The 70,539-nt window shown below is 43.8% G+C and overlaps 2 protein-coding genes across 3 annotated transcripts in view; both read left to right on the top strand.

Annotated features, from left to right (window-relative positions):
* The window catches only part of TMEM272 (transmembrane protein 272), a 22,086-nt gene extending 7,833 nt beyond the window's left edge, over positions 1-14,253 (top strand). Inside the window, exons 3-5 of one of the 2 annotated variants that reach the window (XM_057425056.1) lie at positions 3,560-3,619; positions 9,743-9,825; positions 13,378-14,253. In XM_057425056.1, the coding sequence (XP_057281039.1) occupies positions 3,560-3,619; positions 9,743-9,825; positions 13,378-13,740 (506 nt within the window). In that variant the 3' untranslated portion in view covers positions 13,741-14,253. The remainder of the gene's footprint in view (positions 1-3,559; positions 3,620-9,742; positions 9,826-13,377) is intronic. The other variant, XM_057425057.1, reaches the window with a different exon arrangement.
* Positions 14,254-26,381: 12,128 nt separating this feature from the next.
* DHRS12 (dehydrogenase/reductase 12) lies at positions 26,382-60,364 on the top strand. The gene is given in 13 exon segments (XM_057425073.1): positions 26,382-26,437; positions 26,838-26,884; positions 26,887-26,907; positions 26,910-26,963; positions 30,947-31,029; positions 44,899-44,991; positions 45,592-45,637; positions 54,938-54,999; positions 55,721-55,836; positions 56,384-56,518; positions 57,404-57,428; positions 57,531-57,630; positions 60,258-60,364. Coding segments are annotated over 13 exon segments (945 nt in total).
* Positions 60,365-70,539: the final 10,175 nt, after the last annotated feature.

Genomic DNA, 70,539 nt, shown 5'->3' on the forward strand with positions numbered 1-70,539 from the left:
TATATTCAAAGTAAACAGGGACAGCCTGGGATGTTATGCAGCTTCCAAATGCTTTGAAAAATCATGGCAGCAAAAGAAAGTCTGAGGGCCCACAGGTGAATTAGTGCCACCTCCAGTACTGCCTCTGGATCTGTCCCACATGCTGGAGACAGCTAATCTGCTATGTGCCCTGAGGCCAGGCACAGAACTGGGGACAGAAAACAAGGGAGTAGCAGGAGGAGAGGGGGAGAGCTGCACTGCACAAGCATGGTTATGAAAGTTGTAATGAGTCAGGTGCCAGGCAGAAGAGGAACCATAAGATAACATAGAAAAGAGACTATAATGGTGATTTGAAATTGATTTACTTCTTTGGGAAGACCCTGACAGGAGTAACTCAGCTAAATAGCAGATTTGTAACAGCTAAACATCTCTGCTGGGAAGGAGACAAAATCTGCACCCACTGTGCCCACAGATGTCAAGGAAAGTGCAAGATACAGAGCCACTTGCTCTCCTCTTCCTCTGTTGTGATCCCAGACATGAGCTCTTCCCTTCACCCATTTCCTGGCACGTTAGGACTCACTGACTAATGCCTCCCTGAGGAGGACTTCACCAGTGCCCCACCATGCATTGCCTTGGTGGTACAGAGCAGGGGCCTTTCCTGTCTGGTGCCCTGACACCAGCTTTGTGGAGCAGAATGTTCTCCTAAGTCATTCTTAGAGACACTTCCTTCACCCTGTTCTGTTTTTAGAGACTAACAGTCCCTTTTTGCTACTTTTTCTAGGAATAGATTCAGGGGCATCTCTGTGAGACGATATCACCAAGTTAAAAATATCATGAGCCCCACATGTGAAGCTGCACAGACAGCAGGGTTCTATCTGCTGAGCTGTGATGCCCTAAGGCAAGCACCGTTTTCTTAAGCAATTTGTCTGTGGGCCACAACGGGGCAGCAAAACCCAGACAAATCCAGGCAGAGAGTGGCTGCTTCCTGGCTGAGCAGCAGCTTTGTGAGAACCCCAAACGCTTCGGGGATAACGCTCTTCAGTGCTGCTAGCGGCACCGAGAGTGGCTGTGGGGCCCTGCCAGTTGTGTAGTCAATTGTTGAGAGTCTCACTTTGTTAAACATGGATCTGGAAGCCTTCCCAGACTACACATCTGCCCCTCCAATTCGAGACCTAAGAGGCTGTAGCTGAATGGGGAGATAATGAGTAAATACATTCCCAGCAACTGCTTTGGGAGGGGAATTAATGAACCATTATCTCTTTCTCTTGAGCTCCAAATGGTCCCTATCTCCCATTTCTCCCCTCTGAAATAAAGCTATAGGGTAGATGCTAGACACAGGCAAACACTGACACCTGTGTGCCAGATGTGCAGCCTCACACATACATGGGCCTCACCAAGCCTTTTACTGAGCTTACCCAGTAAGCTACCCATCTCTCCCCGGGGTCAGACAGACCAAGCACTGCATGACTAAGAAACTACATGATGCCTCCTCCTGACAGGGTCCTGAGTACTTGCCTGTGCAGCAAGGGCAGGAGCAGAAGGTGGCTATTAAACCACAGACAGAGATGTGACACTGCTGAGAGCTGCACCGTGATGAGAGAGCTTCTGGCAACAGCAGGCAGTTGATGCAACTCCTGTAGACCTGAACTGCAGTCATCTGGGTACCAGACAAATGAGTTGCCCAGGCTGAGGGCATTATGTGCAGGTGATGTTCATGGGTGTGTTGGTAGCCCAAGTCAGCTACAACAGCATTGCTTCTGAATATGAAAATAATAGTCTAGATAATGTCAAAGCAAGAAGACTTAGCATGAGATGTGATGTGATGAAAAGGGAGGCTCTAGGCTGAGTTGTTTGAAAGAGCTTAGTCAAGTGTAGGACACTATTCAAGCAGAGGAAGAATTCCTGTACTGTACTGCCTGTAAGAGATAGGAGAGCCTGAGAAAAAACTGTGAGAGAGACAGAGGCAGGCCGATGGGGATAGGAGGAGGGTGGCACAAAGGAACAGAAATGCTTTTTTAACTCAAAATATCTTCAGTCTCTACCAATTCATAGCAATAACAAACACGTTAGTTCTGAGAAAGAAGGATGTCTCCCAAATGCTCAAGTGCAGGATCCTTGTTCTGTGCAGACAGAGAAAGCAGCATGTGGGGGATGGGGTATTCCCATGAAAAGTGTCTGCGAGTCAGAAAGCCTGGTGGATCTGCCCTGAATTTTGATGCTGCTCCTCTGTCCCCCATCTCAGTTTCTCCTTCTATAAAATGGAGGCAATGATGTTTCCCTTTTTCTCTAAGGCACTCTGAGGGTGATGCTTTGGCACTGCTGCAGTTTCCCAGAGTGGTACTGTACACAAGGTGCTGGCAGTGTCCCCGCTCCTGCGCAGCGAGGAGGATGCCATTTGCCTTGCAGAGGTTGCAGTTCTTTGGCACAAGGAAGTGTGTGACACAGTTTGCCTGGGGAAGAGCTTGTCCCAAACCAACCCCAAATGCTTGCTCAAAGATTTTTTTTCATAATCCTCTGAGGAGATATCACACTCCTTTTCTTATCCATGCCCTTCTTGGCCCCTCTGCAATCTATGCCCACCTCTGCTTACTGCCCTTTTGCCACCTTAGGCATCTACTTGCAGATTAAGCCATTTGCAGAAGCGCTCTGCAGGGATGCTTGGCTGCAGAATGTCCTCGTTATGTTTTACTCTCATTTTGCAGGGCAGCGTTTCACTTTAATATTGCCAAGTGTTCATGATTAGGCACAGAGGTGACAGCTCTTGTAAGACAGGCTGCTCACTCTTCTTGATGGTATTGTTTCTGTCTTTCTGCAAAGGTAAGCATTCATCCTCTGCAGCATCGGGCTGTGCTGGGAAAGTATCAGAGCTCAGATACATCAGCAGTCCTCTGGGGAGTAACTAAGCACCTCAGATCCACTCATCTGCTAGAACAGTCTATGTGCACCCCTAAGAGCATCCTTCCATGCAGCTTAAGCTGATCTATCACAATGACAAGTCCCACTCCTTGCAGTGGAGCTGCTGCCTCTGTTTTCATGAGCTGAGCTGGCTCAGGGAGTTAACGCAGCCAGAAACTGTTCACATCTGCAATAAAGACAGTTTATTTAGCTATCAGCGAAAACTAAGTGAAATGACATTAAAGCTGCTATTTGCTTAGCAAACAGATATGGCTCATTAGTTGCCATGGATTAGCTGATGCAAAGTTACTTGTTACTGCACAGTCACCTGGCAGTGCCTCTGAAGCTGAGGGTGGCTAAGGTAGTAGTGATGGCTGAGACTTTGCCCTTGCTAGGAGCAGCAGCAACGAAAGCAGTTTGTGCCCCTCATTGCTTTTCCACTGATACAAGGACTAATAATGTATGAGTTAAAAAATAGAAGCTTGAGGTCTGGGAGAGTGACAAGCCACTTGCTGGTCCCATCATATCAAACGCTGCACCACAAACGATATTCCCACCCCACCAAGTGCACTGCATTTCTTGCTACACAACCTCATGAACAGCATCTACAAAGCACTGGATGGAATTGCTGGTCTCTGAAATTCAACCAGTCCCAATAACACTGTCTTTCTTTTCTCATCCACAGCATGCTTTATATTTGGGCTCCTTGCTTTCCTTGCCTTACCACTGTCCATGACTTTTATAGGTAAGTTGCCTACTAAAGCAATTTAAAAACAGGAACTTCCGAGGACTGTGTGGCAGGTTAACTCATCCAGAGGGAGAAGGGAGTCGGGAAACTTAGTTGAACTTGTGTGTTGACACTTCAGATTCAGACAGAATCTCAGCCCACAATGAATGTGCTTGAATTCTGACCCTATTTGTCTTAAATACCACCCCCCCCCCCCCCCCCCCCCCAGAGTGTCTTACCTCAGTACAGGGATCTGTCTGTGGGAGGAAGCTCAGAATCTGCCACATCAGAATATTTCATTAATCAGAATCCCTCTGTATTAACTGCACTGCAAAACCTTAGAAGTGTAGGGCTGGAAGGGAAGAAGAGATGATCTAGGCTGCTATTTCTCCACCTTTTTGTAAGCGATACTGGTTTTCAGCTGCTGTCTCTGTCTAACCCCCCAAAGGCTGGATTTGTGAGTAGCATCTCGAGATCAAATATTTAAGGAAGGAAAAGAAAATCCTTTGAACGGCAGAATTTTATACATTTTTAAACTGCACAAGGCTCTTCTTAAGCATCACCTTTTCCTTGCCATTAGCATAGATTTTATTTATTTATTTACTCATTTATTTATTAACTGAGCAATTTCTTACACTTCATTGCTCCCTTTGGTCCTTTCACATCCTCCACAGGGTTGTAACCCTCTTGAGGAACATAGGTAGAGACACCAGCCCGCTTCTGCTTTCAGATACGGTCACATGCTCACAGCATCCCTGACAGATGTCTGACTTGCCCTTGCTGAAGGAAATTCCACAGCTTCCCCAAAAGCCTATTTCAGCATTTTATTGCTCTCACAGACAAAATATTTTTCCCCATATCCAACCTAAATCTTCCCTATGGCAAATTAAACAGATTACAGCCTGTCTTACCTATGTGGTCACAAAGACAGATTGGTCACCATCCTTGTGAAGAGAACCTTTGAACTGTTTGAAGGCTGCTATTATAACCCCACTCCATCTTCTCTTTTTTTTTCCAGAGATCTCAAAACCTGCTTTTTTCATCCTGACCTCACGGGTCACTGTTTCTGTAGCCTCTTTTTTTGCATTTTTGCCTCCCTCCTTTGGCCTCTGGCCAATGTAACTATCTTTTCCTCCCATCAAAAAAAAACAGATGGAACACAGGACTGCAGCTGAAGAGTGCAGAATATTCAACTCCTCTGTTTAACATGCAGGATTCCTGTAAACATACCTCAAAATGAAACATGCTCTCTCTGCACTAACTCATTGGCTCCAATTTAGTTTATGGTGCATTGTAAGCCCAGACAGGTTTTGTTAGTGCTGCTTTTTATCAGACACTTCTTGTTTTTTATTTACACTGAAGTGCTCTCTCCTATATTCAGTGTTCAGCTTTTTCAGCTGTCATCTCATGGATTTTTGATGTCTTTTTCCAATGTAAACAAAGCACTTTGATTTTTAAGTCTTGTCCTCAGGAGTGCTTACTGTCATTCCAGATGGGTGTCCTTGAGAAGCTGTTCACCTTCTGCCTTATTCATGAAAGATGGTACAAAGGAACTCTACATGCAGATGCTATGGGCAAGATGCATCCTACCTGGATTTGGACTGTAACCAAGCTCAGTGCCATGTGTTGCCCTTGCATTTGACTGTGAAAGTCCCATTCCCTCTTCTAGGTGTCTGCATTGAGATGACCTTTAGGGGAGTCAGGACACCTAGCCTGTTAGCAGGTATAGTTGGCCAAACTCACAAAAAAAGTGTTCAGCTAAAGTGTTCAGTGCTGCACCCTTTATCTGGGGCCTTCTGAGTATCAGTGAGAGAGACTGTGGAAGGATTCTGATTAGGATGTCCTAATTAGGAATTAGGGAGTTCTAATGAGGGATTAAAGAGCTATTAGAAAGTAAGGAAATGGACTGAACTGTTCCATCTCAACACTTAGGTTCTTATGGTTATTCATGACTTAAAATTGCTATTTATCCCTTAAGAGGACTTTAGCTTTAGCTTTTCCCTAGGCTGAATATGCCTGAGCAGTGGAAGAGAGGTGGGAAGGTATAACTCAAAGTGTGGTACAGCTTGCATGCATATTGACAGGCAACCCTCTGGAAATGAATCTAGGGTTGGAATCTGATCATTTATAATTTCCTTGGAATATTTCATAATACCTTTAAGATCAGTGAGAAGTAGAAAGCGTATGGTAAGATATTAGCCTGGAGCTCTGGGTATCTCCTGCATCAGATACAGAGCCCCTTTTTTCAAAGTTTACTGAAATTAAGAGATAATGTCACTGTAATATACTGTTGTCAGAGGATATTCGCTTCCTGCAGCTACAGATCTGCAGAGGCATTTCTAGGAAAATTAAATGTCAAGCAAAATGCAGATATTTATTATCCAAGCAAATGCCTCTGATTTTCTGATAACATTCTGTTACCATGATCTCAGAGAATAACTTATTGATGTGCCTCCAGTCATTTTGGCTCTTGCTTTCTGCAGAGAAAAACTGAGAAGTATTTTCGAAAGTTAACAAATAAATTATACTAATATTTGTTAAAACTCAGAGATGAATAAGTGGTACCCCAGTAATAATTAACATTAACACGCTAACCCTGTACACTTTTAAATCTAGTAGTACTGCAAATCACAGTAGAAATCAAGATACAAGAAAAGGACTTTTTCCAAGCTCCAAACCTGTGACATCATTCAAGCCACAGATTGTTTAGCAGCTTTCTAACTGTCACTGGTAGAGCTAATCCCCTTTTTTCACTAAACACTCTAAAAACAGAGATATGGAAGGACCTCATAGACATCTTCTGACAATCTGCTTTAGTTTCTGGGACAGTGAAGGATTGCTCCCAAAATCTCATTCTTGTACATTGTCTAGACTTCCTTCATACACAGTGTTCCCCAAGGGTAGTTAAATCACATATGAAAGCTAATGACATCATTTTCTCAATAGGCAATCAAAATTTTCCCCTGCTCAAATTTACCCCAGTACTATTCCTCACGGTTATATCTACACCAAATAATTCCTCAGCTCTCCAGTGCTCCCAATAGTTGTCTGATGTCTATTCTCAGACTCGCTACGTTTATGTGAGGGCCACTCTTGCCCTTTAGCAGCTGTTAACATAATCTTTCATTGCATTTCAGCCTTTCACTGTTTCTGTAAGTTTTCTCTGATTTGCTCATGTGCTTTCTGATAAAATGGTGCCCAAACACAATTATTTTGAGAAAAGTCCTCTGCAGCACCTAGCTCCTAGTGTGAAGCCCATAGTCCAGGGCTTGACCAAGGTCTGCTAAGTGATGGCAGCTGCAGTCATCCACTAGGAACAACTGAAAATGGCCTGGCATGTTTTGTCCTCTGCCTCCTATTAAAAGAGAAGGAGGGGAGTGGGCATCAGACATCACATTAGCCTTGCTATGCAGCAGCTCTCCTTTACTACGGGATAGTGATACCTTTACTCAGTCATTTTCAGCTTCCTGAGAAGAGCAAAGCAGCTAGAATGAGGCCAATGCTGTATTGCCTTTCATTCATCCTGACCCTTCACTTCATGGATAATCATGAGTCACAAGGACACTTGGTTAGTAGTGATCTGTTGTCACAACACTGCCCAAAATGGTGTCCTTAGAGACGCTCATACACTGATCACTCACAACTGCTCGTTCCACTAGGGTAGACTTTGTGTCCTGGATCTCACTGAAGTGTTGTTCTATGATAACAAAGGGGTAAAATGTGCAAGTACCTCTGTTCCCTCAAGCCTCCCATCTCTTTTTCTCCTTTGGACACATGCAAGCTCTTGGACATCCTTGATGTGTCTGAGCTTGCAAAGATTGCTGGTTTGTTCATTTGGATTTATATGCTGGTCTATGTCATGGCCAGGTTCAATTGCTCTTCACTCCAAACCACAGATTGCTCTGGCTTGCAGGGGGCATTGCACTAGAAACAGAGCTTTGATCTCTCACAGTCCATACATCCCATCCTTAACAGTCCAAGGAAAACATATTTGGTACTCATGGGAAGGAAAAGCTAGCACCAATGCCCTCCTACTAGTTCTGGTGTTCCCAAATAAATCAGGCACATGCTCTGTGTGAACTGATTGGCACATGATGTGCCTAGATTTCACGCTAACAAATATCAGTGCCCATCTGTCAACAGTAGGTCCTATTCACCCATAGTGCTGTATTTTTTAAGTTACTACTGTATTACCCTGTTTCCCCTCCCCTTTTGATACCATGTCTGCCTGCAATACTCCCCCCAAATCTACAGATTGCCACTGCTTATCATTTAAATCATTCCCAAGACCGATTGCTGTCATGTTACATCTACGAAAGAACTTCATAATAGATTTGTCTGAAAACAGAATCATAGCTGCATGAAAAAAAAGAAAAAAAAAACCACAAAACCAACCAAACCAAACTGGCACATTCATTTTCATGTTTTGTTTTGTGTTTTTTTTCCCCTCAAACCCAAATCTCAGTAACACGCTGGAAATAGCAATTGCCGAGGTTCCTAAACTTAAACGTATTCCCTGAGATCCCTGGCCAGCTGCTTTTGTGGCAGGCTATTACAAGGCCAAGGACTCTTGAAATCCTGGCAGCAGCTTTCTGAACATGATATAATTCATGATGATTTCCCTGCTGCCCACCCCTGTAAAGCTGGGAGCCTGAGCAGGTCTCACTGTTACATAGCAGCAAAAGGGATAAAAAATTACAGCCTTGCAACAGTGGACAAAAAGGGACAGAGTCCAAATCCATCTATGTCCAGCCCTTTTCAATTATGAGTCAGCTGGTAACAGACACTTAGGGTAGAAGAGTGCACTGGACTCCACAGCCCTTACACAAAGCAAATCATCCTGTACCCTATGACTAATGTAAGAACTACTCAAGTAACCACAGTCCACAACACCTGTTAATACATACAGCATAATTTCTATAAAAAAAAGTGCAGGAGAGGTTTAGGACATCAGCAATGTTCTGGACCAGCAATAACCCAGATTATTTAGAGAGAAGTGAAAATTTCTCTTTGAAAAGGACATATACAAGAAGAAAACAGAAAATCCTTTCTGTTCTCTGCAACTGATCAGTTGAAGCCCTGAAAGACAAGATCAATCACCATAAAATTATAATGTAATGAACAGTTTAAAATTGACTAAAAATGCCACTGGCTAAGAAATTTGGGCAGAGGATTTATCCCAGCTAACTTTAGATATCTACAGCTGGCTCTCTATATTCCCTGTATAGCAATGGAGAGAAAGAGGCACTTTCAGAGCCCAACTCATCTGACCTATTTCGAATGCCTATCTTAGGATGAGATGAATTGAATTTTACAAGTGCCTATTTCTCCCTATTGACTATAGAGTCTAGAAAACTAGTTCAGATATGCATGCCTGCATTGCAGACATCTATATTTGGACAGATGAGTCTCACTGCCACAGACCTGTATCACAAGCTTCAGCGTCTACTGCCAACAACATCCTTATACTGCCACACTCTTCCTTCCCTAAAACTTACCCAGCTTTCTAGCAGTAGGTTTGGGGGTTGCCAGGATCCCCAGCTCCATAACAACCAACGCTGTTAGCCTCCAGCAACCCAAACATCTTGGAAACTTGAGCTTCTGTGGTTTCCTACCAGCTGCCTGGGAAGCTAAAATGGTTCCAGGCGCTCCCACAGGCACTGGCTCTCAAGCTTTAAGGCATCCGAGTTGCGAACATGTCACACTCATGGGAGCTAATGAGGAGGAAAGGCCTGGGAAAAGCTTACCAGAATTCCTTCTTTTCACAAACAGTTTTGATTTTCAATTACTTTTCTACTGATGATGAAAATTTCCTGTCTGGCTCAGTCAGTCATTCGTTAAACAAAGATGCAGTGGCTTAAGATAATGACCTGTGTGCACAGATCTAATCAGTAATGCCAGAGCAACCTTTCTTGTTATTACCTTTGATCTCTCTCTTCCTTTTCCTGCCTTTTGCTTGTTCCTGCCCCTCGCTCCTGTAGTGGGAGATGCAAACCTCCTTTAATTCATTCCCCATTTCAACAGACACCAGATTAAGTCTTGGATTTAAGCACTTGACTTACAGCATTTTTAGTTTTCACTGTACAGCTTGTTGCACTATTTAAATACTTGAGATAACAAACATTAATTTTTGCTATTCAGGAATGAAGTTTTTGGAAGATTGCCCAGTTCAGCCACTAATTCCATTATATCTGTTGGTGGGTGGCGTGATTGGCAGCTTAAAGGTAATGTGCCTTCTATGTGTGAAAAATACTTTGTGTGACTAGACTTTGACTTGCTAGTTAAGAGATAATGATGGCTCCAGACAGCTATGTGCATGCAGTATTGAAGAGAGCTTTCAGGACTGAACTGTGCTTGTTCCAGCACCTAAAACACCCATCAGTGAAGTGAGATGCTAATGAGTTCAGCACTTCGCACTGTCCTACACACTGTGGTGTGACTTTCTCCTACACCACAGCATCCACCATTGCTGCAATCCCTACTGAGGGAAATGACTACATAACATGGATGCCTGTGGTAAATGTGGTCCTATTTTCACAAGAGGTCCTCCAAGCCTGCCAGACCTTTCTCCTTTATTCTCAGACACAGGATGGACAAGAAGTGAAGCTACTCTCCTAGCTTTAGGAATACTATAAAACTACAGGTGTTGGTGCACAGCCCTTCAAGAGCTCAACTTATTCTCAGTCTGACCTTGCCAGAAAGAATGACTGAGAAACAACAGAGGCAGCACCATTGCTTCTTTCCAGAGTAAACAAATATCTGCATCACAGCAGGGCTTATTAATCTAAGCACAGTATATTCTAACCACAGGATCTTCTAATCACAGCTACCTGTCTTCTAGTGGACTATACTCACATCTTTATTGAACCTGAGCCTGGCTGCTTGATGAGTAGGTATACCCCAATGTCTATGTTACACTTTGGTCATTATAAAGATGATTTTGCATTGACTCTAGGGTAAAGGATTACCCTGTTCTGACAGTTCCTTTGCAAATGGCGTTACCTGGCTGTCTGTGGGCATGAAGAGACTTGTCACAACAGATTATAGAGCTACTTTAAGGCTTCTAAGCAGGATTAAGCAAAACTATTTTTTGCTGTCCCGAAGATGTTCTTGCCAAAGGAAAAGGGGTGGGAGGGAAGGAAAAGCTTTGGAACTGCACCGCTGGGGCATGAAGGGCTAAGAACAGCAAGTGCTACTGCGGGAGGGAACATCAGCACTGGTGGTGTTGCCTGGCCTCCATAGCTAATGGGGGCAGCAGCAACCCAGCACTCACCTATGTTCCCAGGAGGCCAGCACCAACAGACCAGACAGGGTAGACCCGATGGGTTGGTCATGTCCTAATGTTTCAGTATAGGCAGCTTGGCCCTGTAAAGGGAACCTGCCAGTCTCCCACTTGACAGCACTGCATATTGCAGCCAGTAGACACTCCAAACAGGAGCTAGCTACAGTCCCCTGTGATAATATTTCTAGACCCTTTTCTTTGCCAGGATCAAAACAGGGGAAAGAATATTCCTCTGCAGGTCTCAGCCTCCCTTGCACTCTTTCACAGTGGTAACCAAGATGCAGTGCATCACTGGGATACAAATCATCCCTCCTGAGGACCTTTGGTCAGTAAATAAGTAAATGGATTAAAAAAAAGAAAGTGCTTAATCATGTTACAAGGAGTATGTTGTGCTATGATTTCTACTGGCAAATGCTTAGTTATTTGATCACACCAGTGGCCTTATCTGTATACTCAAAGGTTCATTTAATAATAGTTTAGAAAAGATTAGAGCAGAATTGAGAGAAAAATTTCATGCTAATGAATTGAAGCCTTCATCAAAAATGTTGACTGTTTCTCAGCTACTCCTGGTTTAAAGTCAGTTTTCCTTACCCTAAATAAAACGGTAAGTGGATCAGTTAATATTCATGCTGACATCAAGTAATGGCTTGAATTTGGCTTCAGTTGACAGCAGGACTGACCATTTTACAGTCTGACAATACATTTCGTAAGAATTTGATTGATCTACTCTTGTATCACCTTCTAGTGCTTTATCTGTAGCCAAATTCCATCTTTTCCAACTCTGCCTCTGTTAAATTCATCAGACTGCACCGACTCCACTGAGCAGTACATTTGATTGATGTCTGAGAGTTAAAAGGTCAGAGAATGGGTATAGGATGAAGTCTGAATGAATGCTGTCCTGTGATGGATATTGTTTAATGGCAAGTCACTCTGGCCCAGATCTGTAGGCTTCTCATCGAGTTTTTTACCACCTCCCGTCTTTTACAAGGCAATGGTGACCTACAGATATTCACCAAGGCGACTGATCCATTCCACAGCATCCAGAGATGCCTGCTGAATTCATGTCATGCTGCTCCATAAATGTATGTTCAACAGTTATTAACAATGTGAGCAACTTTTGCTTCAATCACAACTTGGTAAGGCAATAATCTGTAAGAATGAAATACACTCTCCATAAACTGGTTAGATGCAGTTGGGATCCATAAATCCACCTGGGAGGTTTCTCTGACTTCCCCAAAGGTGATGCTCATCTGCCATTTAACCCCATTCCCATCGCTGACCTTGGTGAAGCTTGACGACAGGCATCTGCCTATGTGCTGAGCTAACCAGCATTCTCACCATTGTTCACTGGCTAATGAAGAAGGTGTAAAATGGTGCTCTTCTTTCTTATTTCAAGCATAAAATTGAGCACAGAATATAACTCTGGGAAAGACAACATGGCTGAGAACCCCTATTTGGAGAATATGTCCCTCCCCTCAGCCATTTATAAATCCACATCTTTTATTTTCTCTCTGAATTTCATTCCTGGCTGGCCGAGGCAACTTCCTGCTCAGTTGCTTTCTTAAAGTCCCTTTCCCAAAGACACAGCTCGCTGCAGGGAGTCTTGTACAGGAACACAGGTACCTAAGAAGGGGAGCTGCAATTACAATAGCTAGTGCCTTGAGGACTGGGCCAAGTGTTTCGAATGTAGCAAGGTAACACAGGTTTCACAATGTTTGTCCCAAATCCTCATTTAGCCCTGTATATACCTCTCCTATAAATGTACCAAAATTAAGAAAATCATTTAGGGGACAAATCTCTACGCTGCAGTCAACCTACTGACATACTTCGTGTTCCGAGACTAAAACAGAAATCTTCTAAGCATTGCTGATGAGTCCTGCTGCATTTCCCTATAGACCAGACTTTCCTATCCCCACAGTATCATGATATTCCACCTGTTTCTCTGCTGGTTTTGACTGAAGACAGGAATGGAGCAATCTGGGAAAATGATGCTTAATTGAAGAAAACTTGACAGAATCATTCAAAGTATTGGAAGCAAATTATTTGGGGTTTAGGTCAAAGTCTAGACTGTTCATAATTTTATTTAAGCTGATTAACCTATATAGCCATGAAAAATAATGAGGAGAGACAAATCCACCCACTACAATGCAGGAAAGACTCAAGTCATTTAGCAGTTACTCTAATCTGTTCTTAAGAGTCTCCAGTGTGGGAGCTGCTGCCATCTCCCTACACAATCTGTTCTCATGCCTTTCCATCCTTACCACTGGCAGGTTTTTTTCCAATGTCTGGCCTAAATCTCACTGGTGAATAAACTGTAGAGGAAAAATACATTCTTTTCCAGCAGGATCTGCCTCATTTGTGGCTCCTCAGCTTTCTCCTACATGATTTTCCCACATCCAATTTTAATTTGGCCCAAAGGCTGGCAGTGACCAGAATGTGTTGAGACTTTCCACAGCCAATTGACTTACTCCCTTTTCTCTTCCAATGTCTCCAGGTGACCCTCCTGCTGTACGACTCAGCCAGGATGAGGCAGCTGCTTTCCAAGTCCGTTGTGATTGATGACGATGACGATGACGAATATCCCTGGAGGCAGAATGCTCACAAGTACTACACCCATCTAACCCTCAGCCTTTTCCTTTTTCTTTGGTTCATTCTTGGGAACTACTGGGTTTTTTCTGTGTACCTGCCAAACTTCATCCCACCTTTCCATCAGCCTCAGGATTACTGTGACAAAACCCTGTACATTTTTGCTGTTGGTGTTCTCATCATTAGCCATACTGTTCTCTTTCTCCTTATCTTTTGTAGCTGCTGCATATATTGTTTTTCCAGGCAAAGACACTTTTCTGAGGAAGACTAAATGCCGCACAAGTAAAGCCCCAGATGTTCAGGAAAGAGTGTATAACAAAGAATAGGCAATAATTCACCCTTGTGTACATCTTTGTTGTACTATATATATGTACAATAGCAGACAACTGCAAGAGGAAATTGTAGAATACCATGCCATCTGGGAAAAGCTATGCTGGAATTCAGCATAGTCAATGTAAAATTGCTGCTGTGAATGGAAGGGTGCACTCCTGCTGACTTCTACATCCCTTTTTTAACTCTTGGATAGTCTATCTGGAGCAAGCTCTTGCAGATGGTGAACTCTAAAACCAGGTCCCCTAATGTTGTTTCAGCATAGTACATCTTTGCCTATAAAAGCAACCACGTTGTCCTTTTCACATGGATCTGAACTTCTCTGTAGCCTTGCTGTGGTATGTTACTGTCCCTGTATTACAAATGAGGGAGCAGAAACAAAGACATAAAGGGCTGTATTCAGACCACCTTGCATGGTGCATGGACTTTGACAGCAACTTAGATGCTCACTACAGAGCTACTGTTAGACCAGCCAGGAAGTAGCTATGAGAGAAATATGAGCATGTATAAAAGGCAGCCTGCATATGGCCCCCAGGTATCTTCTGAACTTGGATTTGAAAGCATTTATATCTACCTTTGGTGCTAAAACAGATAGTCTGAATATACCTATATATAGCCAAAACATCTAAACTGAGCCGAGGCCACAATACAAATCTTTGGCAGAACAATATATGCTCAGCATTCTCCAATCTGGGGAGACTGTTCTTCTCCATTTCTTGTATAGCAGTAATTTGTCAGTACCACACCAGTGCAAAGGTGGTTGTCAAACCATTGTGACCACATCCACAGAAAAACTGATGATGTTATGTAGGTGTTTTAAATATAAAAGATAATAAAAAGTACACGGGCAGGGATGTAAGAATTTCAAGTGGATGTGTTCACTAAAGCAGTGCTCCAGTGATGTGGGTGTACATTTGATTTGTTCACCTTGGTGCTCTCCATATGGAAACTAATACTTAAGAGACAGATGTAATACAAACAGCTTTTAAGTCAACAGCAGTATCAGTTTTAAAAGCACCAGCATGCAGAGAGACAACTGTTCTGTGGCATGTAATGGAGCAAGCCTGTAACTGGTCCTGGAAGATTGCTTCTTCATGTATTGAGGAATGCTATGTAAAAGTGCTCTTTCTGCTTTTGCTTTTATGCGCTTTTGTTACTATGGTCAGAGCAGAGAGGGTCCCCTCTATACAAGCACAAGGGTGGCCCCAGCACAGCAAGAGGATGAGTGTTTTGGGTACCTTTTCTGTTAAAACCACACTGCTGAAACCTACGTTTTAGAGAAACCTTAGAAGAGTTATAGGATGTCTGTGGAAGGGTGAGAGCTGTAAAAGAACCTCAACAATATGCTACAGCTGAAGAGGCTCTGCCCAACCATCCTTCCTGGGACTGAGGCTGAACGCAGTGTAACACCTGTGGGAACCACCTGTCTTCAACCATGAACATTTAATCAGGAGCTATTGGATAGACAACTAAGGGTGCATTTCGTCCACATGGATTTTAATTCAGGCTCTGGCTTTAAGAATATTTTATTTCCAGAAAACTTATATTAGAATGGAGGTAAGACAAAAGGTGAAATGCTCCGACAAGAGAGCAGCATCAGTGTAGCATTTGTCTCTGCAGCAGCCACTCAGGAGAAGTCATAGTCAGGCTGTCCCTGATCAGAAATCCATGGGATGGGAATTACTAACACTGCTGGCTGACTTAGGCCACACACAGTTGCATGTAGGGAGACATGACCAATGGAAATATTTCCTTTTATTCATAAGCCTCAAATTGTGCTTGGGAGAAATCACAGGCTATGTTTTCCCAAGAGTCATAACTCCATCCACCACTCAAATGCAACAAAGCAGCTGCTTATCACTACACATGAATTTTACCCAAATGCTTGGAACTGACATAAGAAAGAAATTTATACTCAGTTGATACTGCAAAAGAAATTTAACAAGGAAGCAGCTACACACACTTCCACCCATAGGACTCCCTGCCTAATGCAACAACTCCCTGTTGTTGCAAAATGCCACTAAGAATCATTCTTGATCACAAAGAATAAATACATGGCAGACAAAACTAACACCAGAGGCAATGTAGGCCCACTGATGAACGGGATGGGTGCCCTGGTGACAGAAGATAAAGAGATGGCAGAGTTACTGAATGCCTTCTTTGTCTCTGTCTACTCTGCTGCGGGCAGTCCTGAAGAGCCCTGTACCCCTGAGACCTTAGATGAAGTCAGGTCGACGGAGCGGTTTGCCTTAGTCGATGAGGAATGGGTTAGAGACCAGTTGAGCAATCTGGACATCCATAAATCCATGGGTCCAGATGGGATGCACCCGCGGGTGCTGAGGGAACTGGCGGAAGTCATTGCTAGACCACTCTCCATCATCTTTACCAAGTCTTGGGAAACGGGAGAGGTGCCTGAGGACTGGAGGAAAGCAAATGTCACTCCAGTCTTCAAAAAGGGCAAGAAGGAGGACCCGGGTAACTACAGACCGGTCAGCCTCACCTCCATCCCTGGGAAAGTGATGGAACACCTTATCCTTGGTACCATCTTAAGGCATATCAAGGATAAGAAGGTTATGAGGGGCAGTCAACATGGCTTCACCAGGGGGAAATCATGTTTGACCAATCTCTTAGCCTTTTATGAGGAAATAACACGGTGGATGGATGATGGCAGAGCGGTGGATGTGGTCTACCTTGACTTCAGCAAAGCATTTGACACGGTCTCCCACAGCATCCTCACGGCTAAAATGAGGAAGTGTGGACTGGATGATCAGGTAGTGAGGTGGACTGCGAACTGGCTGAAGGAGAGAAGCCAGAGAGTTGTAGTCTATGGGGCTGAGTCTAGTTGGAGGCCTGTAACTAGTGGAGTGCCTCAAGGGTCAGTACTGGGACCGGTATTATTTAATATATTCATCAATGATTTAGATGAGGGAATTGAGTGTACTATCAGCAAGTTTGCTGATGACACTAAGCTGGGAGGAGTGGCTGATACGCCAGAAGGCTGTGCTGCCATCCAGCGAGACCTGGATAGGCTGGAGAGTTGGGCAGGGAGTAACTTGATGAAATATAACAAGGGAAAGTGTAGAGTCCTGCATCTGGGCAGGAACAACCCCAGGTTCCAGTATAGGTTGGGGAATGACCTGTTAGAGAGCAGTGTAGGGGAGAGGGACCTGGGGGTCCTGGTGGACGACAGGATGACCATGAGCCAACACTGTGCCCTTGTGGCTAAGAAGGCCAATGGCATCCTGGGGTGTATTAGAAGGGCGGTGGTTAGTAGGTCGAGAGAGGTCCTCCTTCCCCTCTACTCTGCCCTGGTGAGACCGCATCTGGAGTATTGTGTCCAGTTCTGGGCCCCTCAGTTCAAGAAGGACAGGGAGCTGCTGGAGAGAGTCCAGCGCAGGGCAACTAAGATGATTAAGGGAGTGGAGCATCTCCCTTATGAGGAAAGACTGAGGGAGCTGGGTCTCTATAGTTTGGAGAAGAGGAGACTGAGGGGTGACCTTATCAGTGTCTATAAATATATAAAGGGGGAGTGTCACGAGGACGGAGCCAGGCTCTACTCAGTGGCAAACAATGATAGGACAAGGGGTAATGGGTACAAACTGGAACACAAGAGGTTCCACTTAAACTTGAGAAGAAACTTCTTCTCAGTGAGGGTGACGGAACACTGGAACAGGCTGCCCAGGGAGGTTGTGGAGTCTCCTTCCCTGGAGACATTCAAAACCCGCCTGGACGCATTCCTGTGTAACATTATCTAGGTGTTCCTGCTCCGGCAGGGGGATTGGACTAGATGATCTTTCGAGGTCCCTTCCAATCTCTAACATACTGTGATACTGTGATACTCCTGATTAAGCCTGAATTGATTCCCATGTCACTGCTATCCAGTAACCTTGCAGCAAGTGATGATGTGTGCTCTCCTACCTGAGCAAGCACAAGGTCATTTTAGTTCAGCCCTGATGAGGTATAAGCTGAGTCACATTCCCTTGTGTTTTCTGTGTGCCTCTGTGAGCATAGTTACAGCAACTCAGCAGATGTGTAATGATTCATCAAATTTCAGCCACACAACAGTAAGTCCAAGGCCTGTGTCTCATTCATGGGAGACTAAAACTGACTGACTCTCTGCAGTCTGCCATGGAGATTTAATTCTTTAGGTGTGACAACCCACTGGGTTCATTGACATCTTATGAAAGTGCTGCCAAATCACAGGGCTAGTGATCAGTTCCTGTTTGGCACAAACACAGAATGATAGCGGAAGTATTAACAAAGCAAAAGGCATTTGTGAAATACTTTGAAGGTATCAAGGGTAAACAAAAAACTGTTAGAACTGGGAGAGGAAAATTCTGAATTGATAGTATTTATTTGTGTACATCAATAAGCTACGGCACATGCAAGCTTGAACATCAATACCTCCAAAAGTGCTGGAGCCATCATTTCTGTATCCAGCAAGGTCTGAGCATGCCTTCTGCACTTTGATTGCTACCACTTCCTTCAGCAGGCTAGAATCATGCAGGCGTAGAGCAAGGACAGCTGGTTTTGGACATAGGTTTAAACACAACTGAGTCACAGTGACTGGCTAAGTTACTGTGCTGCCATCAGCAGCATACTTTCTCTTGGGTTGCTCAAATGGCTAGATAATGCACTCAATTTAAACCCAAATGAAAGTAATTTAATTGCAGACACTCCCTCTCACTTTGGGCTAATCTAGGATATGTACATGAGCCACAGCACTTTAACTTGTGAGCAGCAGCCTTTTAAATTGCCACAACCTGATGGTGTCCCAGACAAATGCTCAGTCCCTGGAGAAGTGGGCGCATTTCCTCAGCAAACAGCTCTGGGGGAATTATGACATTACAGCCCAAAAATCAAATGGCTGAAAATACAATCTACACCTTGGTGTAAAAATGTTTCATATATTGCTAGTAGACTAAATTACAAATTGAAAATGTTCATTTTTTCCCCAAAGTAATATAAATGCCTTCTGAAAACTGGACAAAATACACCCTTCAGATAAATATTATGAACTCAGAAATGTGTTGACTACCATGCAGGAAAACAGCTGTAACTGCTCCAGTTAAGTCCTCTCCCCATCTTGAGAAGAAAAGGTATACTTCTAGCTTTTAAAGGAAAAAAAAAAAACAACATTATTTCAATGGACTAGATAGCCTGCTCACTGCTAGCTGTGGGCACTACAGGAATCTAGTAGTGTAAGGACACAAAGACATTTCTGCATGCAAATACAGACTCTAGACATACATGCATCATAATGCAATGGTAGCAGCCATGAAATAAATCACACTTATTACAGTTTATTGCCCACAGTATGTTTCTCCTCCCATTACTCCACCTTCTTTAGCAATGGGCAAAATATTCCAAAGCAATAGGGAGCAGCTTCCCAGAGCTATTTTAAAAGCTGCAGACAGACAGGCGAATGTTTTTTTCCTTCATTCCAAATGTTGAACACAGACAGCTCCTGCCTGCTGACTCAAAGTGAGAGAAGATGAGCATCAGACATCACAGACCTCATCTCCTCTGGAGTAGAAACAGGAGTGCACTGTTGCAGATCTCTCACACAGCACTCTCTCTGAGCTTGATGAGGTCCCAAGACATTAGACTTTAAAGCTACAAGTGACTGCACAAAGAAAAAAAAACAAGAAGTAGAGCTATTCTAGGTTACGTCAAGAGCTGTTCTGAATGTCTCTGACCCTGCAATGTGAGCGGTTGGTGTAAATGAGCCTAAATGCTTTGACTTTACAGGCGAAGGGCTATGAAGATTAAACTGTTGGTACATTGTACAACATTCTAAACCAGCTCAGTTTCTGTAAATTATCTCAAATCTTATCTCTGATTAGTCATCCTCCCCAGACTCTAGTTGATAGGGACTTTGCATCACGATGACAACCAATGTATGTTCTACATATAATATAGAAAGGACTGTCGCATCATGACTTCAGTTTGAAATTGCAGCTTCTTGGCTTATGTTTCTTCAGGTTCCTGTTCTCTACTGGAGTACAGGAAAGTCCCACAGGTCCTAGTCATAAGAAGAAAAAGAAAACATCTTTAGAAAGTTTAATGTTTCAGGGAAATAAAAAAAAGCTGAAAATGCCGTCTGATATTGCATAGTACAAGAAAACTGCTAAAAAGAACAGGTTTCTAAGAAAATTGTACAAAATTCTGAGAAATTACATAAACATGTTTGTAACAGTGAATTTTAACCAAATGTCTCATTTGAATAAAAATGCAGGGAGGAAAATACTGACCACTGTAAGTGCATGAGCCCATGTGACTGGACTTTAAAAATTACAGTACTTTACATTTGCCAGTCATGCTAATTATAATCAATCCTGCTGCAATTTCACTGAGATGAATAGTTACATCAGAGGCTAATTTCACCCATGGATCTGAATCTAAGCCATACTGACTCTCCTGTACAATCATTAATACTAAAGCAAATCTGGATACCTTTCCTTGCTGCCAAATAGCAGCTCAAATGTGAGAGATGCTCTGAGATGCAGACCGTGGGCCTACACAGTTTTTTAACAAGGTCCTCTTGATGCCCATGTGAGTCAGGTACCTGCACATCTCATGGATTTGATTCTCAGTCCTTTGGAAAAAAAGAATTTAGCTTTTCAGTATCAATAGGAAATGAGTACATAGGGTGCAAATGGTGAAGAACAAAAATCCACCATGCACACTTATCCCCAGGTTGTTATAGACAGCACCTTTTCTATTATCATTGCTTATTTTTTGCTCTTTGTATTTCTACTCTACTTCTGCCTGGATTTTACATTACTAGTTCATAAATTCTGCTTATTTTCAGAATATATCAGAAAGAGTTGCTTCACTACTTTTAATGGACTTTTTAAAAAATGTGTCCAACAACAGGTGAAACAAGACTTAATAAACCAGTCCGGTGGTTAGGGGAGGGTTTGCCTCCATAGCCTTACTTTAATAAGTTTTACATATCTCTGTGGGTTCTGTTACTACAGCATTTTGGTTGTTCACAGACACAAAACGTCAGTCCACTCCTTTGGCATTTGAATACAATGTACAGCAACCATATAAGCTGAGGTGTGTCTCTTGCCCTCCTTGTAGTTATCTCTTGGCGGATACATAAAGATTGTATCTGCAATATGGTGACAATTGTGCTAGAATAATCAATGCTAATAACCTGTAAGATTTGCAGAAAAATAGGCAAAATAAGATAAAAAAATGGAGTATAGCAGAACTCACCTGAGTCAATAAATCCATGAGTATCCCTGTCCAACAGCTGGTAGTAAGAACAGTAAAAAACAACAGAAGCGCAGTAACAAAAGAAACAGGCAGCTGAAGAAAATATTAGTACGGATAACTGCATTACTGTCACAGCCCAGCAACAAACATGTGCACTCAAGCATGTTGCCTACTGTAAGAACATAAAGATAATTTTTCAGTCATGGGAATAATAAAATTTATCTTTTATTGACTAAATATTGTCTAAGATGAAAATCAACTATAAAACTTTTATTTTTGAAAACAGTTATATACTAAAGCATAGGGAAACTATTTGATACATTGAAGATTAAATAGGTTAATAGCAGGTTTAGCTCTGGGAGGACACTTGGCAGTTCATCTCCTTGCCAGGATATGCCTGTCCCTGGGAGGCCCTGCAGGCTCTCGGAGACCAGGGCTATCAGCATTTGATGGAGGAAGCCTTCTGTTAAGTCCAAGTAAACCATTCTTTTTACTGGCCCCTTAGTGAAAAGGAGTGATTGAGCTGGGCTGCTGACACACTGCCACATTTGTTTCTCAAGAACAAAAAGCTATTTGGTCTGGGGAAAGCCTGACCGTTCATTGGAAACAACACTGCTGATGACAGTGGTTGGCAGATGTAGTGATGTCTTGGGTGTAAAAGCACACAACAAAGAAAATACTCTACTGTTCATAAAGACACCACACACGCCAGAACGTTGACCCCTCTCTGAGTTCAGGATGAGCAGCTTTGCTTCTCTCACCCTGCTCCTAGCAGAAACACTTCAAGCATGTCCCTGGGACCTCAGGGCCTGGATGTTCCTCTTCAACCACTTGCCAAACCCTCTGCTTCAGCCAGGGAAAGGAGGAGAGCCGACTGCCTCTCCTGAGGCTGCTGACAGCTCTTAATTGCTACTGCGCTCACTGGGGCAGTGCTAGCTTCTAAAGCTGGAGGTTTCAAGTGTTTTGCACCCAAAGCTGAGGCCAGCACGGCAAATGCAGGGTCGGGAGAGGCTCTCACAGCAACAGTGGCTTGCATGTGATTGCCGCTTCCTTTGAAATCCTGGCCACCATTATAGACGCTGAGCTTTCCTGCAGATCTGGCCCTTAAATCCTGTTCCCACTGCAAACAGTGGTGACATTCTGATTGATTTAATGGGGGCAGGCACAGAGACTTAATTAGAAAATTGGTAACTGCAAGGAAAGGAGAGAATGCACAACAGCCTGCCAGCTCTCTGGTAGGAGGCAAGCAAAGGGAACAGTTGTCCTTAAGACAGAGATCTTAGTCTCTACTCTCTCTTAAATAAAGGATAATAAAAGAGATTGCCAAGATGGCCTTGAAGCTGCTCTTAAACATCTTGTATAATATGTAATTGCTTTTCAGCTCAAGTACTCTACCTTTTTAGATCTGTCTCCTGGGAAGAAAATACAAAACATGCTGAAACACACAGCCCTGAACAGCAATCAGTATTTTCAACTTCTGTGTTGGGAGGCAATTAAAACTTTGCTTAAAACTCCTTACTCTTTGACTGGTACAAAGATGGGTCCAGTCTAAGGTGTGTTTTTCATGTTAGTCCAGCTGGGGGCCAGAGAGGGATTTTTCATCAGCTCTTGTATCTTAAGAAAATACTGAGATTCTCAATTCCTTACTGTATGAAAAATCATAATACCTGAAAGCTCTCAGTCACAACACTCCAGACTTTTGATTTGCCTTGAGCATTATCTGCATTGATGGACAGCCTGCATAACAGACTTCAGGGCTATTTCTGCACTGGTAAATGCATCTACTTGAATGCAAGATCACCAATGCAAAGTCAAGCTGTGCAGTCTCATCCATAGTGTTTGGGAACCAACGATTCGTTGAATAAACTATCCACCCAAGGATCTTTTGGACAGAACCATCTGTTTAATACTTCAAGAGTGCCTAGGCGTCAACATTTGTTTACCTACTATAGGCGATAAGAGGATTGCAATCTGGGAATATGCTATGAGTTATTTGATAGCATAGATACACCTGGAATGTTATAGTCCTCAAGGGGAACAGTTAACTTCAGTATGTTTTATCAAGGGTGAACACTTGGTTGTGTTTAGCCAGGGCGAAGCTATTTTGTTCTGTGCTCAGATGAGGGAAATGCCAGGAGCTCAACAGAACTGTGGCTCTCTTGATCCAGCTCCTTCCATAGGGAAGCCAGGCTACACATACATGTCAGTTGCTGGCTGTGGTAACTATCTGAGATTTTGGCTGCCAGTCCATGAGAATTCCTTGTTTAAAAGAATCCCTGCCATTCAGAGCAGTGTCCTATCAGAGTTTGATGCTAAGCAAGTAACAATCATGAAAGAAAACAAAAGCTGCAAGTTTCCAAATTTCCAAACCTCCAGAATGGATTCTAATCCAGCTAACAGGGTGCATCAGTGGAGGATTCAGTACAAAAGGCAATGTACAGCCAAAACTCCTGATGTAGGCAGAAATTTTGCCCTTGACAGTACTGTGAGGCAGGCCCACAAAACTACGTCTTACCTTCCTGCTGCACACAAGCCATACTGCCTCATCCCTGTTATGGCTGGGTTAGCAAAGAGCACTCACACAAACTCTACAGTCTCCTGCCTCTGGAACAATACAAAAGCAAAACATCACAGGGGGTGAAAAGAGGTTGCAGAAACATCTAGCTGTCAGTCTAGGGCAGTCTGCAACTGCTTGCTTTTGACGTGGCTCTGTTCAGAGAGAGTGCTGTGATGACTCCTTTCTGGGTCAAGCGCAGGCCCTCATTATGGAAAAAACAAGTGTTTCTAAGCAGAAAACTCTCAGCTGAGTGTGTTCAGGGATTGTTGCACTCTGGCAAGGGCATCATTTCTCAGTGTTTACAAAATCTCATGAAAATGGTGTCTGTTGGAAGGGTATGGCTAACAACACGGTAGTGGTGCTACCCTATTTATGTAATGTTCTCAGAGAAAATTGTGTATTTACCAGAGTGGTGCTGGTTCCTAACCCTACATTCAGATGTTTTCCTAACAATCTTATCTTCTCTAACATTAATAAAAATAATATGGTGTAATTGGCCATTACTGCTTAAACCCCCCAATATTATGAGCTGCTCTAACATATTTTTATGTTTGACTCATGGCCAGCTTCTGCCATGCATACTCATTGGTTAGCACTTCAGGGATGCACTAACACCTTGCTGATTAGTGACCAGATGGTTTAGCCTTCAAGGAATTCTGTGTCTGTGTACACCTCATTTACTTTCAGAGGTCAGCAGACTGCAGGGGTGTGCCCCCAGTTTATGAGAAAAAGACTGAAATGACAAACTTGCTTGTACTAAGCCACAGTCTCCACGATAAAGAAATGCAGAAATGTAATAAAGGGTAAATGTAAACATTATAAGGGAATAAGGCACAACCTGGCTTATTGCATTTATTCACAGGAACTTCTACAGGGTTTTTATTCTGTATGGGGCTTGCACTGAGGGTTACAAAGCCCAAGGTGAGGCATTCTCTAACTAGCATGGAAATGTGAGGCAGCACTGCAGTTTTCTGCCTGGGTACTCATAGCAGCAGGCATACCCACAGAATTATCTGTTTTTTCCCTGCTGTGTATTTTCCCTGAGCCAGGGTTCGAGGAAAGTAACCAGACAGACTTGCACAGGCTGTGAGGGAAAAGGAGAAGCAGAAGGGCTAGCAGGTCAAGGGACTGAAAATGGGAAGAGGGAATATTATCTCAGCCTGTAAGCAGGACTCACACAAGCTGAACATCTGCTCTGTTCACAGTGAGTGCGATTATCTAACATCATTATAGCAGCCTAGGCTGTACAGTTTAGGCTGCTAATTGCATGTTGTAGATGATGATCACAAAACTATTTCCATACAGCTCCTATAGCCCACAGTTATATACTTACAGACATTATAGAATGTACTGTAGTTCAGGCTGCCATTCATTTTCCATTATAGCATATAGCATTCTGCCACTCATACTATTTCCAAGCTGTTCCTTTCTGGGCCAGAAGTCTCCATTTCGAACATCAGACCCAGGATTAATTGTTTAGGAATGCTTCAGTCACAAACTCCAAGAACAAAATCAGTTTAAAGTGACTCAGGCTGCTGGTTTTAAATAAATTCTTTCAACTGTTTTAATAAGAACAAGCATTTTCAGGTTTCATGCAAAGGTGACATTTAGCTGGTCTCTGAATGGAAGAAAATATCACTGTGAAAATGTGTGTCTTTGCCCTATGGAAACTGATTTCTCACAGAACACCCAGTACCAGTGGGCAGTGCTGAGTTCAAAAGGTTTAACTTGATAGTGGGAAGTACCTTTTGTGTGAGCCTAGTACTCACACAACATGCTGAGAAAGTGGAAGACTTTAGTATGAGGCCTTTGCCAGCGTGAAGAGATTTAGAAAAAAGAAGTATCAGGCTAACGTACAGGGTCAAAAAGGACAAATATTCTCAATCCTGCCCTATCTCTGCTACTGAAACCTGGCTCCCAAAGTAGCTTCTCTGCATGTTGCCCTGCATACCACATAAAAGACATGAATTTATCCAGCTTGCATACTGAATTTTTTAAATGCATAGTCCTTTAACGTACTTAAAACATAATTATACCTACAATGACAATTTCTCATGGCTAATATGGGCTGTCCAGTTGTGCAACTCTAAGTGATCCTCTTGGGCTTTGTAGCTCCAACACACATACCAGCGGAATTGAAACAACATTTTAAATTTCACTACCTCTAATGCAATAGCCAGGAATTTAACAGGTTTATTTATTACATGAAATGGTACTTGGTGTGGCCCAACACACCTGGTTATGTTTCTGCAAGAGTATCCCTTTGACAGCTTTCCAGAGCAGAGGGTGCAGGCTCAGGTCCTGTAGCACTGCTCCCATTCCCAAAACATGACACCCCATTTCCTGCCCTGGCTTGGTTGGCAGCAGCATCTGCTCCCAGCAGAAGCCCTCGAAAACTTTCCTTCCGTCCTTCCTTCCTCAGCCATCACCTTCACCAGGTACAGCAGTCTCCAGCATGGTAGCGGCTAATGCACCCAGGGGCTGAATGCCAGGCTGGCTGGAGGCACCCAGGCTCGGTGATTAACAGCAGCCACCTTTCTTTGCTGGTGAATGAAGAAAGAGGGAAATGGAAGGGATAAGAGACACCAACCCACAAACTGCTATGGGGGATGAAGGAGGCACAACTCCCTGCACATTCACACAACACCGTCCCTCACACTGTCTCTTGCTGATAAACCCAGGCGGCAATAGTGACGGTGGGCAGGCAGGACTGGTCCCGTCCGGGCGCCTTACATAAGGGCCGAAGAGGGGCGAGCACCTCTGTGGCGGCACCGACACCACATCCTGGTACCGCCACCATGTCCCGGTACCGCAACGCCCTGTGGTTCGTGACGGGGGTGCGGGAGTGCACGAGGTACAGACGGCGGCTCCCCCGGGCTCAGGTGTTTCTGTGCGTCTGTCCGCGGGCTTTTAACCGCTTCCAGGTGGCTTGGTGTTTTAAGTGCTCTTAATCAAAGCATGCCGAGCCCTACCAGAGTGGAGTGATCTCGACGCTTTACCTGTGGGAGCCCACAGCCCTCATGAGCGTCAACCTTTGGGCTGTGGCTTGCGGCAGACAAACACCTTCAGTTGTTACTGCATTGCTCCTTAGTGTCCCTGGCACTATACGCGATCTGTCCCATGGGTATGGAGGGTAATAAGGAGAGGGGAGGTGTTTCACATATGCTGAAGTGTAAGGGGAGGTGCTTTTCAATTCTTCTCTGGGTTTCTTTGGAAGTACTCTTGTTTCTCACAGGTAACTCTGATATATTCAGGACCAGCTATGAGTCTGCTTCCAAGCACTTCCGTCCAGCTGATGTGGAGGCGATCTGGCTGGAAGGTCCTTTCTGGTGCAAAGAGTGGCACTGGTAGGGCCACAGTCAAAGAGACAGCGAGGGGAGGTGAGCCAGGCTGTAATGAGGGGCCTGAGGGGCCATAATGGAGAAGGTGGAAGGAAGTAGGTTTGGTTTTTCAGTGAAAACGCAAAGACACAGTTCCCTGGGATGAGGGGTCAGGTGTGTTATTTTACAGGGCTGTTAGCATGGGTTAGAGGTTTAAGCATAAACAGTGCAATGAAAACTAGAATAATGAAACCAAGTTAGTGGAAAGGATCTACAAAAAGTGTTTCTCAAGTGCGTGTTCACTGAAAATGTGTTATGGTGGCATCTAAGGATGCTGGCGATGGATCAAGCCCACTTAGGACTGGTTTGGTACAAGCAGCAGCTTGGATGAATTTGGACTGTTTTGAAGAATTTACAAATGTATCTTATGATGAAAGAAAACAATTGGCTGTGCTAAGATGAGCTTGGAGAGTTTGAAAGAAACAACATAGTTGTGCTCGATCGTGATGATAATCTGCAGTTTGTGCACTTTAACTGATTATATGCAACCATTTTTTGTTGCTTACTGTAACCAAGGAGATGGTATGAACTGGAGCTAGCTACTGTTGAAGGATAAAACTAATCTCTTTCAGAGTTGACAAAATAATTCCTGTTGTGAAAGAGTGATAGGAGTTTTGGCATGTAGAATAAAAAGGAGGAGCTTGTGGTTTTTTGCTCTCTTTGCATGCTTAGGCTTCATAACTATATTATGAAGGAAAGTGGTGACTCAGTTAAATGAAACTAATTCAAAATTATTAGCACCAAAGAGCCTTTGGGCTGAAGATCCCCGTCAGTGTCAGGATGTGATTGATTTTCAGGTTCCCAATACTGTTATTACATGTAATAGACTTACGTAATTATTGCTTTGTCTGGTGACAGGATGTGCCTGCCATGTTTTGCAAGCTGTCAGGTTGACTGGATCTGCATAGGTTGTGGTCACCATGTCTCATGGCAGGAGCTCAAAGAACATCTATGGGCACAGATTGGTTGTCTGATACCTTTTGTGGGTGTTGCTGTACATATGAAGCTAAAATGACTTAACAATATGTTCCTGATCCTGTCCTTGAACATGTGGCTCTGAAACTCAGCCTCAGTTTTTGGGTCTCTATCTTCTCATTGAATCTCTTCAAGTACATCATGACAAGAATACAAGGAATTCTGATTCAGCAGCAGAATGACCAAGCTATGCTGGCTTTACCTTCAAGCACTGTAAATCTCTGTAATATGTCATCTCATCTCTGTAAATAATGACGTCTTGATGACAATTTTTTTAGTTCAGCTTTTCTCTGAATTGGTGTCTCATGGTATTGCAGATTTGGGCTCTCTTGTTTGTCTGTGAACTGCACTTCCAGTTTGATGCAGTCTTCTCCCAACCACTCTGACAATTCCCGTGTATTAAGTTCAAATAATTTCAATCTTTACCATGGAAAATAAATTTAAATCAATTTCTTAGCCTGTAGGTCACACCAAAACTGTCTTCTCTCTTCTCTCCTTAGCAGCAAGAAAAGACTCAAAGCTCAAATACTCAAAGCTCTTAAAACCCACCTCTTCTCACAGAATGTTTTCTGCTGTAGGCTATACATAACAGACTATCATAGCAGCCTTCCAGTACCTGAAGGGGGCTTATAAGGATGCTGGGGAGGGTCTCTTCATTAAGGACTGTAGTGATAGGACAAGGGGCAGCGGGTTTAAACTTGAACAGGGGAATTTTAGGTTAGGTATAAGGAGGAAGTTCTTTACTGTGAGGGTGGTGAGGCACTGGAATGGGTTGCCCAAAGAAGTGGTAAATGCTCCATCCCTGACGGTGTTCAAGGTCAGGTTGGACAGAGCCTTGGGTGACATGGTCTAGGGTAGATGTCCCTGCCCATGGCAGGGGGATTGGAACTAGATGATCTTAAGGTCCTTTCCAACCCTAACTATTCTATGATTCTATGAGAATGTTTCTGATCAGCTTGAAGGCCAGATTCCAGGTGTTTGATTTGTACCTGCATGCATAACTTGTGCTGTGCCCTGTTATTTGGGAGGTATTTCTAAAACACCTGTAAACACACATCCTGAACTGCTGTAAGGTCTGTAATTAAAGCCCTCCTTTGCAATGAAGCTTGCAGTCACTGTGAGAACATTCAAAGAAGTGAGCATTGGACACTGCACCTTCTGGTTACCTGTCTTTTCTCTCACTCATGAAATCTGTTTTCCCTTGGATAAAGACTGTCTTTCATTTTGATCTGTATATATTCAGTGCTTGTCTATGCATGGTCCCTTCCATGTATGGTGCATGTGTAACACAAACATTTGTTAGGGTTATCTGTATGGTTATCCCAGATCTGGGAGTTTCCCACCACTGCCTGCAGTTGTGCACTTAAGTAACCCAGCCAACTCTGTCAGTGCAGGGGAGAACTGGAGAGTTTCAGAAGAACCTTGAGGTTTGTTGCTTGTATCAGCAGCATGCCCAGTTGTGGTGGGTTAATCATGGCAAGGTGCTCACAAAAGCCACTCTATCATTGCCCTCTTCCACTGACAGGGGATTAGAAAATACAATGAAAGGGTCATGGGCTGAAATAAGGACAGGGAGAGATCACTCAGCAATTACCGTCATCAGCAAAACAGACTTGACTTGGGGAAATGGGTTTAATTTATTACCAATCAAACCGGAGTAGGATAATGAGAAATAAACCCAAATATTAAAAGCACACCCACCCAGACCCACCCCCATTCCCAGTTTTAACTCTGTTTCTGAACTCTACCTCTTCCCCCAGCGGCACAGGGGGATGGGGAATGGTGGTTGTGGTCAGTTCATCATACGTTGTCTCTGCTGCTTCTTTCTTCCTCACATCCTTCCACGCTCCAGTCCCTCCCACAGGATACAGTCCTCCACAAACTCCAACATGAGTCCTTCCCACAGGCTACAGTTCTTCATAAACTGCTCCAGGGTGGGTCCCCAGCAGGGCCACAAGTCCTGCAGCAAACCTGCTCCAATGCGGGTTCCTCTCTCCATGGGACCACAGGTCCTGCCAAAGAAAAAGTATTCCCCACCCGAAAATCAAAATATCATCATAACATTGGACAGAAGTGGGCAACATACACAGGCAATCCACCACTCGTTCCTTCACCACAATTACAACAGAAATTCCTCAGATGATCTTAAGCTCCTTTTCAACCCTAACTATTCTATGATTCTATATTTTGCCTGTTATCTCTCCCAATCACTATCCCAACCTGAAAATCCTCAAGCTCCACACTGGGCACCAAAAAGTACTGTGGTGGGTTGACCTTGGCTGGACATCTGGTGCCCACCGAGTAGCTCTATCACTCCCCTCCCCAACACTACAAGGTGGGGAGAAAATAAAAGCACAGCCCTGTTGAGGGCTGCTATGGGGAGAAATAATTCCATCTCAGCAGAAAGCAGAAATCTCACAGCTTTCCTATTATATCCACTCCTGGTGTCCTAAACTGTCCATGTGAAGTCTCTGGACAGACCTCATTGGTCTTTTTGATGTGTCTTCTCTTCCTGATGGTACAGCTGGAACAGTGCTTTTTAGGGGGAGTTTGTTCCCGAGAGCGGCCCAAGGCTGGTGGACCCGGGACTGCTATGGGTTGCTATGGCCCTAACCAGCTCCCTGCTTCCAGTTCATCAGCAGGAGACATGGGAGCCCTGAGAAATCCGCAGACCTAAGCTTCAGCAGCATTGATGAAAAGCCACTGCTCACCTCTTGGCAGCAGAGGAATGGGACTGTTAGCTGTGCAGAGCTCAGGAATGTTCTGCTGCTGGGAAGCTCCCATGGCATTGCAGTGATCACCTGACCAGTACTGCTACTGCTGCTAGCAGGCTGTACGCTTCCCGCAATCTGGAATTCAATCATGAAAGGCTTTTTGGTTTATTTGGTTTGTGTCAAAAACTAACCCCAAGCAAGGGCTGCAAATTGCACATCGCTGCCTGGCCCTCCCTCTTTGCTGATGAGAGCAGTTGGTAATGAATGATGAGCTGTGTTTCTGGAATCCACCAGGTGGCACGGTTCAGCTGGTTTGCAGAAGTAAGGGATGAGCTGAGGTCTTTCGAGGAGAAATAGTGATGGAAACGATCAACTAGGTGAGCTGTTTGTCAGTCTGTTGTTTGCTCTTAGAAAGATTATTAATATTAAAGACTTCTGAGGCCTTGAGGTGTTCTGTTTCATCATTTTGCTGTTTTGTTTATAATGGTATTTTCTTATGGACATGGAAATATCTAGTAGTTTAACATCTGTGTGGTTTGAAGTGATTTAATTTCACTGGATGATGTTTTCTGTCATTAATAACATCACCATCAGCATGCTGTTTTATTTAATTTTTGCTGTCAATAGATGTCTTACTATTCCTAGCTGTGTGGCTGAGGCTTTCTAAAGTTAATGCATTGCAACACTCTTACAATGTTTATGAGTCCACAGCATTGGAGTTGAAGGTTTTATGTGCCTGAATAACATGCTCTTGATTTGCTAAGGTTGGCTGCTCTGTGAAGTCCTGTGTGTGATCCTAGTTCCATGTTCCACGTACTTTTCCATCTCCTTTTCTTATATATCACTTCCTTACCTCCTCCCTTCTTTTAGATATTTTTGCTTTCATGTATATCACTGTACATTATACCCCTATACCTGTCATTGCTGCTTTTGCTAATTATTCAGGAGGGTGTGCTTATGGAGAAGTGCAGTTGCTGTCTTTCTATCTTGATGCACTGGTTTTGGTTGGGACAGAATTAATTTTCTTCATAACAGCTCCTATGGTGCTGTGGTTTGGACTTGTGACCAAAGCAATGCTGAGAACCCGTGTGTCCTGGGTTCAGCAGTAGCAGTCATTTTTCTCGTTCTTAGTAGCTGGTGCAGCGCTGTGATTTTGACTTTTCAGCCTGGGAACAACGCTGATAACACCAAGGTTTTTAGTTGTTGCTCAGTAATGTTTAATCTGACCAAGGACTTTCTCAGTCTCATGCTCTGCCAGAGAGGAGGGGAAGCTGGGAGGAAGCAGCTGGGAGGACAGCTGACCCAAACTAGCCAAAGAGGTATTCCATACCACAGCACGTCATGCCCAGTATAGCAACTGGGGGCAGTTACCTGGAAGGGCTAGATCACTGCTCGGGTCGGGCTGGGTATCGGTCGGCAGGTATTCTCTTCCCTTGTTATTTCCCTTATTATTACTGGTGGTAGCAGTAGTGGTTTGTGTTATACCTTAGTTACTGGGCTGTTCTTATCTCAGCCCGTGGGAGTTACATTCCTTTGATTCTCCTCCCCATCCCTCTGGGAGCAGGGGGAGGAAAGGGTGGGGAGTGAGAGAGCAGGCTGCATGGCTGAGTTGCCCACTGAGCTTAAACCACAACACCATGGTTTAGTTATTTTTGAACAGTGGCTGCACAGCATCAAGAACTTTTCTGTTCCTCACCCCACCCGACCAGCGAGTGGATTAGGGATGGACAAGAAGCTGGGAGGGGACATAGACAGGACAGCTGACCCCAACTGACCAAAGGGCTATCCCAGACCATATGTGCTTAGCAATAGCAGCTGAGGGAAGAAGGAGGAAGGGGGAGCAGTGTTTGGCTTTCCAAATCACTGTTGCATATGATGAAGCTCAGCTTTCCTGGGGATTGCAGAACACCTGCCTGACAATGAAAATTAGTAATTGAATTCCTCATTTTGCATTGTTTGCACACACGCCTCTGCTTCACTTATTAAACTGTCTTTATCTCAACCCACAAGTTTTGTCTTTTTTACCCTTCTGATTCTCTCCACAGTCTCACTGGAAGGGGAGAGAATGAGTGGTTGTATGGGGCTTAACTGCCTACTAAGGTTAACCCACAACAATTGCATGGAGAGCTGTCATCATTTTAAGTAGTGACTTGGCTCTTGAACACAGTATTTTGATTCCAGTAATAGTATTTTGAGTGCATCAAAAATTCTGAAGACTTTTTATGGTTAGAGATACCATATTGACTAAATTTCTGCTCATTGGTTTCAGCTCCCTAGTGTGACACAACCAGCATTACACTTCAGTTCTGTAATGAAGGTGAATTAGATCAGTCCTTAAGTAGAAATAAATACTCTCCAGCTGTCTATAACTATGTAATCCCATGGCTACAGTAAGACTGGTGATTATCTGTGTTACCTCTTTTTCTAGCTGCAGTCGGACAGCCTGGGAAAAGGGGTGAGTGTCCTGGGTTCAGCAGTAGCAGTCATGTTTTTCCTTTGTGTTAACTGGTGCAGTGCTGTGTTTTGACTTCTAGCTTGAGAACAGTGTTGGTGAAGCCGATGTTTTCGGTTGTTGCTAAGTGATGTTTACCCTGACCAAGGACTCTGTGAGGCTCATGCTCTGCCAGGGAGGAGGGGAAGCTGTGAGGAAGCAGAGACGGGGCGCCTGACCCAGGCTAGCCGGGGAGGTATTCCATACCACAGCACGTCATGCCCGGGGTGAGGGGTAACTGGGGTTACCCGGAAGGACAGGGGCTTCCAGGTGGAACTCGCTTTCTTGGCCGGTGGTATCGTATTCTCTTCCCTTGTTATTTTCCCTTATCATTGTTTTAGCTGATAGTAGCGGCGGTGGTGATTTGTTGCTGGACTGTTCTTGCACTCTCTCGATCCTCCTCCCCGTTCCTCCGGGAGCGGGGAAGGGGAGAGCCCTGGTGCGGGGGGGGGGGGGACGGACACGGACTTCGATTGTTGTCAGCTCGGCACCACTCACTGGGAGTGAGTGAACAAGTTACCTGACTGGGTTTAAACCACGACAGTTCTTTTTGGCGCCCAACGTGGGGCACGAAGGGTTGAGATAACGACAGATCTGACTGGATTGATAGTCACTCGTCACAATGCTGATTTATTGGCTCTCAAGGTTGTTCCTCTTGATCTCACAGTTTCAGTATATCATATCTTACGTCCATCCGGTATTTGCTGTATTAGTGTTTTTCAAGTGTGGGGCTTGGGCTAAGGTTTTTATCCCATTGTACTTTATGGTAATGACTTGTAATACAATAGAATCATTGATCATGAAACTGATCTGGCTTATGTTCCCAGTGTGGTCACCACCTTTATACTTTGGGAGGTATATGATGGAGGTGCTTAGCAATTACACATCTTTTTTCTCCTCCTCAGGTGCTCAACCTGTGAATGAGACATCCTTTTACCCTCCCAGTCGTCCCCCCAGACCATTTACATTTGAGAGTTTTGAATTTTTTGAATGGCCTTTTAATGCTGTTGAGATTTGTTTGCTGATGGTGATGGGAATCACCATGCTAACACACATACAGAGTGTGTTTTGCCCACTACTGATTTCAAGAGTTAAGCAGATTCAGGTTTGGGTCTTGTCTGGGGTCAAACGACGATGCAGGAGGACCGAGAGATTTTCCCTGAGGCTGGACAGCCATGAGTGGCAGGGTGTGTGGGATAGTATGGGCAAGTATCTAGGTCAGTGGGCCCCTCCAGTACTTTGGAATTTCACTACCGAACAACTGCAAAATCCAGAAGAATTAGTAAAACACTTAAATGAGGTGTGTGGTCATTCTGGCCATACCAGAGATGGACAAATCACGGCAACGTGCTGGGGCTTGGCCTATGCTTACAGGGCCTTGTTCAACACTATCCAGCACCTTCAAAAGGAAAAGAATGTCGGCGGATCTGAGGGCAAAGCGACAGTCGCTACTCAAACTTTGGCTGCAATGAACAGCACAGCTATCCTAGCGGCAAGTACAGCAGCTGCTCAAACTTCAACTGCAACAGACAGCGCGGTTACCCCAGCTCCAAGCACAGCAGCTGCACCAACCCCAGCGACAAGCACAGTCGCTACTCAAACTTTGGCTGCAATGAACTGCGCAGCTACCCCAGTGGCAAGTACAGCAGCTGCTCAAACTTCAACTGCAACAGACAGCGCGGTTACCCCAGCTCCAAGCACAGTAGCTACACCACCCCCAGCAACAAGTACAGTCGCTACTCAAACCACAGTGATAATCACTGCAGCCAAACCAGAGGACCAATTCGTACCAATATCAGTTGCCCCTGTACGGAAGAGAACAAGCAAAAAGGAGGCAAAAAGGGTGAAGCGAGATGAAGAACCAATGAATTCACCACCCGGTCCAGAATCTGATCAGGAGTCATCATCACATGATGAAGAAGAAGAAGAAGAGGTAACTTCTCGACCTCGGACCTCAACCGAGCTGCGGAATATGCAAAAAGATTTTACCCGTCAACCAGGGCAGCACATCATCACCTGGTTACTCCGATGCTGGGACAATGGGGCCGATGGTCACGAACTAGAAGGTACAGAAGCCAAGCAGCTGGGATCACTTGCTAGAGAAGGGGGAATTGACAAAGCAATCGCAAGAGAGAAAAAGTCCCTCAGCCTTTGGAGGAGGCTCTTGGCAGCTGTGAAAGAAAGGTTTCCATACAAGGACGATGTTACGAGTCATTCGGCCAAGTGGACTACTATAGACAAAGGCATCCAGTCTCTGAGGGAATCGGCCATCGTAGAGATGATCTATCACATCAAGCCGAATAACGGGGATACACCTATAGATCCAGATGAAGTTGAATGTACACGACCCATGTGGCGAAAACTTACACGGAATGCACCGTCATCATATGCCCATTCATTGGCAACAGTGACCTGGAATGACATAGTACCACTAACAGTGGATGAAATGGTTCATAAACTCCGAGAGTTCGAAGACAACCTCACCCCTTCCATCATCTCAGCTGTGGAAAAACTGTCCCAGGACCTCAAACAATTGAGGGACGATCTATCTGATTTATCCAGCTCCTCACGTGTACCAACACACGTCTCAGCTATTAACAAAAGGCGTCCTATTGTTCAAGAGAGGAGATACAGGAGGTATACACCACGGGGTACCCTATGGTTTTACCTGCTGGATCACGGAGAAGACATGACAAAGTGCGATGGAAAACCTTCTTCAGCTTTGGAGGAACGGGTGAGTGAACTGAAGAGGGGAGCAAGGGCCAAGACTGATTGTCCCATGAGAGCTACGGCTTCAGTCTCTGGTGAGCAGTTTCCCAGATGGAGTGGAAGAGCTGATTTTACTCCAGCTCCTGTGATAATGAAGAATAATCCCTTTCAACACGACTTAAGTGTCCAATGCTGTGACGACCATTAGAGGGGCCCTGCCTCCAGCCAGGTGGAGGTAGGGGACAATCGGATTTACTGGACTGTGTGGATCAGATGGCCTGGCACATCAGTCCCACAGAAGTATAAGGCTCTAGTAGATACCGGTGCACAGTGTACCCTGATGCCATCAAGCTGTCAAGGGGTGGAACCCATCTGTATTTCTGGAGTAACAGGAGGATCCCAAGAGTTGACTGTGCTGGAGGCTGAAATCAGCCTGACTGGAAGGGAATGGCAAAAGCACCCTATTGTGACTGGTCGAGAGGCTCCATGCATTCTCGGCATAGACTACCTCAAGAGAGGGTACTTCAAAGACCCAAGAGGGTACCGGTGGGCTTTTGGTATTGCTGCTTTGGAGACTGAGGAAATTGAGCAGCTGTCCACCTTGCCTGGTCTCTCAGAAGATCCCTCTGCTGTGGGGTTGCTGAAAGTTGAAGAACAACAAGTGCCAATCGCGACCACAACAGTGCACCGGCGGCAATATCACACCAACCGAGACTCCCTGATTCCCATCCATCAGCTGATCCGTAGACTGGAGAGTCAGGGGGTGATCAGCAGGACCCGCTCACCCTTCAATAGCCCCATATGGCCAGTGCGAAAGTCTAATGGAGAATGGAGACTAACAGTAGACTATCGTGGCCTGAATGAAGTCACACCACCATTGAGTGCTGCCATACCGGACATGCTAGAACTTCAGTATGAACTAGAGTCAAAGGCAGCCAAGTGGTATGCCACGATTGGTATTGCCAATGCATTTTTCTCCATTCGTTTGGCAGCAGAGTGCAGGCCACAGTTTGCTTTTACTTGGAGGGGTGTCCAGTTCACTTGGAACCGACTGCCCCAGGGGTGGAAACACAGCCCTACCATTTGCCATGGACTGATCCAGACTGCACTGGAACAGGGGCAAGCTCCAGAACACCTGCGATACATTGATGACATTATTGTGTGGGGCGATACAGCGGAAGAAGTCTTTGAGAAAGGGAGGAAAATAATCCAAATCCTGCTGAAAGCCGGTTTTGCCATAAAACGGAGTAAGGTCAAGGGACCTGCACAGGAGATTCAATTTTTGGGAATAAAATGGCAAGATGGACGTAGACAGATCCCCACAGATGTGATCAACAAGATAACAGCAATGTCTCCACCAACTAATAAGAAAGAAATGCAAGCTTTCTTGGGTGCAGTGGGGTTCTGGAGAATGCACATCCCAAATTACAGTTCAATTGTAAGCCCTCTCTATCATGTGACCCGGAAGAAGAATGATTTTAAATGGGGCCCTGAGCAGCAACAAGCCTTTGAGCAAATTAAACGCGAGATAGTTCATGCAGTAGCCCTTGGACCAGTCCGGACCGGACCAGATGTAAAAAATGTACTGTACACTGCAGCTGGGGAGAACGGTCCTACCTGGAGCCTCTGGCAGAAAGCTCCAGGGGAGACTCGAGGTTGACCCCTCGGCTTTTGGAGTCGGGGATATAAAGGATCTGAGGCCAGCTATACCCCAACTGAGAAAGAGATACTGGCAGCCTATGAAGGGGTTCGAGCTGCTTCGGAAGTGATTGGCACTGAAGCACAGCTCCTCCTGGCACCCTGGCTGCCCGTGCTGGGCTGGATGTTCAAAGGCAGGGTCTCCTCTACACATCATGCAACTGATGCTACATAGAGTAAGTGGGCTGCACTAATTACACAACGAACTCGAATAGGAAATCCCAGTCATCCAGGCATTCTAGAAGTCATCATGGACTGGCCAGAGGGCAAAGATTTCGGAATGTCACCAAAGGAGGAGGTGGTGCGCGCTGAAGAGGCCCCACCATATAATAAACTGTCAGAAAGTGAAAAGCAGTATGCCTTGTTTACTGATGGCTCTTGCCGTATTGTGGGAAAGCATCGGAGATGGAAGGCAGCTGTATGGAGTCCTGGACGAAAAGTTGCAGAAACTGCTGAAGGAGAGGGTGAACCGAGTCAGTTTGCCAAGGTGAAAGCCATCCAGCTGGCCCTGGACATTGCTGAACGAGAAAAGTGGCCAGTACTTTATCTCTATACTGACTCATGGATGGTGGCAAATGCCCTGTGGGGGTGGTTGAAGCAATGGAAGCAGAGCAACTGGCAACGCAGAGGTAAACCCATCTGGGCTGCTGCACTGTGGAAAGATATTGCTGCCAGGGTGCAGAACCTGGTGGTGAAGGTACGTCATGTAGATGCCCATGTACCCAAGAGTCGGGCCACTGAGGAACACCAGAACAACCAACAAGTGGATAAAGCGGCTAAGATTGAAGTGGCTCAGATGGACTTAGATTGGCAACATAAAGGTGAATTATTTTTGGCCCGGTGGGCCCATGACACTTCAGGCCATCAGGGCAGAGATGCAACATACAGATGGGCCCGTGACCGAGGGGTGGACTTAACAATGGACACTATTGCCCAGGTTATTCATGAGTGTGAAACATGTGCTGCAATTAAACAAGCCAAGCGGTTAAAGCCTCTTTGGTATGGAGGACGATGGTTGAAGCATAAATATGGGGAGGCCTGGCAGATTGACTATATCACACTGCCACCAACCCACCAAGGCAAGCGCCATGTGCTTACCATGGTGGAAGCAACCACCGGGTGGCTGGAAACATACGCTGTGCCCCATGCCACTGCCCGGAACACCATCCTGGGCCTTGAGAAACAGATTTTGTGGCGACACGGCACCCCAGAGAGAATTGAGTCAGACAATGGGACTCATTTCCGAAATAACCTTATAGATATTTGGGCCAAAGAGCATGGCATTGAGTGGGTATATCACATCCCCTACCATGCACCAGCCTCTGGGAAAATCGAACGGTACAATGGGCTGTTAAAAACTACACTGAGAGCAATGGGTGGGGGAACTTTCAAGCATTGGGATACACACTTACCAAAGGCCACCTGGTTGGTCAACACCAGAGGATCTGCCAACAGGGCCGGCCCAGCCCAGTCAGAACTTTTACATATTGTAGAGGGGGACAAAGTTCCCGTGGTGCATATGAAGAATTTGCTGGGGAAAACAGTCTGGGTTATTCCTGCTTCAGGTAAAGGCAAACCCACTCGTGGGATTGCTTTTGCTCAGGGACCTGGATATACTTGGTGGGTAATGCGGGAAGATGGGGAAGTCCGATGTATACCTCAAGGGGTTTTGATTTTAGGGGAAAACAGCCAGTGAACTCAATTGTATGCTGTTGCCTGCTGTGTAATGCTTTTATAGCCCATCAACTAGATGTCTCCAGGTCACCAGCGACTGGCCCTGACTTCCCTCCAGCCATCATCCCAACAGAGAATGAACTTTGAACATCATGGACCGAATGGACTCGGCAGCGTTATAGGGATTGGTCCATGCACTAAGAAAATGATTTTTTCCTCTTGGTCTGTATGTATATGGATGTATATATGTGGGAGAGCGATGGTGTATTGAAAATGTGGGATCTGAGCACAACGTGAATGGTATGGAATAAGGGGTGGATAATGTCCTGGGTTCAGCAGTAGCAGTCATGTTTTTTCCTTTGTGTTAACTGGTGCAGTGCTGTGTTTTGACTTCTAGCTTGAGAACAGTGTTGGTGAAGCCGATGTTTTCGGTTGTTGCTAAGTGATGTTTACCCTGACCAAGGACTCTGTGAGGCTCATGCTCTGCCAGGGAGGAGGGGAAGCTGTGAGGAAGCAGAGACGGGGCGCCTGACCCGGGCTAGCCAGGGAGGTATTCCATACCACAGCACGTCATGCCCGGGGTGAGGGGTAACTGGGGTTACCCGGAAGGACAGGGGCTTCCGGGTGGAACACGCTTTCTTGGCTGGTGGTATCGTATTTTCTTCCCTTGTTATTTTCCCTTATCATTGTTTTAGCTGATAGTAGCGGTGGTGATTTGTTGCTGGACTGTTCTTGTCTCAACCCGTAGGAGTTGCACTCTCTCGATCCTCCTCCCCGTTCCTCCGGAAGCGGGGAAGGGGAGAGCCCGGGGGGGGGGGGGGGGGGGGGGGGGGGGGGGGAGAGGCGGACACGGATCTCAATTGTTGTCAGCTCGGCACCACTCACTGGGAGTGAGTGAACAAGTTACCTGACTGTACCTGACTGGGTTTAAACCACGACAGTGAGTCTGACCTCTGAAGGCTCCTTCATGTTCTGTTTTCTGTCATTTGGTGAAACAAAATTTGATGCCAATAATTTTCTTCCCTAAAAGCAGCACAATTACCACATTTCCACTTTTCATCAGGATGCAAACCTCTAGTTTCTCTAGTCATGAAAGAGTATGAGGGCACTGCAGAACTTGTTCACGACCCTGAAGACAGAGCATTTTTATAGGAAGCATTCAGTTAGACAAGCTGTACAAGGAGTCCACAAGAGCATCCTTCTTTATAAGTGCTTATTCAGAAGCCATACAGGGTGACAACAAAATGCTTTATCTGCAGCTTGACAAGCTGTATCCAGACTTAACTTGCTCTCCCTGATCATCTGAACAGTGATCCTGTTGTAGTATACACCAAAGATTTTTTCCGTCTTCCACAGAAAGACATGTTGAAGTTCAGTGCTGTATTGGAGTTATTTGGCATGCACCGGGAACTAGAAAGTTCTCCTAATACGTTAAAGTAGATGTAGTCATTAAGATTAGGTCTCATTTTGAAAAAAGCTTTGCTACCATGACTTTCATAGCGGGCAGGCCTGTGTGTCCTTTTTCTGAACCAATGTGACGGTCTTAGGCGGATAAGTGCTGATTTACATCCTTTTCACTCTCTGAAATCACATGTAATATTGAACATTTGCCCAGAAAACTTCAGCTTTTCTGTACCAGTAGATAATGGTGGTTACTTTAAAACTAGAAAGCTCTTGGAGAGGTCTCAAATTAGAAAGAGCAGAGCAGCTTTTGGACAGAAATGAACATTAAAAGGAGAAAATTCTCGCCTAACTCAAATAAGGAGCTGAAATCCAGTGGCTTGAGAAAAAAAATCATGTGGTTTTTCTCTTCAGGCAAGCAGAATTATATGCATGGAATAATGCCTTACAATTTTCTCAGCTTCTTCTCTTACCTCATTTGCTTGTATAATGAGTATTTAAAGAAGCAACTTGGAAAGACAGGAGGTCCTTTAATGATTATTTGTTGTTTTGCATGGGAACACATCCTCTGCATAATTATTTTAAAACTGCCTTATCCTGGGATACGTCATAGGACTATCTGTGGAGAGTCTTTGAGGCTAAGTGCTATCTAAGAGAAGAGTAGGAGTTGACATGCCTTTTGTATGCTGATAAATACCACTGTGCTGCTACTGGGTAGAATACAAATCTGTAAAAAGCAAGAGAATTGCCTTAACAAACAGTAAAAGGTTTTTGATGTTTAGAGAGAGGAAATATTTCTAGCTTTAGTGGTTTAGAAAATTATAACTTTGCTCTGTGTCAAGCTTTTCAATTTCTTTTTTTTATTCTATTGCACCCACATTCCTTTCCAAAGTAGTTAAAATCACTGCAAAGCTGTTGTGGCATGGAGTGGCTAACAAGGACTTAGCAGTTAATGCACCATGAAAGGGTGTGCAGAAGGCACCCAACACTCTGAGGCAGCTGGAGTGGGCACCTGAAAGTGTGCTTTTCCTGCCATGGTTGGAGCAACTGCCCTGGCAATGTGGAATCCTGGCCCAAGCTCCAGAGGAATTATGTGGTAGATGCTGGGCAGCAGGGAGTGACTGGTGCTTCTTCCTGAGCCTGGGGCAGAACATGGTGATGGCCTCATCTGCTGGGTTCTGCTGCCATCAAAGTGTGAGGCTGCCAGGTGAAGTGGCAGCAGGAGATGAGCAGGCTGCATAGCCATAGGGACCAGAAATAGGAGATTGACAGGATCTTTGCAGAGAGTAGAAGAGCACAAACCCCACATTGCACGGAAGAAGGGACAGATAGAAGCTATGCTCATGTAAGTGGAGGATAGAGACTCCCAAGATGAGGAGGAATGGAAGCTTGGGACTGTTGGCAACAGAAGGCAGGTTCATTCTCTGCCTGCAGACGTGCATTTACAAGATAGGTATAGTGCCATGGTAACAGATGAGGAAGAGCAAGTTCTGTCAGGGTAGGTATTGGAGACAGATGAGCTTGAATCACTGGTTGTCAGCACTGGGAGGAAGTGATGGGTGATTATGGCTGGAGGCTCTCTCCCGTGGGGGATGGAGGCATCCATCTACAGTCTTGGCTTGATGTCTTGGGCTGCTTATCTCTTTCTGGGCAGTCAGATCTAGGGTACTGTGGAGAGTCTGATGAGGCTTCTCTGGACCTGAGACTAGGACTTCTTCTTGCCCAGCATGGGCATCCATGTCATTGTGAGGGGTGACCTTAAGCTCATCAAGAGTTCTTAGAGAGAGTGAAGGGCCTGAGAGCCCAAGTAGTGCTCTCCTAAATCGTTCCAGTGAAAGAGAAAGGCTTGGGTAGGAGCACATGCACCCTGCAGGTTAACACCTGAGTATGATGCTGGTGTCACTTTGGCCTTTGTCATTTTGTCTTTGGCCTTTATGATATCTTTGATGTTCTTCTTCCTGAGAAGCAGTGACAAAGTGGAGCCAAAAGTATCTTTGGCAACCAGCTTAAGTTTGCCTTTGAGATGGGCTTTAAACTGGTTTCACTGACAGATGGTGACCAAACCCACAAGAGTAGTGGAATCATGGGGAAAGTGAGTATGTTTCTAGCATTTGACAGCACAATGGAGAAGGCTCTCACAGCTTTCCTGTGAAAGTAACATGACTGAAGCCCATCTCGGGTGCCGTACATGAATACGCATAGCATAGGAAATCCATGCATAGTTGCAGAGCTGTGATCTCACTGCAATTAGAGAGATATGGTTGCCACGGAATGGTCTTATACAGACCCTTTTAGAAAGGCAAGATGGGAACACAAGGAGGAGGAGTTGTGCTCAATGCAAAGGAGTGGCTTTAATGCATGGAGCTTTGCTCTGAAATGTATGAGCCAGTTGAGAGTTTATGGGTAAGGCACAGAGGTCAGATCAATGTGGATGATGTTATAGTGGGTGTCTACTGCAGACTTCCTGGTGAAGTAGATGGAGCCTTTTTTAGAAGTCTAGGGAAACCCTGTGATCACAGGTCCTGGTACTCAAGGAACACTTGAACCACCCCAATACCTGTGGCAAAACAGAAAGGCATAAACAATCCAGGAGATTTCTGGAGAGCATCGAGGACAATGTTTTGTTATTAGTGTTTAACAAGACAGCTAGAGATGATCTCTGCTGGGCCTGCTATAAATAGCAGTCTTCAATAGCTGGTGGAAGTGCCCATGAGATTGTGGAATTTAAGATCGAGACAGACAAGAAGGATGAGCAGTAATTTAGTCTTTGGTTTTAGGAAAGCAGATTTTTCCTTTTTTTTTTTTTTTTATGGACCTGGTTGGCAGGATCCCACAGGAGACAGCCATGGAGAGCAAAACGACTTGGGAAAAAGGTGGTTATCTTCCAGGGAAACCTCCTCAAAGCAGGACGTGCTTCCTGTTACCCAGAAAAAGGGAAACCACTCATCTCCAGAAAAGGCAAGCAGGATTTAGGGAAGTACAGGCTGGTCAGCCTCACCTTGCTCTCCAGGAAAACTATGGAGCAAATCCCCATGGAACACAGGAACGTGATTGAGAACAAAAGTGTAGATTTATTAAGGGCAAACCTGTCCTGACCATCCTGGTCTCCACCATTGGTGAGATGACTGACTATGGACAAGAGGAGAGCAGTGCTTGCCACTTCTTCACTTTCCCAAGGCTTTTACACGGTCTGCTGTAGTATCCTTGTAGCCAGTTTGGAGAGATGTGATTTGAACTGGTGGATGACAAGCTGAGTGGAAAACTATGTGGAACATACGGCTCAGAAAGTGGCAATCAGCAGTACAGAGCTGATCTGTTAACAATATTTTAGTGTCATCCCTGATGAGTCAATGCAGGATCAAAAGCTGTTGAATGTCTCTTAACAACTTGGGTGATGGAGTGAAGCACAGTGTTTGCCAGAATGCAGATGATCTTGGATCAGGGTGGAAGCTGGAGAGTCAGGCTGCTGCTCAGAAGGATTTGACAGGTGAGGAACTGAGCTGATGTGAACCTCATGAAGTTCACCAGGAGCAGATGCACAGGCCTGCCCTGGGGTGGAGTAACCCTACAGAGCAGTACAGGCTGGGATGGGCTGGCTGGAGAGCAGCTTTGCAGAGAAGGACCTAGAGTTGTGGCAGGGGAGGCCAACCACACCTCAGGCTCTGTGAAAATGACTGTGGCCAGCAGGCTGAGGGAAGGGCATCTTCCTCTCTGTTAAGCCTTTGTGAGCCCGCAGCAGGAGTCCTGTGCCCAGTCTGGGGTTACCCAGAATGAGGAAGTCATTGATGTCCTGGAGCAAGTCCAACTGCCAGGGTGACTAGGGATATGGATGTGTGATGCGCAAGGAGAGGCTGAGAGGGCTGGTTTTGCTCAGTGATAAGAGAAGGTTGAGATATGTCTTGCTATAGTCTACAGGTGTGAGATGGGACAGTGTAGAGAAGGCATTCTCATGCTTCTCTTGGACGTCTGCAGTGAAAGGACAAGAGGCAGCAGGCACATGTTGTAACAGGGAAAAATTCTGACTAGATAATAGGATTTGTTTGTTTTATCATGAGGATGGTCAAACACTGGAGGCACATGACTGCATATTTTAAGGACTAGAATTAGAACTCCCAGTTGTCCGTGTTAACCTAAGTTGTTTACTTATGTTCTGGAGATAAAATTTTTTCATACTGTTTGAATACCTTTTTGCCTAGAGAGGTCTTAAGAGTGAAGAGTCCTGAAGGGTCCTTCACTGTCCCTGTTGGCTCTAACATTATTTTTGCTACTCTAGAATATTTTCTTGCATATTCTGGATATATCTGACACCAAGAAAATCTGAAAGTTTGCTGAAATATTCAAAATTGAACATAAATGAGATGTGTGGGTAAGTCTGCATACTTCAATCCTGTGTCTGTCTTCGGAGTGCATAGCCTATGAATTTGTCCAACAGGTAGCTTGCATTTCACAATTTTGCCCACAGTTCTCTGCTTAATTTGCTCTAAATGTGTTTGCGTTAGTCTCCATGTCTGTTTACTCTTGTCCATTCTCAATTCATATACAGAGAAATGCTACAAAAAAAGAAAGGCAGATTTTTTAGCTGCATATTTTGAAGTTCTTAGCGCACATTTTCTGCTAGACTCTCATTACCGTTGTTAGGTTTTATACTCAACCTTTTTTCTGTCTTGCCTCCTTAAGTCTTATTTACTTTGGAAACTAACATCTTAGACACGTCTTTTGCTTAGCTGACATGGTACATACGGCTTACTTTTTTCTGCAAGTCTGACTGCATTGAAGTGGCAATTAATTCAAATATAAAGGCGCAGATTCATTTGCTTGTGCTAACTTTCTTCTGTTTCTCATTGTCAGATTTTAAAGTGAATTTTATTTTGCCATCAAATTTCCACTGCCTGCAGAAGTACAAAAACTTCCACTTTGCAAAATGTATTCACCTGAAGTTAGTTTAACCCTCCTGTGGGTCTTTCAGGCAGAAATCCAGCAATGCACAAAGGTGCAGTTCTTCCAGAAGCAGAGTGAAACAAACGTTTTGGTTTAGTTTTAAACACTGAGGAAATTAATTGTTGAGGAACTGTGCTGGTGCATCACTTGAATTAGATTTTACCACACAAATAGAAGCATCAAGTTCTTCTTTCCCAGCTATGAATCAGCCCCACTAGGGAGATGAAGCTGCACAGAGGAGGCTGAATAATGATTATAGTGAACTAGGGGAATTCCTGTGTTATCTTTTATGAATGCTACATGTAGATCTCCTTTGTTCATTTGTGTATCACTTATTGCATGACTGTATGAGAAGTCAATGTGGTGATCACACATTTGAGCAGATAAGGTGAAACAGGTAAGTTATCTTCTTGTCCAACTTCTGCAGAGTTCAGGCAGGGGCTGGTTGTTTCCTCAGACTGGCTCTCTCTAGGCAGCAATAAGGATTAACTTTGAAGCTTTTAGAATCAAGAGGGACTTAATTGAGCTGGAACAGGCTGTCTGTGCAAGAGAAAGCTTCTGTGCATGCAGGTCAGACACATGAATGCTCTCAATGGTGCAGGAGTTTTCAAAGTCAGAGATAGGGTAATAAATCGTATCTGCTGGAGATAGTAGTAGGAGAAAGCTGCATGGAGAAAATGCCTCTCAGAGTAGATGCTGTGTTAAGTAATTTTCATAAGAGCTAGGTACCTTTGGGCATGCTTTACTTTGGAGAAGTTATTTCTGTATTGGTAACTATCCATGGTTATAGGTTCCCAGAGAAAAGCTTGGCTAAATTAGATATGGCTGGTATATCAGTTGGCTGTAAACTAGAATGTGGGCTGAGAGAACAAACTAAATTGCTCTCTCTGCCTTTTTCCCCAGAAAAGCTAGAGCCTGAAGGGTGACATGGGCTCAAGATCCTGGTTTGAAAATCTGTAGTTGTCCCCCTCAGCATCAGCATGGAAGCAGTAAGTCATGACTGCTTGATTTCTGCAGAAACAAGATGGAATAGTATGTTTATTTTCTTTTTCATATCTTCACATGCAATGTGATCCTTCCATCTTTCTTTCACTGTTGTTTTTTTCCTATCTGGATCTTAGCTCTGGTCAAGTAAAGGAGTGTGTAGGTTGTAATTATCTAAGAATATAAGACTCTGAACTATAACATGCTTTAAATGCAGGGCATAGCCTTTGAATTCTGTATCTGATTAATATTCATATAAGCTGTAGAACTGCACATCTGAAATGCTGAGGAGCTTTTAAACCAAATCTATGAATATTTTCCTCCTGGCTGACTTGTTACTCTGTTTTCAAGCATAATGGAGTTCAGTTCTAACTGGTTATCTGGCTTGTGAAACATACTTTATATCCTGATCTTTTCTTGGATGTATATGAGGTAAGTGAATGCATAATTCCTCAGGTAGATAAGATGAATATGTTCAAAACCAATACTGGTTGGATTAGAAGGTGAACTTCCCTTAATGTGGAGCACCACTGACTAGCTAATTGAGGGCAGCTCACTGAAATAGAAGGGGCAGAGTCCTCTCTGGTGTTGTCAGAATATGCAAGTGGGTGAAGGTCATGAAAATGCAAAGTGCATGGTGACAGTTCAGGCTCTGTATGGTTTGTCTAATAATCAAGTTCAAACTGCATCGATCAGGCAGCAGCAGCCGTACCTGTGCTGGTGCCTAGCACACTTAAAATGGGGTTCAGATACAAACACCACGTGACTTGTTGTGGTTCTGTTATTGCTGTCACATAAAATGTCTTACCTTTTATCCTTGCTAAATCCCCAAGAATTGTTGCTCTGATTGCTTCAGCTCAGTGAAGGTGTAGAGAGCACAACAGCTGCGCAGCACTTACACTGTAATGTGGGGGCAGTAGCAAGACACGTGTCTGAAATGGCACGTTGCTGGTTGAATCACACCATCAGTATGAAACTGAGCGACTGTCTTGGGGTAATGTGGGCACACTTCATGGGGAGCTGCCAATCATGATGAGCAGGATTTATATGTGTATCTTTTAGGTAGCATGTTGTTGCCCTTACATTTCCTCCCACAGGCTGGCCTTGTACTCAGAAGCTGGGCAGTGACAATCATTTCTTTTGATGAGACTTGCAGACTTCTGAGCCAACACTTCCTTTTTTTTTAAGTAAAATTTAATTTTCCTTGTTTTATTAAAACTCCCAACAAAGACTTTCCAAACTGGCAATATTCAGTCATTCTGGAAAAAACCTGTCAGCATTGGTAGGCAAGTTCAGCATGTTCTTATTGAAGCACTAGACATTTAACTGAAACAATCCTTGTTTTATAGCCTGCCTCACTTTACTTTTACTCAACACATCTTATTGCTTGACATGGAAAAATGGCATATATGTTATATTTTTATTGCTACTGACCAGCCAAGGGAATGCTAAAACACGCTCAGACATACATAAGTAATGCTCCCAGTATGCATCTTTTCTATAGTCTAATGTGCTCTCGTGTTTTAATAATACAGCCATATATATTTACTCTCTGGGCAAGAAGAGATAAGCCAGAGGAAATAAAATGCTTTTTTGCAGCAGTAGCAGTACAGGCCATCTACAGCAAATTGCCTAACCTTTATGGATATTTGTCAGTCTGTTCCCTACACGTAAGCCATATCTAACTGGTGTTTCACAGAAGGCAGAGCAGCCTGGTGGGCTGTGTGTTCCGAGCCACTTGGAAATCAGGCAGCTTGGATATCAGCTGTCATTCTGCCATAAGGTCACTGCCTGATCTTTGGCAAGACAACCTTACCTGTGAAAAGGAAACTATGATACCAATTTTCTTTCCAAAGAGCTTTGAGACTTATGGATAAGAAGTGCTACATGAAAGGATAAGGTTAAATGTAATTGCATATCCACTAGCTGTACTAGGCTTCAGCCTAGGTTCCCAGGACACAGAGGAACCCTTACTGAGCTGAGCTTTGTAATTCAAGGGAGATGTAAACCTTTGTTTTGTTCCTCATGTTCATTAGCTCTTCCTGTACACTCTGTTATTGCTAATGTGGTAGAATTGGCCCTCAGAGACAGCAAGCTAAAATCTTCATTCTTGATCTTGTACTCAGCAGGCAGATCCAGGGATGTCTCTTGCTTGCAACTGCATAAACTGCAGGCTTGACAAGATAACCAGGTCAAGGAGGACTGTCAGTGTGTTCTTTTTTTAAAAGCCTTGAACATAGGAAAAGGAAGGCAATTTAAATGATTTTTACCAGATGAATGAGCCATTGAAATCTGTATAATAAAAGGAGAGGGTTTTTTTCTGTTCCCACTTTTTTCACAGTTGAAATAACACTGTTCCTAATAATACTCTAAAACTCAGGCAGATGGGAAACTTCACTGAGTGTAGTGCTGGCTGCCTGCCTTTATCTGAATGTTAGCAGATGAAAAACCTCACCAACAATTTACTACTAATTGCCAAATAGGACATCAAGCAAAAATTATTCTAGAATCCACCAAGGTACTTGGGTCTGCAATAATTGCATCATCAATTAATTTGATATTATAAACAGGTAGTGGCTTTACAAAATTACTTCTTCTGAAACCATAATTTTCTTTACAAATCAATTCTGAAGTACAGGTTTTGGGGTCACTTTAAACCTGTAAAGCAGCGAGGAGTATGTATTCATATACCATCACTATACATGATATCCTGTTCCAAGTCTGAAATATGAATCCTCAGGAGTCTTCCAGGTTTTGTAACTCAGCTTTAGCCTGCTACCACCAGCATTTTGGAACTCTGCTTTCCCAATGTTTATATTTTCTCTTAGGGTTATTCTGTGTTTTGCTTAGTTTTGTGTTCTAGTACAGAATGGTTTGTAGTTCTCTGTGGGACGGACCAGTCTGTAATATACTGTAGACTTCTGTACCTTGCATGGGGATAGCTTTCACTTTGGTTGTACTGTGGTAGAGATGGTGGGATCCACAGAGAAGTAACTGTTGGAGTAATGTTCAGAGCTACCCTCCTGCAAAACCCAACCACAGTGTTTTCCATAGAGTCCCCTCAGCTTCTGGTTCAGGTGATGCAAAAGGAGCATACTTTTATTTAGGAGTTTGTGCAGCTGACAAGCTGACTTTTGAAGTGTTTTGTTTTAAACAACTTTGCACACAAATTGAATGTTTATCTCCATAACAGCTCCCCGTTTTCTATGCTTGCATCATCAAAGTTTCACTATGTGATTGTGAAGGCACTGAATTACTGCTCATATAGGTTGACAAAGGAATTCACTGTGTGGCATTAGAAACAAGAGTCATTAATTGAACCACAATATGACATTTCTCAAAGAAATTGAGAAGATCTTGGAGCAAGCAGAGCAATTACAAAACAGACCACAAGGGAATGTGTGCAATTCCTTTAGAGAGTAAACATGAAACTTAAAGAAACATTCATGTGATCAGCACTTGAGCAGGAGTGTGTATGAACAAAGTGTGTTCTCATTAAGTGCCACGCTCCTTGCTTTTACTGGAATTACCATGTGTAACGTGCAGACTGACAACCCACGGTGTCTAACCTACTGTATGATAGAGCTGATTGAATGAAGTTGCTCTATCCTTATAGGAAGGTTTTGATTATACCGTGTTTATTATATATGATTTCCTATTATGTGAGCTCAGCTTCAAGATGTGCAACTTACAGGAATTTTTCAAAAGAAAACCAAATGTTGAGAGGATGTTTACCTTTAAAAGAAATTGTGCATCAGTCCCAGGAGCCTCTTTAACTGGAGAAAACACTGCCAACAAGTTCTGTGTCAAACCTCATAACGTGGAACTGGGCTATAGCTTGTCCAGTAGGTTTCTCTAGTCAAATTCTCACCTAGCAGAGTTCAGCGAGGGCAAGATGAAATCCTGTACGTGGGGGTGATAGACTGGATGGTTACCCAGTCTTTTCTGCCTTCCTGCTACTTCTGAGCAAGTTCCCAGATTCATTTTGCTGGACTCCTTTGTGGAACAGCTTTTAAAGGGATGTTTTATACCATTTCACTGCAAAATTATTTTTTCCCCTCTACTGCACCAGTGGGAGTCAAGCTTTCAGGCCATGTAGACAATATACCTTCCAATGGCTGCAAAAAAAAAATGATGTACAAGCATCTAGCCTCTGTAACACAGTCACAGATGCAGGTAGTACAGCTGTATGTCCAGCACTGCCATGTAGGTGTACTCATAGCTCCCTGCCTGCTGGGTCTGAGATGTGTGTCAGAGAGAGCCTGCTGCTCAAGTTCCCACAGTGTGAGTAATTCAAAACAGCCTGCTCTTTCCTGCAGGCACTCAGACCTGTGCAAAAAATGGGCTATAGTCCAGGAGAACTGTTCAGACAGAAGCATCCTGCTCCCAGGTGCCACATGTCTGTTGTAGATACAGCTGCTGCGAAACAGACACTGGGAAATGTGGTGGCCTCAAGGCTGAGCATCTCCATCCACAGAGTATCTGCTTGAGACAAGGACATGCGTTCCTCAGAAACCCTCAGGAGTAGTGGCAGTTGTTTTTTTCTGGTAAAAAAGAAAAGGTCTTCCTTTGTTTCTGACAGAATTCCTGAAGTCCTCTCAGAAGAGGGGCAGGATCACCAAGATATCCCAGTGCTTAATGTTTTCGGTGCAAGGCACATCACTGTTGGTCATCACCTTTCCCTTCATGTGCACCTTTGTGTTCTCTCTTGGTCTTTTAAACAAAAAAAAAACAAAACCAAACCAAACCTGTACAGTTTGAACACAGAGATAATTAAGCATTAATCACACTTGATATGCTTTACCATCTTTAATTCTGCTCTGCAGGAGGAGGTTTCTCCTTTGACAGACATAAGTGATTTTTGTGTCAAGGAAATGTACTTGAATGCTGAAGTGTTCATTTTGGAAAGGCAGATGTCCAGTGTGTTGATATTAATTTTGAGTTATTAGCAAAAGGATAAATAATTTGTATGATACCTTAATTTCCTTAAGTGGGGGGAGAAGGAAATGAAGTTTCTTCTACCAAATCAGTCTTGGTTTTCCTTGCAAAATTGTTTTTTTTACCAAAAATAAGGAATTTTTCCTTTTTCATTTTTTATACTGTAAATGCAATTCCTGCTTTTATAAGCAGGACTGTGTCAGGCAATGCATACATCTGTAGCTTCCCATTTCACTTAGAAATTAATTTCTGTATTACTACATGCTCCAGTACAGCTGTGTTTGGCAAAGCACATGACATGAGGTATGTGGCAGTGCCAGGCCTCTGCACTGGCTACGCTTAGCATTCTTCCTATGGGTTTGAATGTAACTGCCATACTATGTGCCAGCTTTTACATGAATAAAGATGTGGAGGTTTCAATTGATGATGTATCCCAATTGACAATATAACTCTTCTTAATAAGGTACATCTATTCTACTAGTATCGTACTAAACTTCTCGTCCAAGCTGTTTTACCTGACAAACCAGCCCAATCAAACAAGAACATACAATATCCAAGTGTAGTGGTTAAAATACTAAGGAGTTTGTGTTCAAACAATTAAAACAAGGACAATATTTGGTGAAATATTTTGTACTGGGTGAAATTAAGTGCTTCAGTCTTAATGCCTGCCTAATGACGTGTCCCAGCTGTGTCCTATGAGATACTAGCACTTACCATAGGAAGCCAGGTTGGACGAAGCCTTGGGTGAGATGGTTTAGTGTGAGGTGTCCCTGACCATGGCAGGGGGTTTGGAACTAGATGATCTTAAAGTCCTTTCCAACCCTAACTATTCTATGATTCTATGAAGCTGAAATCAAGACTGGTCTTTTTGCCCTCTGTCTCAAAGCAAATTAGCATGTGGTTTTGTGGGGCAAAATGATGAAGTGCTCTGACTCTGTGGGATTTATTGAATTGTTAATAAACTGAAGGAAGAGAGGAGATGCTAGTTTTGCAGTTGTTTTGTGGTTTTAAATAAGCACATAAACTTCTGACAAGCTGTAGTTGCTATAAGCAGGATTTTTGGCGTTGAACATTTGTCTCATTGTCATGGTTTAAACCCAGTCAGGTAACTTGTTCACTTACTCCCAGTGAGTGGTGCCGAGCTGACAACAATTGTGGTCCGTCCGTTCCCCCCCCCCCCTGCACCGGGGCTCTCCCCTTCCCTGCTCCCGGAGGAACGGGGAGGAGGATCGAGAGAGTGCAACTCCTACGGGTTGAGACAAGAACAGTCCAGCAACAAATCACCACCGCTACTATCAGCTAAAACAATGATAAGGGAAAATAACAAGGGAAGAGAATACGATACCACCGGCCAAGAAAAACGAGTTCCACCCGGAAGCCCCTGTCCTTCCGGGTAACCCCAGTTACCCCTCACCCCGGGCATGACATGCTGTGATATGGAATACCTCCCCAGCTAGCCCGGGTCAGGCTCCCCGTCTCTGCTTCCTCACAGCTTCCCCTCCTCCCTGGCAGAGCATGAGCCTCACAGAGTCCTTGGTCAGGGTAAACATCACTTAGCAACAACCGAAAACATCGGCTTCACCAACACTGTTCTCAAGCTGGAAGTCAAAACACAGCACTGCACCAGTTAACACAAAGGAAAAACATGACTGCTACTGCTGAACCCAGGACACTCATCCAGCTGGAAAACAAAACAGAACTCAGTTGTAAATGAGGCAATGTTAGTGCATTCATCTTTGCATCCCTTTAGAATTAACAAATCAACACAAAGCCCCTTAAAAGTGTAGATTGATCTGTGGGACAGTAAAACCAAGCGTCGTCATAGCTGGCGCATTGCAGCTCTGCCAGTAGGAGATGTAGCTTATTTAACCAAGACATGATGTTACTTCGCACTTGAAGAATCCGTAGCAAATTGGAATTTAATCCATGCTCTCAGCTTGTACTGAAGGAATTGGTGTATTTGGGGTTTTCACATGGCGCCAGTCTCCTGTAACAGTCAGCAGTAGCTCTTGTCCTCATGATGTCACCCTTCAGTCCCCCACCACTACCAGGGGAGACGTATGGGCTCTCATTATTCACCAGCAACTGCTTTTGCTTGCATTTTCTGCTGAAGACAGGCTGCATTCACTCATCTGCTGCACATTCACTTTGCTTCATTTGCCAGGGGCTTAATATATTGTGTGTATATGGATGTCCCTCTGATTACACAGAGGAAATGAAGATCACTGTGACTGACGGGGAAACTGAACAGTTTGTGCACTAAGCATATAATGCATTTGATTTTGGTAGCATATTTATAAACAGGCTGCATTTTAACTGGGTGATCTCACTGCCTCTGCAGAAAAGAGGTTATAAAGACACATGCTGAAGTCTTCATGTCTAGTGGAAAACATGGCCTTGGTAGCTCATGGAAAATAGTATGTTTATCACTGACATAAATTGTTGAACTGGAGCCATTTGTGAAGAGAAGAGAGGGATTATTGTACTTGAAGCGGAAACAATAGACTAAATAGGGCAAATTCATTTGGAATTAAACAGTTTTTAAAATACAGTTTTTAAAATACAGTTTAAAGGGAAAAATAACAAAAAATATCCCTGAAGAGAGAAAAGAAAAATCCCTGTGTTACACTTCAGCAGGCGAAACATCATTAGGTGTGTCTGACTCACATACACTCGTGTTGAGCAGTGTTTTGAATAACAAACTTTGCTGGTCACGGTAACAACTGTAATGGGATATATTTGTGTGGTACGTATAAATCTAAGCTGAATGAACGCTATAATGGGGATGGACCCAATAAGTTTCCCCAGGTAATCATAGCTCAGCCTTGGGCACACAACATTATTATTCCGCCCTTCACCCCCTGCCAAGGACTCCTTTACCTTCTCTAATTGTCACGCTGGGGATTTAAGAGACATTTTTTGTGTGCAGCACAAATCAAAAGTGTCAGCGTACTCCAAGTGATTTCACAGTGAGAAGGCAAAAATGGGTGAGTCTTAAGTGAACATGCAAGGCCCTGAGAAACACAAGCGTGAAGCACAATTTGCTTCTCTTGTTCATGACTTGGCATAGACACATGTATGTATGTCACACAGGGAGGAGAAATGCATTCCCTGTTTCTTCACCGCCATCGCCTCCACCCAAGGACATCTGTACCTGAGGCATTTTGCCTTCAAAGTCATGGCTGAATGTAGTGAGCAGTTTGCTCCATAAGTACAATAAACATAAAAGTCTATAAAATAACTGATGTGCCTTTTGGTAAATGTGCAGCAACGTGGACCCCTACAAGTTGAGTTGGCATATTGCAAATAAAGCAGCGACAAAAATCATCATCAAATTCAGATCAAGTGTCAGAAATAAAGAGACTTTGGGGTTTAGGTTGTTGCAGAGGGTGAGGAGAGAAGAAAGTATTTTTAAAAGCAAAAGTTAGTGTTGGTGCCTGTCTGTCTTTTAGGTACTTACATTCTGACAACTGCTCTGCTGCCCCTCCTGGAAAAAGCAGCTGATTCCAGACTGGTGAGTATGCGATGCTGTTGAAAAGCGGTGGTTTACTGTTCTTACCTTCTGGTTTGTGACAGCATTTCTTTGACTTCACTGGCAATACAGGATTAGTTATAATCTCTAGAATCCTCTTGGATTTTGCGAAAGGCCACCTCCTTCTCCAAGGCAAAAGCTCCTGCCTGCTACTCTCAACCCTTCATTGGAAATCAAAGTGAACAGTTCCTTTGGAAACTTCCCCTTTTACTTTCCCTGGGGCAAGTTACCTCCTGCAGTGTAGTGCAAAATACCTGTAACAGGAGCACAGAACCTCAGAGATCTTGGTGTAAAATAGGACAGCAGGTATATGTTTGAAATGAAATTTCCCAAGTTTCGCACAGCCTCCCATTTTCTAATTACCTTCTATAAATGCTAAACTTATCAACTACAAATAGTTCAATTCTACTGTTTTCTTTCTCCCGATTACTTTTGGAAGGGAAGAAGCACAAAGTTGCCTGAAGGAATCAACCCCACTTTGAATGAAAATTGCTTTCTAAAAAAACATTCTGTTTTTTTTCACCTCACCTCCAGGTAAGCCCCACACATGAGTACAAGCAGGGTGCAAAGAGTATGCTGAAGAATCCTGCTCCCTAGGTGCTTCCAAATATGGCCTGAAGACCCCATTACATGCCTGAGTGCAACTGTGGGGAATTCCTGGTTCTGTTTTTCATTCATTTGCTTTTCATTCCTTTGATTACAGATAACTGTCTCTTCTGGGGCCATGCTTGTTCAACATACCATGCTAAACATACCTGACTTGTAGTCAGGAAATAGGACATCTGATGGAACTATGATGTATGCACAAACCAAGGTACAGTTCATGCTTTTAAAACAAATCCCAGCACTTTTGCTAGATGGCTTATACCATCTCCTTGGCAAAAAAGCCAGGTGTTCACCGCTGCTTGCACATTGCACCCAACCTATACAGAAACACACAAACAATACTGTTCAGGAGTGGGATGGCATGGACTTACAAATGTATACCATCTTGCCTGGAGAACATGGCTAGGCTTTCTTTTGATTTAAGGTAACTCTCAAGGGGGAAAACTGTCCCTTGCTGACAAACCCTTTTCTTCCTGCTCAGTTCTTCCCTACAGTCTGCAGCAGCAGACATGGTCAGTAAAAGCACTGTAACCACTTTAAAAATAAGCTTGTGGCCAGGATATGGATTGCAAGGACCGTGGCGGTCTCTGACAAAATTATCCCATAGATCCAGTCAGGATGAGCAAGGCTGTATTTCTGCTATGCACAAATGCCCTGGCGTTTACAGCACATTTGATGTAGTTTATCTCCCTGGGAGCTAATTTGGTGGACAGGCTGTTGAGCTTGATGCTAGTCTGGCTATTTTTGCTCTGTCCTGGAGATAGCAAGTTGTCTTAACAGAACAATGGGGAAAAGCTCACAGAAACATCCGTTTCTCTGTTATGCACCCCAGCTGGGCAGACACTCCAGATAATATCTGCTTAACACTGACTATAATTCTTTCTTTTCAGGATTAGTCTAAAGGCAAAGAGAAATAAAACTTTCTAAGTGGATATCTCAAACAGATGCAGTGATTTCTTGGCTCCAAATTGGTGCTTAAAGTAGTTTTGTACCCCCTTGGTAGCTCTGCTCTGCACAGTGTCTGCTATTTTTGTATATCCAGAGAATAATGATGGGCAATGAATGGTTCCAGCCCTGATCAAATGCACGGCAGAGCCACAATTCTTTAAGCTAACCTTTAAGTTACGTTTTTAGAGGGACTGTTAAACACACAGATAGAGCTTCTGCCTCTGTAAGTACCAACCTGCAGACATTGGGAGTTTGTGAGCACATATAGGAAAATGGAGCACGCACTGTTGTGCAAGCTCTGTTCCTCTCCCCTTCCTCTAAACGTTTACTGGCGTTGGGAAGCAGCATGTTTGGCCAGAGAGCCCTTTGTCTGAGCTGCAGCTGTTCCTCAGTGACCATGGCTTGGCAGGCAGGCATCAGTTATCCAGTATGCATGTTGCATTCCACAATACCTTACCAGCCCCTAACACCCAAGCTTGGGATGCAGACTAGCAATCCAGTCTCTAGGTCTTTTCTAGGGATACAGTTTCCCACATTTGCTTCTGATGCCAGAAGCATTTACCCCATCTACTTTACACTTGAAAGCTGCCCTTTCCAGCTAAATGTATTTGTCTTTAAAATACATTTATTGTTGCATAGACTTTATGCATTTCAAGCCTAATGAAGTTATCCCACCTTAAAGTTCAAGGACTCTGCAACCCTCAAAAATAAACAGCCATGAGAGATGGGCCTTCAGTCATCACCTGTTTGACAAAATAAAGGGAAACCAGAGTTTAAACATGAATTATGTAATTGGTTTAGGTACTGATGACTGCACAGTTTTAAAATACAGTGCTGCAACTGATTTCATAAAAATGGTGAGAAAATAAGAGCTAAAAATCCTGTTAGGATACCTGAGTTTGAGTATTTCTGTTTCTCCCACATCTGACATCTTTGCACAGTCCAAGTATTTCTATTAGAATATGAAGAATATCCTGTGCACAGAGGCCCAGGGAGCTGTTGTGTGGATGGCAGTATCATCTGAAGCAATGAGTTTACTGAGAGGATTGTTCATCCAAGGTAAGGCAGCAGAGTCTTACTTTGCATAGCAGTGGAGATTCCTAAGTTGCCTGAACTGTAGGATCCCCCTCTGGTTTGGCAGGGGATGAAGGTCAGACCAGGCAAGGGTTGTTCAAAAGTATTTCTCAAGATCGTTCCAAGCTTTAAAGTTCAAGTGAGCATTGTGCAACCAGAGAACAACTGTGTTAAATCCCTGTTTTTTTTTTTCCTCTAAAGTAGCTGATAAAGACTTAAAAGCTTTTCTTGAGGGAGGGCTGGGCATTTTTTAATGAAAATAGCTGTAAGCAGGACTGTGCCAAGAGAAGGTGAATCACAGCTGTCAAATACCATCTTTTAGGATGCTGAGAAATTAGCATCCTTCTCACAGAGCACTGGGGATTGGCTTTGCTTTGATAGGCTTTTCTTGCCATTCCATGATAGTTAAAACTGCCAGTTCCCCTTTTTCTAACACTGGGAGATTGTGCACAGTGGCATTTTTGGCACTATAAGCATAGCGAATTGAAAAATAGGACAGAGCCTTTCTTTTCTCCCAGACAAATGACAGGCATCTTAGTAGGAGCAGCTGGAAGCATAGATGTCTTAATGGCGATGAGGGTCAGTGCAGAAGGAGAAGGGTAAAGCTCAGGGTAATTGCTTACACAAGCCCAGTACTTTTGTTGGATGTGGCCTCCAAATACTGATACGTCGATTTTCTAGTGGAACATGCTGGAAGTTCAAACTTTTCTGGATTTGGGTTGACTTTGTCCCTTCTGTCCCCTCCCAGACAGTCACACAGGGTTGGTTGACAGGTATTTGACCAGACTTCTTTTATGTTATCATCTAGGATATGCAGAAACCCCACATCCGAGCTCGTCAGTCTTCTTTGTAGAACCAGACTTTGCATTTTTTGTACTCCTGTCACCTTCTGGTCCTAATGCTTCTGCTCAGTTGTTCTTTCTCTAAGACCATAATTCCACCAGGCTCTTCCCTTTAGCCTTTGTCTACCCCCAGCTTTAGTAAACAGGGGACACACCTTGGCTCTTTAGCTATAGCTAAGACTTTTGAGAGCTTTGGTCTTGGCATAACTACTCTTAAGGCTGCAAGAGAAATCCTGTGTCTGTGTCCTGTGCTTATCAAATAGTGATGAAGTCAGTTATTTCTCTCTCTCCTACTTCCCTTTGGAAACCACAGCTTAGTATGAAGCCTCTTCAGGCCCTTTCAGTAAAGGGCTTTTTGTACAGGAGCACTTGCCGCAGACCCTCATCTAGTCCCTTTGCTCATCTGGCCCTAGACAGACTTTTGCTGAACCAGTCACACCTTCCCTCCATTTCCTTTTGTTCCCTTCGAGTGCACAACAAAGTCAACTTTTTTATTTTAAAATAAAATTTAAAATAAATGAAAAAAAAACTTAATTTAATTAAAAATTAAAATAAATATTTTTAAATAAATGAAATGAAGTGAGACTTCTACAATGAGGATTCACTGCATTTGCCAACATAAATAGGAAGTGTTTGACACAATCGAGCTTTCCAAACATGAGAAGCATCTTCTCCATGATGCTGAACTTGGCTTTCACACATAATTCCCAAACTTTAGCACAGGCTACTGGAAGCACTATGGCTAGGAAGGAAGCAGTTCGTGTTCAGTGATGGAAAAGGAATTGTTCCTTTTCATATTTCTCTCTCTCCTCAGTTTTCCATGAGCAGAGATTATGTGGTGTGTGCAGCCAGTTACAACATTTGCTCTTAAGAGAGCAACATCTCTGCTCCCCTGGGAAGTCTGATAGGCTGCCCAGTATTGCAACAGCTCGTTCTTCTGGTCTCAGCTGGTTACTGCAGAAGTTGGATTTCCTAAACCGACTAACAGTGCTGCTCTGACTGTAGCTGCACAGACATCTGAGAGCATTGTCACAAAGTTCCCAGGCTCTAGACTCCATGTCCTTAGAGAAAAATCCCTTGGAATGGATGGAGATACAGCTATATTTCCAGAGTGAGTGAAGAGTATGAGATTTGGAAAACCAAACAAAGCGTCAAATTGAGAAAATATGGTCAGACATCTTTATGTTGAATACATGTTACTTCTGGTGATTGTGCAATTAGCTGAAGTTCTTTAGCATTTAGAATTTAACCATTACTTTTAAGCATGAAAATAAGCATTATAAGACTAAAAATAATCCAAACTAAAAGGTCCCAGTTGGGGAATTTTTGTAACACTAGAAACATTATTCAGGAAGCAAGGAAAAATCCTGTCTCATGCTGCAAAAGCAACCTCTGCCTGTAGCAATAATTTCAAGTTATTGGTCTGCAGGAGTTACACTAGTGACACAGAGCAGGAGGCATAAATTCGTAGTAAGGCCTTCCTTTATCTGTACTGCCCCGAGCTACAACTGAGCTCTTGCTCCCCAGTCTAAGTCGCACCATGCTAAAGGACAAGAGCTCTATTCCCAGAATACAATTTAAATTAACTTGATTTCTGTTTCGGAAGATACATTTAACTAACAGCATTTTCAGATCCCTAGAGTGTATGTTTCCTAGCTTTAACACTGTGAGGTATATTTGGGTGGTATAGTGTCTTGAGGAATACACCTCCTTTGTGATAGAAGAGGTAGTTAAATGTATCCATAAAGGCTTTTATTTTTTGTCTTCCAGCCAGGCAACCAGTCCCTACGCACTTACCCCTGGCAAGCACCCACAGTCCACTCGAGGACAAGGAGAAGCTAATGGAGATGCTGGAACAGCTCTCCCAGAAAGTTTAAATCCACTCGTGCAAGAACTTAGTGTCATTGCCAACACAGTGTAACTGCAAAGCTGCTAACTGCACAGTACTGCAGTGTGCTTGCTGTTGAGGGGAAGAAGGATGCCATCAGAATGTTAAAAAGAAATTGGGTTCAGGTGTTCTCATCATGGGGGAGAGTGGTGCAGAGTCTCTCCCATTGTGACTATGCACCTGCTGTCTCAAGACACAGTAAACTTGTGTTCTTTGAGTTGGAAGAAAAATGGGGAGGCATTAAAGTAAAAATCAAGGCTTGGGGAAGTTACCCCAAAACATTTAAAACATTCAGAGAAATACGAAGGAGAATTCCCTCAGTGGCCCTCAGGAAAGAAGTAGTAAATGTTTCAAACTATGTTTGACTACTGTACTTGACAGGCTGGTGGCTTCTTTCATTGTGTGAGGGTGACTGGGATCAAACCTGCAACTGGGAGTAGAACCTCACCCTTGCATCACCTGCTTAGTTTAAAGGGAAGGATTCCTCATGGCATTCAGTTTCTATAAATCAATGCTGGTATGCAGAAGTGACCTGCTTCCTCATGTTTAAACAGCAAGAATTTAGGAACGCTGCCAAATGCCTTCCACATTACTTTATGGAGTCAGGGGTGAATATCATCCTGTTTGTGTCAAGACACCACGAAGCAGGAGGTTTCAACACATACCACAACCAGACATGGCAGGATCCAGTGGAGAAATGGCTGCATGACAGTAGGCATGACAAGAAATAACATGCTAAGCCATCCGTGCTTGCTATTTCTGTGAGAGTTCAAAGGGAATTCCTTGATCATTACGAATGGATTAAGAGGGGGAACAGTGGGGGCACAGATTTTAGAGAAGTCCACCTCCTGATGAGAGGGCTGTATTTCCAGACGCAGAGGATGGGATTTGCCTTACCTGAGCTGTGAACATTTGAATTACTCATTGGGATTCTCAGTGTAAATCAGTTGAGAGAAAACAGGCTTTTTCAGAGCAATATACTTGATCTAGTCTAAGAAAAACACCTGTATTCCTACATCTTTCTACTGGTGGTGAAGACAATCAGCTCAGACTAAGACATTCAGTGGGATTAATTTTGCCTTACATATTTCGAATTCACTACAAAGCCAAGACTATTAATGACAATAGTGGTAACACGTTTTCTCCTGAAATTAGTGTGTTTGATAGCAAACTGCATACAGCACCCAACCAAGCTGCACACCTAGCTGCAGACCAGTGTTCTGGGTCAAAAGTCCTAGGCATAACACAGGCATTCCTGGGCTCTCTGCAGTGAATAGTAGCTAAAGGCCATGCTGATGGGCAGAGGAGAGCGCATGATGTCTGCCTTACATAATTTAGGAAAATCTTTGGGATTTTTTGGGAAACCAAAAGATTTTCTGCTGGCTGCTGGCATTTACTCATTATTAAAAGACATTCTATGAAGTGTCAGTTCGTTAGAAAAAAAACCTGCTTTTCAGCCTATTGTCATTCTCCTTGGAAATAAAGGCTTTGCTGTCAGAGAGGCCCTGAAATAAGTTTTCCCATGATAAGCATTGCTGAGGCAAGTCAGGCTGTGACAACTCTTCCTAAAGAGGCTGGATCAGGATTCAAATTGTTGCTTCATTTTAGAAACTTAACTCCTTCTTGCACTACAGTGAAAAAAAAACAACAGCAAGGCTTATACAGACATTTATTTCCTATAAGTCTGGTATTAACATTTTATATGGTTCAAACTTCTAAATATAGTTACTGAAAACAAGAGCATAGCTGGAAGATTGTACAGTAACTACAGTTCACAACCCAGTAGCTGCAAGACTAATAAAAACACTTGTGTTATTGAGTATTTAAGTCAAGTAGCTACTCAGCTCTGCAGTATAAAAGTTTAATGACTGGTATTTAAATAGTTCATAAAAATGACCCCAAAGTGCACAATATATATATAGCACATACATTTTAGTCCACAGTCTCTACTGCTGCAATTCAATAACCTGTAGTTGTCTTTTTAGTCACAGTTTGAAAATGAAGCCAAAGGTATCAAAACTGCTTTAATCAAAGTTTGGTCACAGTGTAAAATAGCCAGATACTATGGTTTAAGAGCACTTAAGACTTAAAAAGAATTAAAACATAGGGCAGAAATTAGAAACAAAATCCAGAGTCTCCCACACTTTGATATTATGGTCTCAAAGACACTTTATTTCAGCCCTTTTCCAGAAAAGTAAATGTGGCATAGGGCTGAAAAGACAGCGAGATGCTTTGTGTTAATGCCATTAAGAACAACTCGTACCTCCACACAAGCAAATACTTTTAGAGCCACCTGTAAAATTTTAGGGAAAACAGAAAAATGGCATCCGGTGACAGATGAGCAGGAATAGAAGATGGTGCAAATTCTTGCTAAGCAGTGCACACTGTGGGCTTGAATACACAACTGGTTTACAGGAGCACAAGAAATCTAGAGAGGGACTTTTTGTTAGGGCTTTAGGGATAGGATGAGAAGGAATGATTTTAAACTGAAAGAGGTGAGATTCAGATTAGGTATTAGGAAGGAATTCTTCCCTGTGAGGCTGGTGAGACACAGGCACAGGCTGCCCAGAGAAGCTGTGACTGCCTCAGCCCTGGCAGGGTTCAAGGCCAGGTTGAACAGGGCTTGGATCAACCTGCTCTAGTGGAAGGTGTCCCTGCCCACGGCAGGGGGTTGGAACTAAATGGTCTTTAAGGCCCATTCCAACCCAAACCATTCTATGACTATGAAAAGGCAGGGCTCAGCCCAGCAGCAGTGCAGTGGGGCTGGCTGCAGTAGTGCAAGGGCCACTGAGTTTTAGGAGGTCAGTATAAAAGAGAGCGGACAATTTTGTAAACTGCATTTCCTCTTCTCCCAAGTTTCCTTTCTGGACCGTGTTTATTCTTTGTAGAAAACCTCACCATTTAATCAACCTGTAGGTGAGTAAGCACATAATTTATTAGTTGATTAAAACACATAAACAGTTGTTTGTCATCTGCTTTTGAATAAGAGGACATCCCCATACATATGTCGCTATTCTGGAGTAAACTGCAAATACCAATTGTATGCATTTGCACTGACACACCCACCAGCTTCTGTGCTACCCCAGCTCTCCACACTTACACTGTTCCCCTCACTGGGAACAGAATGGAAGCAGGGATACCCTTTCCTCTTAAACAAGACTCGGGTGGGATGTTGAACATATGCTGCCTGGGCTCAGAGAGGGGAGTTTTGCAGTAGACTTCAATGTAGACAGACTTAAGTCAGTGCTGGAAAACTCAGTGTAAGCAATTTATTTGCTGGGACCAAGCCCTGGGCCAGACATTTCAATTCTCAATTCAAACTCTAACTCTATTTTTGGAAAGACAGAGCATATTTTTAAAACTGGAGCAGCAGGAGCAGTGCTAGTTTTCATTAACCAATATTTAACTCGGAGGGTGGAGAGCAAACATGGAGTTACTCTTTCAGAGAATAACCCTGTGGTTATTGACTCTAGTGGAGACGGGCAGCTATAAACTACTCTAATCCCTAAATTCCTTTCACCTGTGCCCTTCTTCCATTCCCGCTGCGTGTTGCTCTCACATGCTGCCCGCAAAATTAAACCCCACTTCTCCTGACACCAGATCCTAGTTATCTAAAATTAGTGCTGGTCAACATCCACCCACTGCCTTTTTAAACAAGCTGTTACCACTCTGACTGACAGCAGGAAGCTTCACATCCCCCCTGGATCAGCTCAGTGTGTTTTCCTCTTTGTCTATCAGGCTTACATCGCTTGTTTGGCTGTGAGAGGCAGTCCTGGGTGTGCTTAGCCAGATTCAGTGACTGATTACAGGAGATAATTTTGTAATGCAAATAAGACAACTTGAAAACTCTGTATTCCTGCAGTCATCCTGGGATCAGATAGTGAGAGAAAGGTTGAAAAGGCAAGGAGCCTGTTGAGGGAGCAAGTGTAACAAAAAAGAACCACTTTTGGGAATAAAAGTGACCAAATCCAAGAGCTTCAATTTGTGAAGTAGGTCAGTATTTACCTTCCTCTCTCTAGAGGAAGCCTTCAGATAAATGCTAGGAAAAATGATGTGTTCTTGTGAAGGAAACTTGTTATCTCTCACAGCAAAAGCTCACGCACAAGCCTTACAAAGATACACAGTGCCATCTGGGCCACAGGTCTTCAGCAGGTTTTCATCCTGCCGTCACAAGGAACAACTCAAATCTTTGCTATGACAGCAGTACCAGTGGTATTTCACAGCTAAGAGCATTGCCAGAACAGAGAGTGAGTGATAAAACCTGCTGCAGTGCTGCAAACTTCAGAGAGGGAGCTCCCAGGAAGCGGTGTTTTCCTTGACGGTCAAAAATCATCTTCTTGAGCATCTTGCCTTTACTTTCCAGTTGAGAATCTGCAATCCACAGGGAGCCTTAGAGCAATACAGAAAATCCTGGAATTCCTTCACTGGCCAAACATGCTGCTTCCCTCAGCTGCTCACCTGCTGCTGGGTGGTTGAAGTTAGAATTCATCATGGCAAAGGAATGACACCATTTGCTCGTACAATAGTGGTCAGTTTTATGACAACTCACAAAACACGGAGGTGATTGGGTCCAGGCAAAAATCAGTAACCCCAGCTCCTCATTACAAGTCAACACACACAGAGAAGGAAAGTAATAGCCAGCAGCTGAAAGAAATTAATTTGGTAGGATTAAAATATCACAATTTATTCATTTACTTTGGAGACACTTATTTACACACTGGAACAGAACTGGAAAGCATTACAATACAGTTAGAAGAAAAGATGGTCAAATTGCAGAGCTGTATTCCTAGAAAACACTGACATGAACAAAAGCCATCAAGATTTTTTCCATGTAAATACCCTCTATTCTGAAAGACAACAAACCCCTCGTTACTGGTTGGTATGGTGCACATAACTTGCCAAGTAGAGTGAGAAACAATGCTCAGCCCTTAGAAAACTAAACCACTCCTGAAATTAGTGAAAATGAAAAAGGTGAATCATGTACTCATTTTTACCTGAAACTTTCTTGACTACTTGGTGGTGACAACTTCACAGAATTTTCTTGGGACAGGACAAAGTAGAAGAGTTAATGATGGGTCTTTCACGTCTGAAGGAATCCCTGGCCCATGTGTCCTGGGTTCAGCAGTAGCAGTCATTTTTCTCCTTCTTGGTAGCTGGTGCAGTGCAGTGTTTTGACTTTCGGCTCGAGAACAGAGCTGATAGCGATGTTTTGGTTTGGCCAAGGACTTTGTGAGCCTCATGCTCTGCCAGGGAGGAGGGGAAGCTGGGAGGAAGCAGAGACAGGACACCTGACCCAAACTGACCAAAGAGCTATTCCATACCACAGCACGTCATGCCCGGGATGTAAGTGGGAGTTAGCCGGAAGGGCTGAGACTGCAGGGTTGGAGGAGGTATCAGTCAGAGCTTGGTCAGGCTTGGGGGGAGAGTTATCAGTCGGCTGGTGCTGAGGTGTTGTATTCTCTTCCCTTGTTATTTCCTTTATCATTGTTATTATTGGTGGTAGCAGTAGTGATCTGTGTTATACCTTAGTTACTAAATTGTTCTTATCTCAACCTGCGGGAGTTGCATTCTTTTGATTCTCCTCTCCGTCCCTCCGGGAGTAGGGGGAAGGCAAGAAGGGGGGAGTGAGTGAACGAGCTGCATGGCTGAGTTTAAACAACACCCATGGTAGAATGTTTATATTTCATTAGCATCCGCAAAAATGCTGAATTCAGTGAACAGAGATGAAAAGAAATGTGTAAGGTAGCCTAGAAAGTATGAAAGTGATAAACCCTTCATTAAATTCAGATATTTAATGTCTAGGGAGCCAGTAACTGGAGAGAGGCAAAACCTCAGTCATCACAGGGTCTGACATCTCTTCTGCACCATCTCAGTACCTACTTGTCTCTTCCCCATTCTTTCAACATCAAAGTGTTTATGCATTTAATGCATTTCTTACAGCACCACTTGAGATAGATACATACTATCAGGCAATTAAACCAGAGGACAAGAAACTGAAGTCAAATCTTCATAGACTCAATCTACCACCCCAACCCCAGAACAATTCTACACTCCTCATGGCTTCTGGTTCCTGAATAGGCTGCTGGTCAGCTCATGGTCTTAGATGAACTTAGACTGACAACACAAGGGTGAATTTTTTTGGCCCAGTGGGCCCATGACACTTCAGGCCATCAGGGCAGAGATGCAATATACAGATGGGCTCATGACTTAACAATGGACACTATTGCCCAGGTTATTCATGACTGTGAAACGTGCTGCAATTAAGCAAGCTAAACAGTTAAAGCCTCTTTGGTATGGAGGATGATGGCTAAAGTACAAATATGGGGAGGCCTGGCAAATTGATTATACCACACTTCCACCAACCCGCAAAGTCAAGTGCCATGGTGGAAGCAACCACCGGGTGGCTGGAAACATACGCTGTGCCCCATGCCACTGCCCGGAACACCATCCTGGGCCTTGAGAAACAGATTTTGTGGCGACACGGCACCCCAGAGAGAATTGAGCCAGACAATGGGACTCATTTCTGGAATAACCTTACAGATATTTGGGCCAAAGAGCATGGCATTGAGTGGGTATATCACATCCCCTACCATGCACCAGCCTCTGGGAAAATCGAACAGTACAATGGGCTGTTAAAAACTACACTGAGAGCAATGAGGTGGGGGACTTTCAAATACTGAGATCCACACTTAGCAAAGGCCACCTGGTTGGTCAACCCCAGAGGATCTGCCAACAGGGCTGGCCCAGCCCAGTCAGAACTTTTACATATTGTAGAGGGGGACAAAGTTCCTGTGGTGCACATAAGGAATTTGCTGGGGAAAACAGTCTGGGTTATTCCTGCTTCAGGTAAAGGTAAACCCACTTGTGAGATTGCTTTTGCTCAGGGACCCAGATATACTTGCTGGGTAATGTAGGAAGATGGGGAAGTCTGATGTGTACCTCAAGGGGATTTGATTTTAGGGGAAAACAGCCAATGAACTTAGTTGGATGCCATTAGCCTGCTATGTAGCACTTTTATAGCCCACCAAGTAGATGTCTTTAGCTCACCAGCGCCTGGCCCTGACTTCCCTCCGACCATCATCCCAACAAAATATAAACTTTGACAAAACCAGATGAGCTCAGCAGTGACCAGACGAGTTCCGTGGTGTCATCAGCAGGCAACAATCCAACACTGCACATTGTCTCTCGTGCTCTGAAAGACTGTTACAAGAGATGGAGCCTGACATCATTGACCGAATGAACTCAGCAGCTTTACAGGGATTGGTGCATTCACTAAGGAATGATATCTCTCTCTCTTTGTGTGTGGGGGTGTACATGTATATATATTTGAGACAAGAGTGATGGTATATTGAAAAACGTGTTCCAGTACCTTCATCATTTTAGGGGCCCTTTGCTGGACTCTCTCCAGTAGCTTCACCTCTCTCTTGTATTGGGAAGCCCAGAACTGGACACAGTTGGAAAAAAAGTGGCATATTCTTCTCTAACAGCAATTTCCTCAGCTGGCATAAAACAAACTTCTCACTTCTACACTTTTTTAGGATCACACACAATCCTTCTTGTGTGTCCAGACATCCACCTCATTATCAGCCAACCCCTCTCAGGCAAAGCATAGTTATAACTTCTGGTGCGACAAGAGTCAATGTGCTGACATTCAGGTGATGGCCTCAAGTTCAAGAGGACCAGGTAGGGAGGTCACTTGGACTGCAGTGTAAAGAGTGCTAACAGCTGAGCACAATAATGCCACCATTCAGGATTATTCTCTGTTACACTGTCTGGCTTTTAGACCTATACACTACCTTGTTTCAGCCCTGTCTAACCACGATGTTAAGTCTCCTGCAGATGGAAGGATCATCAGTGCTGTCATTCCAAGCAGCTGCCCACATACTTTTCCCTTTACTAAGTATTTTCAGCTTAAAAAGACTGAAATTTGGCTCAGGTTGATCTTCCTTCAGCCACCTGGAACACAAGTGGCTCAAGTCAGCTGCTCAGGCACTGTGTATGTGATCAGTGCCTGTTCCATCACCTGCCTAAGTGCTACAGGTGCTGCTCATTTTAAAACCAGGAATGGCTGAAGAATACTGTTTTTCCCCAAGCAAACACCAGCTAAGAGAGAAGAGAAAGTATTTTTTTCTGAAGTGAAGAGCATACAAAGGCCAACCTTCTTTGCACGCCCCTTGGCACAGCTGGAGATATCACTGAAAGCCTGCTCCTGCACTTCAGAAACCCCAGAGAATGGGGACTTTGCTTCACTTGAGTGTGGGTGGGTGTCTGTATGGGGTGCTGCACAGTTTACATCTGTACCAAAAGAATCTCCCCTCCCAGCCTCAATAATGCAATTCATAAAAATAGCTGAGATTTGTTATTCAGCAACTCAAATGAAAAGGACCAGACAACAGGGATCCATTTTTGTGTGGCTCTAGAAGACAAAAGAAACTGAGACTGTTATCCTAACACGACAGAACAGGAAGGAAAGTGGTTTAACTCTTCCAGAGTCAAATGCTTCTTGTTTCACTTGGGAAGTAAAGAGACACCTATTTTCTCTTCGTATCTCTACATTATAGCTGTTAAAGTCATAGCAAAGGAACAAATTTCCCTTTTCATCTCAGCCGCATTTTCAGTTTATATAGTTTTCTAAGTTAAGAACAGTTTGATCTGAGATAAGGGGATGCTCAGCTTAAACTCAGATAACCCTGTAGGTAGTTTAGTCAGAAGGAACAGCAAGGGGAATTTTGCAAAATGGATATTTATACCCAACATCCACCCATAAGTAATACAGATACCATGACACCTTGGAAGAGAACGGGGGGGAGGTGGCCAAGAGTTTATTGCAGAGCTGTCCAAACATACCTCACTCCCAAATTCAGTCTCCTTTGGAGTCAGCTCCTCAGCTTTGTTCAAGTGTTACATGTTCAGAAAGACTAGGTGTTGACCCAGGGGCAGATCCCTCAGCTTGCTGAGTCCATGCTCCATCAGTGTAAGTACAATTCAGGCTGGAGTTCCAAGTGTGTTGCAGCTGCTGTGTCTCTTCAGGAACGGAGTGCTGAATAGTGATTTCAATTCACTTCAGTGCTCCCATGTTTCTACCACCATGAGAGATGCTGTCTGTACAGCATAGTTCAGTAATGTGTCATACATATTCTCCAGCTGGAATGAAATACTGGTAGGCAACTTGCTCATCTTGCATAGCTTCATCAGCCAACCACACTTCAGACATCAGAAAACATGCATAAGGTGTAATGAAAAGGCTTCCAAGGGGAAACAAGCACCTAGCTTCCAGGAGAGGAATTGGGAGGACTTCGAAAACAATTAACATTCAAGCTGGAAAAATAATCTTTTTAGTGCTGTGTGAATTACAGTTGAAAATATTCTTTTAAATATTCTGCCTAGAGGGATACCAACAAGCTGTATGACTACAAAAGCCAAGGTGACATCATTTCAGAGAATATGACTGCAAAATGCTTAAGCACAGTTTATAGGATGTTTAAGAAGAGAATTTCCCCTTAAAATACATAGCAGCCCTGTGACACGCACAAGAAAGTCCACTCACCCTTCACTGCAGCAGCTCACTGGTCTACAATTAATGCCATGGATTGTGTTAACATTTTTGTCTCCTCAAAAGTGAATTACTGCTGGGCAAACAAAGGAGAAGCATTATTTTCTTTCACCTTCAACCAAGGGAAAATACCAGTCTTCTCTAGGTAGCAGTGTGCTCTGTAGTGATAAACATCATGGACTCCCCACTTCATAGGGAGGAAGTAAAGCCCAAAATGGGGCAAGACTGAGCACCACTGATGTGCTGTGTCTCAGCATCTACAGACCATGAGTCCTGCTTACATAGGACATAAGGAAAGTCCTGGGTCTAGTCTCCAGTTGTATTCTCTACACCAGTTTCTTCAAGGCACGTCAGCAATAGCATGCTGAAAAGTGAAATGGGTTAAAGGAAGAGAGAGTTGACTCTTCAGAGAAGATCCCTTTGTAAAAAAGAGCTTTTTTGTTTATTCATCTTGACAACATCCTTCTAAAAAAAGGTAATTTTGGTCAATCCAGGTTTTAAAATACTTTTTATTTTTAAAAGAAACTTTAAAATATGACAATAGGACAAAGTTCATCAATATCAGTTTCTGCTCTATAGAGGAAATTAATAAAAAACATCAGCATTTTAAA

This window comes from Pezoporus wallicus, unplaced genomic scaffold (assembly GCF_028554395.1).
Source record: "Pezoporus wallicus isolate ANWC-B61680 ecotype Strahan unplaced genomic scaffold, APGP_CSIRO_Pwel_v1 contig_6488, whole genome shotgun sequence".
NCBI lineage: Eukaryota > Metazoa > Chordata > Aves > Psittaciformes > Psittacidae > Pezoporus > Pezoporus wallicus.